Below are 72,089 nucleotides of genomic sequence, written 5' to 3'. Positions count from 1 at the left end.
CTTTTAACAACGGTGTTAACAATTGAACGGATGGTCGGATAGACAAACAAACAAATCAAAGAATCAAGATCAAATGAATGAATCGACAACGTTAACTTTAATAACTTCATTGACTGGAAGAAGCTAGACGTTAAGAAGCACATCAAAAGCATCGACAGATTAAGCAATGGCTTTTGTTGTAGTTGTGATTATTTCATCGCAATATTTTTAATGATTGGGGTATCTACATATATAGCATTGAATGTTCTGTAGTTTTGTTTTGCAAAAACAAAAAATATTTGTTTGGCAATAATCGGCAACAAAAAAATGAATAGAGGCCAACACATTATTTTTGAACCAATTTTAATTATTCGCAGTTCGTTATTTACTTCCATTGCTTCTTACCATCCATCCCGTATTCCCGCGTAACACAAAACTTACCTGTAACAACAACCACAACAACCATACTAATCACAATTCATCTTGATGAATGAAAATGTGTTAAATAACAACTTGGCTACAACACTAAACAACATCATTATTAAACACATGTAAACAACATATTTTACTCTTCACATAGAAGTTCGCTGGAAAAGTTCGCCGCCCCTCCTCTACCTTTTGTATATCTTCCCCTGACAAACCATTGCTTATGTTTGAAATATGCGAAATATTTTATGATGACTTAACTTTAAACATAATGGGCCAGATCATACGCAACGTCAGACGGATATTTCATACCATAATAAAATAACAAATGAATTACAATGATGATGATGAGATGGATGAGGATAATGATTCCCAGCCCGTTTCAAACGAAAAGAAAACTTGCATGAAAAAAAATAATATGACAACGATGAAGATTACAATGAAAATTCCCCTTCATCATGATCATAAGAAAATCATCATGATCATCATACGGCTCGTTCAGGCAATCAACAACTGCGCCACAATTTCCATTATTGACACCACAAAAATTTGTTCAGAGTTGTTAGGGATGTCAAAGGGTTAGGAGATTTTCTGGGGTGTATGTGTTGTCTTTTAAATTTACTTTGTCACACCAGGGGTTGTGAAAGCCTGGGAATCTTGAGAAAAAGTAATTCTAAAGGCTGGTTTTCTAGAATAAGTGACTTAAAAAACTACCTACGCTCGGCTTATAAAAGGAAAAAATAAGTCCATCTACTCTTTACTCACTCTTTAGAGAAAGCGCATTGCCAGATGCACTTGAAAATTACAAGGCCGACATTACTGTCATACAGGAAATACGCTGGATTGGGAAAGGCGTCACAACAACACCTAAAGGTGACGAACTGTACTATAGCTGCCGTGACACAAAATTATAAGTTTGGTTACGGATTTGTAGTTGGTCGGAGGTTACAACATCTGGTTTCCCGCTTCACCTCAGTGAATGCAAGACTTGCTACAATTCGGCTAAAAGCTAAATTTTTCAACATCAGCTTTATATTTTACGAGCGCATAGAAGAAACATATGACCGCTGCCCGGCCCATGACATTAAAATTATTCTAGGTGATTTTATTGCCAAAATTAGAAAAGAGAATATCAGTCGGAAAATTCAGTCTCCACAGTGTAACATCTGACAATGGTATGAGGCTTATAGACTTCGCTGCGACAAAGAACATGGTAGGAAACAGTATTTCTACATTCATAAGGGCACCTGACTGTATCCAGACCAGAAAACATGAAATTAAATTGATCACGTTGTGATAGATGGGAGACATTCATCGAACGTTTTGGATGTACGATCGTTCCGAGGACCACATATGACAAACATAGACTCGAACCTTGCTCACCTTGCTGCAGCAAAGGTACGTACCCGATTAAACGTAAACGAAATCAAGTACGAAAAGGCACAACATGGAATGTGGACATCGGTTAGCTGTAATCACAACAGATAGCCACAGCAACTGACCCAACTGACCCAAATGCTTTATCAAAGCACTCCTTGTCCCGATAACATATCAGCACAGTGGCAAAGTATTGCTCACTCTATGCAAATAGCCGCAAAATCCATATTTGGATACTAGAGACCTCCTCCAAGAATTCATGGTATGACCAGGAGTGTCGCGCTGCTACCGAAGAAAAATAGGGTATACGAGGCTCCTGTATACTCAGTAGCAACGCACGTAGAGTAGTAGCGCACGACAGAGGTATCGGGAGAAAAGGGAAGGGGAGAAACGTATTTCCGCAGGACAAAGAGGGAAATGAAAAAGCTGGAGTGTGAAAAAGTCGAGATGTACAGGTGTCAGAATGAAGTTTGAAAAATCTACCAACTAGTGAAATATTAAATTAATGCCTTTGGTACAAGCACATGCTCCTGTAGAGACCAGCAAGGTAATTAATTTTTTCCGAAGTGTTGGTATCCAATACTAGCGAAGACGATGAAGATACCACAGACCCAATGCCAGAAAATGGTACTGAATATATTCTCCCGGCCAGGGACGTACGCTGAGCTACTTTAATAAATAATTATATATTTTCTATTTTGTTTTTCAAAATAGTCAGGCTTAATCCCATAGTCGTTGTTTTAATATTTTATTAAAACAACTTTAATTTATTAGTGGGAAAAAATTGGCGTTGTTTACCAAGGGGTAAGGCAGGGAAGACTATAGTTTCAGACCTCGCCACAGATCTTCATCAGTTCCCTTGTTTCTTGTTTTTCAACAAGAAACTTTTTATACCCAAGTGTCAATTGCCCGCTCAAATAGATACGTGTGCAAAGAAACACTCTGATCGAGAATTTCTCGAGCAACTTCACTTGCAAACAAAACCAAATCTTTGCCACTGCTATGCGTTCGTAGATTCTCGACGAAAAAACACATAACTAATTTGTTGGTTCCCGGTCTCACAATTACGAGGGTTGCCGTTTTTTAGTTGGGATGACGACTTCTATTTTGTTTTTCAAAATAGTCTGGCTTTATCCCATAATCGTTGTTTTAATATTTTATTAAAACAACTTTAATTTATTAGTGGGACACTTGGGTATTAAAAATTTCTTGTTGAAAAACAAGAAACAAGGGAACTGATGAAGATCTGTGGCGAGATCTGAAACTATAGTCTTCCCTGCCTTACCCCTGTGTCTCTATCACTTCTGCCAAAATAGTAAAGTTTTTGTGTTTTTACGACATAAAAGAATATTATTTTCTTACAATATCCGGAAAGGAAGGAGCAGAAGACAATATTTGATTGGAAATATTCTACACAAGTGTAATTTGAACTAGCGGATTCCAGTTATACTTCGTTTTGGAGGTATTTATTTCAATTAATTAATGGTATGCAAATAACATTAAAAGTTTTTGAGATAGATCTTCTTATCAGTATCAGTACTCGTGGTCAAAAATGTGTTCAATGACTTAATAAGGCAAAATTAATAGAAAACTTGTTTAATGGGATTGAAGTTAATGTGCATATATCACAAATGTTGTCAAATATTTCATATTCCATTTTAAAAAACAATATTAAATTTTTTTTCGCGCTACATCAAAAATTTTTGGTACATAGGTTAAGAAACAAATTCCCAGTACGAAACCGCTCGCGAGCCTGTTTTTTGTTGATGCGGACAAAAGTCATGGCGGTATTATTTTCGTTTTAAAGAAAAAAATATTATAAAAACGCTAATTATTTTACCGCGAGTAATTGCTACTAAAAAGTTATCTGGAAGTGGCTTGAGTTAATAGATTGCATAATATTTGTTAAATGTTACTCAGTACTCGCGAAATGTATAATAAATTGATAAATTATTGAATGTAAGTCAACTTTTTTCAAAATAAAGGTCCATTTACCCGCTAAAAATTACGAAAAAATTCGTATGGAAGCAAAACTTCACGGCGAATCAAATGAGACTAAAATCATACAGAATGGTATAATAGTTTCGATGTCACAGCCAAAATAAACACATATTTTGGTTAAAAAAATAATTTTTGTTTGAAAAAAATATTTTTTTCGCATTCATAGTAGTATACAATTTTGGAAAAATCTATAGGAATACTTCCTTCATTTTGCTTAAATCTCCCATTAAAATATACGGATTTTGTTTAATAGACATTCATATAAAAGCTTTCCTATTGACGAAGATAATTGGGTTGCTGAGGATATATCTCAAGGCTTCTGAAATTGAAATAGAGGTCACATAACCCATTTTAATTTATATGCATTTTAAAATACGTGTAAATCGCGAAATTATCAAAATCATTTTGTCCGCATGTGGTTTTCATGTAAAGCAAGACCATATCTTTTAATTTGTATATATTTTTCGAAATTTAATTTGGAGGCTAAGATGTAGCATTGGCTGCATCTTAGCACTAAAAACCCTATAAAATATCGCTAATTTGCGCAAAATGAATACAATTTTTGTCCGCATCCGATTTCAATGTCCACCATGAAAATCTACGTCGATATATATCTATTTCAAGGCGATCAATCAAGAACCGTGGATGTAGCATCCCACACTATGTTTTGGGATAAAATTAATGTAGCTCCCTTATCATTGAAGTTTTCACATCTCTGTTTCCGCTAAAACGAAGATGCTGTACAAGTTGTTTCATTGCAGTGGAAACGAAGCGCAGAAAACGCGATAAAATAAGCAATATTTTCAAAAACAATTTTAGATGATTTTTCTACTTTGGAATTTCCCGTAACTCGCGTTTTAGTAGATGGATTTTCACGGGGAATGATTTATTGGATCCGGAACGTAAAAAACTAAAATGTACAATCAAGAACGAGGAATTCGAATGACAATCCGTATTTGGATGCAGATTTCTATGAAGCTGTGTAGACTACATTCACGACACATATATCAAATAACTCAGAATCGCGAGTTCTACAATCCTATATACAATTTTTTGAAAAACCTGTTTGCGGAATGAAATTAGAAGAAAATGTCAAAAAACACTGTAAATCTGGCTTCAAAATGTCAGCATCATTTAATGGTAGAAACAGATCAAATTTTGAAAAGTAATATATTAGTGAGATTATCCTTATTTAGTTTGCTTGTACTTTTACTTTAACAGGAAAGCCGGGAAAAGTTTGGTTTATTCACAAATCATGAAAAAACAAAAAAAGGCAAGTTGACTTCAACCCATTTTTAACATAAATATTGCCACAGCCTTCACGCAAATTAACTTTTGATGCCAATATTTTTTGCCACGTCCAAAAACATTTAATTTGTATAATATACAATCACAAGTCGCGTGTTCTAAAAGGGGAAAACTTTGGCTTCAACTATGTTAAACTTTCAAAAATATAGGTGATATACATTAAAGAAGATAACAAGGGCGTTATGTTCGGGAACAACTGTTTATATCCACACCGGAGAGAGTTGTATTTAAAATATTGTGAAATTCTTCTATTAATTTATATACTTTGTGTTAATATTAAATATAAAATCAACAAAAAACCTTTAAAATAGCTTTAAGTAATGCTACACAACTTTTTTTCATGATTTTTGGTCAAGGTGGGCCCCCTCCGGAATAAAATCCGTAGTACATCCCTGCTCCCGGTCAAGATGAGGTAAAGACAGCAATAAACCGGCAAAAGAATAATAAGGCCGTAAGATCCGATGGCTTATCCGCTGAGCTGTTCAAACCCGGTGTTGACACGCTGATGAGGTGTATGCATCAGCTAGTTAGCAATATCTGGCAGGAAGAACGCGTACCCGACGACTGGAACCTGGGCATCCCGTGTCCCGTCACAAGTAAGGAGATAACACTGTGTGCTCCAATTACACTGTGCAGCAGCAATTTTGGGGGGTGGAAAATTCCATTTGGGGATGAGAGCCCTTGATTAGTATATTAAGAACCCAAAAGCAAATTTTCGCCATAGGTCAAGTTTCTGAGATATCGCGTGATGATTTCTTTTTTATTTTTCCCCTATAATACTTGGAAAAATAGCTTCATATCTCTCTTTGGCGTTATTGTAGCATCGTTTTGAGAATACAGTCAAATCGATTGGCGAATCTTTTTGTAGGATATTACCTTCTTCTAACTCACGTCCTTTCATATCCTTCATTTCTTGAACCGTAGTAGAAGTACCACAAGATGAGATTTTTCAACATCCAAATATTTTAAAAAAATGTTGCTCAGAAGATTTTGGTACGGTTCTCTTTGGCAACTAATCAATATTGTCCCGTTTTTATTTTCCTTTTTGATGTTTAATCGGTATTGGTTCAGGAAAAAACTATATTTGGTTTTTGCTGTATAGTCGATATTGGTTATTTATTGGTATGTAGACTTACCAATTGGTTATTGCTTTTGTAGACATCTGGGTTGCTTTTGAAATATTTACCAAAAAAAGCTCCTGTAATGAAGAACACGTTAATAATAAATTTTCATGGATGACAGATCCGGTTATCTCAATTTTTTAACAGGATATTCCGACATTAAAACCGATTTTTGAACCGGCTTTAAGTAACCGATTAAACTGATGTGTATAACACTAAAAAGCTTATAGAATTGCCAATCAAATGAAATTAATTCGCTTATTAAAACTTTGCTAGATGCTGTTTTCTTAAACCATTTTTAAGGAAAATATCAGTACGCGCAAATATGGAGATCAAAGTCTGGGGGCGAAACGTTTCTTTTGGCGATGAAAGTCGATGAGCATAACATTACGAACCCGGAAGAACAGCTGTGTCATAGATCAAAGTTCTGAGTTTTGGCGTAATTGAATTCTTTCTTGACGAACTTTACATACATGACAAAAAAGAACCTAACAAAAATTTGATCACGCCATAACTCAGAGGTTTGACCTACGGCATAACTGTCTTTCCGGGTTCCTAATATTATCTTCATCGACTTTCATCGCCAAAAGAACGCGTAGTGATATTTTTCCTTAAAATTGGTTCAAGAAAACGGTTTTTTGTTCTAGCACTGCAACTAGCAAAGTTTTAATCAGCGAATTAATTTCATTTAATTGAGAATTCTATAAGCCTTGTAATGGTATGCATATAAGCTTAATCGGTTACTTAAAAACGGTTAGAAATCGGTTTTAATGTCGGAAAATCCGGTTCAAAAATTGATATAACCGGGTCTGTCCTCCATGGAAACTTGTTATTAACGTGTTCTCCATTACAAGAGCTTTTTGTGGTAAATATTTCAGAAACACCCCAGATGTCGACATAAGCAATAACCAATTGTTAAGTCTACATACCAATAAAAAACCAATGCCGAATATACAGAAAAATCAAACATAGTTTTTTTTCTGAAGCAAGACCGATTAAACATCAAAAAGGACAATGAAAACAGGACAATATTGATTAGTTGCCAAAGTGAACCGTATGTAAAATCTTCTGAGCAACATTTTTGTAGAATATTTGGATGTTGAAAAATCTCATCTTGTGGTACTTCTACTACTGTTCAAGAAATAAAGGATGAAAAGGATATGAACGGAATTGAGTTAGAAGAATGAAATATTCTACAAAAAGATTCGCCAATCGATTTGACTGAATACATGTATTCTCAAAACGAAGCTACAATAACGACAAAGAAAGATATGAATCTATTTTGCCAAGTATTATGGGGGAAAAATCAAAAAATTCATCACGCTATATCTCAGAAACTTGACCTATGCCGAAAATTTCCTTTTGGGTTTTTAATATAATCACCATCTCCAATATGAATTTTCCACCCCCCAGACTTTGAGTTCCATTTTGTGTCACAGTGTTATAAAAGCATAAGTCTATTTTGTGCGAACGACTAGAGCCTATGTTCAGCGAAATAATTGGGCCACATCAATACGGCTTTAGACCTAGCAAATATACTACTGACCAGATATTTACCCTGCGACAAATCCTGTAAAAGATCAAAGAGATGCATATCGACACCTATCACAAATTTTGACGAATATAAAGCAGTCTTCGACAGCCCCATACTCTATTCCAAGCCATGTCTGTATTTGGTACCCCTGCCAAGCTCATCGAGCTAAATGATACCAGGTCCTCAGTTAATGTAGGAAAGAACCTCTCTGAACAGTTCGGTACCAAAGGAGGTTTCAGACAAGTAGTCAACATCCTGCGGGAAAAGGTTATACGAGATGGAACCGTCAAAAGAAATTACACAATATACACCAATAGCCACATGTTACTTGTTTATGCTGACGATATTGACCTTAAAAGGGTCGAAGGAAAATCTGATGAAGTTGGTAAACGTAGAAAAAACCAAGCTGATGGTATCGCCGGAAAATGCGTTCATAAAATTCGAACCAACTCGGAAAGTTGGTTCATAAAATGTTGAGGTAGGTAAAGTCTTCGTCTATATCGGCATCGTCATAAACACAACAAATAAGGTCAGTTGTTAAATAAGAATAAGAATAGTGCTGGTTAACATACATACATATGTAACTTTGGCTTAAATAAGCACGTTAAAAACAAAGCTATATCTCAAACAAAAACAAGTTAAAAAGTATCAGTCGGCTTTGCCGACAGAGATATACCCTCAGCCTGTGCAAATTGAAACACTTTTTTCACAAAAAAAAACTTATGTATTTAGGGGGTTTCACAATTTTGGTCGTATGAACCGACAAAAATTTTGATTAGGATTAAAGTTCAAAAATTTTGCGGAAAAGGTACTTAAAGGAATGGACCGACATAGACCATGGGGGTGCCATAGGGGGTTTTTACACCCTTCGGACTGTTTTCTCAAGAAGTATGAACTTGCTACTGAAACAACTTTTACCATCGTAATTGAGGCAGCGAATGTAAGTTGCTTTAACAAAAATCAAAGTGATTTAATAGCAGGTCTTAAAGTGAACTTATCCAAAATTTTGTGTGGGAGGTACGGGATAGAGTGGATATTAGTCCACTCCATATTCCATATTCGAACCTGATCTATATCTGGTAGATATTATGAGAATGTGTATAGTATGGACCAAATCGGTCACTCCCATCAAGAGTTATCGTGCGCACAATTTTTCCGAATATTTTTGAACTTTTGTGGGGTAGGTACCTGAAGGAGTGGACCGATATGGCTTATCTACGAACTTAAACTAAGTTTGGAAACAATATTACGAAGGCCAAATTTTGGCCGGAATCGCATTTCCGTTCGAGAATTATCTTGCGCTTCCACCCATAAACATGGTGTCATAGGGTTTGTTTTTCAACTTTCAGGCTATTTTTTCAGGAAGTATGGACTTGCCCCTGAGGAAACTTGTACCTTCGTATAGGGGACAGTGAATACAAAATGTTACAACAAAAACCAAGGCGATTCGAGAGCAGGTCCTCGAAGGAGTTTACCGATTGAGTCCATATTGGAACCTCATCTAAGTGTGGTAGAAATTTCATAATGTGCAATGTATGGACCAAACCGGTTACTTCTTTCAAGATTTATTGCACGCACAAATTTTCCGAACATTTTCGAACTTTTGTGGGGGAGGTACCGGAAGGAGTGGACCGATATAATCCATCTTTGAACTTGAACTAAGTTTGGACAAAATATTACGAAAGCCAAATTTTGGACCGAATCGGCAGGTCCGTTCGAGAGTTATAATGCGCTCCAACCACTACACACGGTGTCATAGGGTTTTTTGTAACTTTCAGGCTATTTTCTGAGGAATTATGGACTTGCCCCTAATGAAACTTACAGCGTCGTATAGAGGACAGCGAATACAACTTGAGTAAACAAAAATCAAAGCGATTCGAGACCAGGTCCTAAACTGAACTTTTCCGAAATTTTGTGTGGGAGGTACCCGAAGGAGTGGACCGATTAAGTCCATATTGGAACCTCATATAAGTTTGGTAGAAATTACACGATGTGCAAAGTATGGACCAAATCGGTTATTCCCTACAAGAGTTATCGTGCGCACAAGTTTTGCGACAATTTTTGAACATTTGTGGGGGAGGTACCTGAAGGAGTGGACGGACCTAAATGGCCCATCTTCGAACTTAAATCGAATCTGGACAAAATATTTCGATACCCAAAATTTGAACCGAATCGATTGATCCGTTCGAGAGTTATCGTGCGCACCAGCCAGCCAGACGGACAGACAGACAGACGGACGGACATTGCTAGATCTACTCAAAATTGTCTGAAACGGATATAGTACAAACATACTTGGGGTCTAAAACCATTATTTCGATGAGGCACATTTTTGGTCGTATCAAAGTGTAAATACCCTCATTAGCCTAAAGGCTGAGGGTATAATAACACTTTACGCAACACCGATATTACTCGTGCTAATGTATGATTTCAAAGCCTGGGTACTTGAGCAAGCAGATAAGGTAGAGCTTGGTGTGTTTGAGAGAAAAAATCTTCGAAAGATGTACTGGTCAATATGCGTTGACGGTGAATATCGACGTCGTATGAACCAATAGCTAGTAACGGATATTGAACGACATCAGCATAGTTAAAGCTATCGAAATTCAACGATTGGATTAGCTATGTCATGTCATAAGAATTAAAAGGCACATAAATACAGACCGCATGACGATACACACAGAACTGGAAGGCCACGGCTTCGGTGGATTAAACAAGTGGAAGACGAGATCGAAAATCGCGATATTCCAAATTGGAGAAATAAAGCAACAAATAGGGAAGAATGGAAATATTTTCTTAGTTCCGATTATAGGACAATTTTTCTGTGGAAGGCCAACTAAGTAATTATGTAAGTCTGTGCATGTCGAAACTGCGTATGATAGTCCATCTGCTTACGGCATATCTGCTTACGAACAGTATATGGAAAAAATGCAATTAAAAAATCAAACCCCAAAAACAAAACCCCTCAGTTGCAGTCTGGGAACTTTTCCGATGATGACCTCCAAGCATCTAACCAAGTGCTGGAAACTTGCCAACTTGTTGCAGTAAGCACTAGAAATAGTTATGGCGCACTTCATCAGCAAAATTCTAAAAAAGCAAAGACTCTCGTCCCGAAAATGCAAAAAAAATAATGTAAAGTCCGTCCAACGCACTAAAAATTAAAGTTAATTCTCAGAAAAATCGCCAGAAATGTTACAAATGGTACAGTGCATCAACGGGATTAGGCGGATAAACTGACTCATACTGAAATTGTCGAGGTTACGAGAGCAATAACGTTCCCGGACAGAGGACATTAAGACCGCTAAGATAAGTTCTAAAACGGTCCTTCAAAAAATTCGATAAGAACAACCTGGTGGTTTCTGTGGTTAACGACAAGAAGGGAAAGTCGCCACCTATCACCTCACTAGAACGGGGTAAAATAGAAACATAGTTGTCCGAACAAGTTATGGAACACATTTTTACAAACGACCAAAGTTAAAATCTTACGTCCGACAAAAATGTCAATGATGCAGCAATACATAGGCGTTATCCTAGACAAAAAACTGTCATGAAAACGTAACATGGAACATCGTGCTCATAAAGCAAGCGCTGCATACTAGACATGTCGCAGAATATTTGGGGGCAAAACAGTTGGGCCTTAAACCTCAAATTAGAGCAGTTCTCATATATGGAGCACTAGTATGACGACCAAAAATGGAAAAAACAATACAGAATGAACTATATAGCATACAGGCTCAGTGGGAATACTGAAAAAGCAGACAAACTAGCCATAGCAGGGTCCACCTCTATCGAACTCCCAAAGACGCAACAACAATGGGTTTAGCTAAAGGGGATATCTTTAAATATATCGATTAAAAGCAGAGATCAGATGGAGAAAGACAAGAAGTCAAATATCAAAATCTTCCTGTTTAGCCAAAATAGTCGGAACCTGACAAGATTAACTGCGGTGCTAACCGGTAAGTATGCAAAGCGCCTAAATATTCAACACAATTGCTACTGCACCCACATGGGGATTTACTAACGAATATTTCGCGTTGTTATATGAATTTCGGGAAAAAACGAACATAATCGGTATATATAAAACTAAAACGTTATATTATTCTATTACAGGTCTTCATCAATCCACAATAAACTACCGTTATGTCCGAATTCCGTATCGCCACCCCTATAGCCATGTAGTAGCAAACATCAAACTATCAAATACAGTCTCACATTAACAAACAGACAGACAGTAGTCGACAATAGTCACTGCACTAACTACAGCAATATCATTGACGATCAAATGCGGCAAATAGTAGCAGTCGGAGCAGAAGCAGCAGCAGAACAGTAGTAACAACCGGGCAACAAACACCAGCCAGCAATTAGGCGAAACAAACACACCAAAATTCGCAGAAATCCATTATTTGTAATGGATACTAAAAATTAACAATTTTCTTTATAAAATCTCCACACAAAACGCCAAGGTGTACGTACGTACTTCTTGACAGTACTGGTGCTGGTAGGCACCCCTCCCCATATGTGGCTATTAGTAAAGCGGTATTTTAGCAGCATCCCAGCAACATTAACTGTGACGGCTTTTTCAATGAAGTTGGAATATGGCCTAATGGTCGTTGGTCACAAAACAAAACGAAAAAAAGATAAGGAAATTGTAAAAGAAATATTTAGTGTGTTTCACATCACCCCTCTTCTTCATAGAGTAAAAAATGGTGGCTTCTTAATGGTCACTTGGTTGGGTTGCAACATGAGCTCAACCATGTAACTAGAAGTCAATGAAACACGGTACATGAAAAAAAGGAGATCGCTGGTTATGTTTTTTTATTATAGTTTGGTTTGGTTTCTTCTCATTTTTCTTTGATTTCTAGAAGCAGTAGCCATTTATACGCGTGTTTGTCTCCAAGGCAAAAAACAATTAAATGCAATCAATACTCCGTTGCGTATCCAAATATAAAAGCCATATGAATTAATTGTTTAAGCCGTGGTTAAATGGAATATGTCGGCAAACAACCGCAGTTGTAGCTACTATAGTTTATGTTTTCTGAACAATTTAACAAAAAAAAAGATGAGTTGTACAGCAAGGCTATTTAGTCCAATATATGGATCTCAAATATCTATTAACAGCAGGCTACTACATATAATTCCATCCCATATGAAAAGACTCAATTACTCTTAATTGCCATAGTAATGGTTTGAAATTTGAGAATATAGAATTTCTATATGAATGCATTTCAAATTATTGGCATGCTTTTCGATTGAAATTATATTTTGTTAACAATTAAAAAAAGAATCGCTAGGTGAGTATCACAAACAGTACACGCACAGTGGTTCATTGTGAATACAATAAACACAGAAAATTATTTATTTCCAATATTATTTTCATACTTTCAACCAAAGTATGAAGGGTAAATTAAGTTTGTTTTTCCTTTTGTAACGCATTGAAATAAGCATTTGCAACACTCTTAAGTATATACGTTAGCGTGGAAAATATATATGTAATCTCTTGTGCATCGCAAAAACAAGTCAAAATGTGGAAGCTCGATTTTCACCGTAGACATATGGTGTAGTCTACTTTTTTTCTCAGCACAATCCCAAGAATCAGAAACGCGGAGCGGCCATTAAGATTTGTTTCCATATATACGTATCGACTCCACCCTAATATACATAAATTCTTGATCAGGGTACAATTATGAGACGATCTACACATGTGAGTCGGGTCCACTCCTTTGAGTACCTCCCACACAACATTTCGGAATAGTTCAGTTTAGGACCTGCTCTCGAATCGCTTTAATTTGTGTTGTAGACGCTTGTATTCACTGCCCCCCATACAACGGTATAAGTTTCATCAGGGCAAGTCCACACTTCCTGAGAAAATAGCCTGAAAGGTACAAAAACCCCTGTGACACCGTGTGTAGTGGTTGGAGCGCAAGATAACACTTGAAAGGATCTGCCGATTCGGTTTAAAATGTGGCCTTTGTAATATTTTGAGCAAACTTAGTTTAAGTTCGAAGATAAGCTATATCGGTTCTCTCCTCCATGTTCCTCCCCCAAAAAAAAGTTCAAAAATGTTCGGAATAATTGTGCGCACGATAACTTTTGATGGGAGTGACCGATTTGGTCCATACTTTACACATCCTAATATATCTAGCAGATATAGATCAGGCTCGCGTATGGACTATATTTTGAATAAATTGATTTTAAGACCAGTAATGGAATTCTGTAACTCATTTTTTGACTTACCGACAAAATTCGGTAAAATTAAAATGCTTATAATTTCGGCAATTACCGAAATTTTTCGATAAGATAACAGCCAAAATAAAGCTGTCGCTAAGTCCTACCGATTTTTTTATTATTATTGTCGGTAACTCAAAAAATGTGTTAGAGAATTCCACTACTGGGGCTCAATTCTGTTTCTATGAAAATGTGAAATGAACAGCCTGTTCATGTATGTCGATAAGAAAATGAATGCGCAAGAAAAACTACCAAATTTGAGTGTGTTTTTCAAATTTGTTTTTTGTTTTGAAGTAAAAGCAAAGGCAATAATATTTCAAAAACTAAAGTTTGGGTGTGTTTCATGCGCACACATTTTCGTTTCGAAATACATAAACTGGGGGGAAAACTTTTATAAAGGAGAAAGCTGTCAAATGAAAACAAAATATAAAGGAAATATTTTTCATTTTAAATTTTCATAGAACAAGAATCCAGCCCCTGCTCTCGAATCACTTCAGTTTTTGTTGAAGCAACTTGCATTCGCTGCCTCAACTACGACAGTAAAAGTTTTTTTCAGTGGCGAGTGCATACTTCTTGAGAAAACAGCCCGAAAGTTGTAAAAAATCCCTATGGCACCATGTGTAGTGGCTGGAGAGCTCTAACCGAATACTACGTTCGTCCATCCTTTGTATTTTGTAATATTTCTTCGAATATTAGATTAAATTCGAAGGTGGTGCTTATAGGTTTACTCCTTCCGGTACCTCCCCCACAAAAGTTCAAAAATATTCGCTAAAATGATACGCGCGACTTCCAATAGACGTAGGAACCGATTTAGTCCAAACTTTGGATCTCTAAATATTGTCGAAACTTAGTTTATGTTTAAATTTGAGCCTTATCTCCCCAATCTTTGTGGTACCACCCACACAAATGTTCAACATTTTTGTTGTTGTTGTTGTTGTAGCAACGCATATATATTCGTTCGTGTATTATTTCAGTTATCAAGTTCCTCTGTATCCAGACTCAAGAATTCTGCAACCTGGACTGGTTGCGTCCATAAAGAATGAGGAGACAGGTGAGTGGGGTTAGCTGGGCAGTTGAATAAATGCAGAGTATCGTGTGGTCCCAATCCACATGCTGGGCATATGTTGGGTATCGTGGCGTCAATTCTGGCCCAATACGAATTGAGGCGGCTGCATCGTCCGGATCTTAACTGAGCTAAAACCACTCGTGTTTGCCTTGGCAGCTGTCGTTCTTCTGCTGCGATGGATGGTTAAGGGTTTTGTGTGGTTAAGGGTCTGTTCGAAGATCCTTTGGACATTTTTACCGAAGGTTTTCCTAGTGGCCCTGTTTACAGCAAAATTTGTTTTTCGTAGGCTAGTGTCATAAAAAAGCTCTATCTAACGATATCGCCGCAAATTTTTGTGCATTAATCCTATCCATACTTTACTAGGGTCATACGCCCAAAATTTTGAAAACCCCCCTACAAACATACGTTTTTTTGGGAAAAAAGTATTTTAATCCACACAGGCTGAGGGTATATCTCTGTCGGCAAAGCCGACCTGATACTTTTTCACTTGTTTACATTGAATTGTATAATTATTGAAAATAAATTTATGAATTTCCAAATTCGTAGTTGTTTACTAAAATAGTTCATCTGTTAACCGTTAGGTTTACTGACCGCTCTGTCAATGCCACATGTAGGCAAGCAACCTGTAATAGTGACCCTATCACAATGATTATCCCTACCAACAACAACCCAATTTGAATTTATTTAGAGGTAATAGGTACCATCAGGTTTTCCTATAAAAGGGCCGAAGAAATCAGAAGGGGGATCAGTCGACGAACAAGTGAACATACAAGTGTCCGCGAGTTAAACCCGAACAACCCAACGCAGTAAACCAGGTGAGTCGGAGTGATGTTTTATGTGTAACAGAGACGCGTGTCAATCGAAGTAGTGTCCGTAACTCTCGACTTCCCACATGCCAATCTGAGTAGTGTCCGTAACTCGAGGAATCCCTTCGTGCCAACCTGAGTAGTGTCCGTAACTCTCGGACTTCCCTCGTGTCAACCTGAGTGGTGTCCGTAACTCTCGGGCTTCCTTCGTGCCAATCTGAGTAGTGTCCTTAACTCTCGGATTTCCCTCGTGTTAATCTGAGTAGTGTCCGAAACTCTCGGATTCCCCTCGTGTCAACCTGAGTAGTGTCCGTAACTCTCGGACTTCCCTCTTGAGTTGGGCAATCTCGTTCAATTAAACGATCCGGATCACTCTTCTCGTTCAAAGACGAATGAGTAACATCATAAAAACCAACGTGTGAAATTAAGTATACGCAGTTTTGTCAAAGAAATTGCCGATGTCCATTGAACGAGATAGTGATCCGGATCGTTCAATTGAACGAGATTGCCCAACTCTACTTCCCTCATGCGAACCTGTGTGGTGTCCGTAACCTCGGCCAATCTGAGTAGTGTCTATAACTCTCAGATTTCCCTCGTGCCAATCTGAGTAGTGTCGGTAACTCTCGGATCCCCCTCGCGTCAATCTGAGTAGTATCCGTAACTCTCGCATCCACCTCGTGTCAACCGTAACTGCCGGGCTTCCCTCGTGCCAATCTGAGCAGTGTCCGTAACTCTCGGGCTTCCCTCGTGTCAACCTGAGTGGTGTCCCTCGTGCCAATCTGAGTAGTGTCCGTAACTATCGGATCCCCCTCGCGTCAATCTGAGTAGTGTCCGTAACTCTCGCATCCCCCTCGTGTCAACCGGAGTAGGGTCCGTAACTCCCGGGCTTCCCTCGTGCCAATCTGAGTAGTGTCCGTAACTCTCGGGCTTCCCTCGTGTCAACCTGAGTGGTGTACCTCGTGCCAATCTGAGTAGTGTCCGTAACTCTCGGGCTTCCCTCGTGTCAACCTGAGTGGTGTCCGTCATTCTCGGGCTTACCTCGTGCCAATCTGAGTAGTGTCGGAAACTCTCGGATTCCTCTCGTGTCAACCTGAGTAGTGCCCGTAACTCTCGGATTTTCCTCTTGTCAACCTGAGTAATGTCCGTAACTCTCGGGTTCCCCTTCGTCAACACTCGTCTGACCTTTGGATCGCCCGAAACCGCCGAAACAGGGTTTCCGACAGGTCATATCTCCGGCACCGAAGGGAGTACTTATCCAGGTCTCCATCAGGGCCAGCAAAGATAAAGTCTTGGCAAGGAGTACTTATTCACGTCTCCATCAGTGCCAGCAAAGAGAACGTCTTGGCAAGGAGTACTTATCCAGGTCTCCTTCGGGCAGCTTACCGGAGAACCTATCCAGGGATACTTTGGAAGGCCTACCGGAGTACATTTCCAGGTCTCCTACAACGATCAGGACCAACGAGAAGACAATCCGCTGGGCGTACTTATCCACTTAGAAGACGTAGCCGACACACATTTACTTAGCAGTATATGTATATATAATAGAAAATCCACCAATCAATCCAAAAATAAAGCCACAAATTGGTTAAAACCCAAACAAACCGTGTTTTCTATTTCTCGGTCACTTTTATAAATTTCTGTGACAGACTCTGGCCCCCGAGAGCTATCCCAGCAATCAGAGGGAACTCGTGTCGTTACACAGTTTTTAAACCCTACACCACTATGTGGAAAGGGTATTATAAGTTTGTTTTGGGAAAATTCATGTAACACCGCGAAATATCGGTCGTAGACCCCTAATGTGGTATACCAATCTTCATATCTCGACGAGATAAAGCGATTTTGAGATGTGTGTCCATCCGTCCGTCCGTCCGTCCGTGTGTCCGTCTGTCCATTATAAATTGTAATCAAACTCCAGGCCGCAATTATGGACCGATCGTCATGAAATTTTGCAGGGAGGTCGGGTTCAGACCAGAATAGACACCTATTGTTATTGGTGATGATCGTGAAATATTTAGCGGGTGAAATGAACCAAATACATAATTTTTATCCGATTTTGTAGCTGCTCTGTAGGTCGCAAAAATGGTCCGATCGCCTCGAAATTTTAACTTAGGTAAGAGTATATGACAAAGAAGAAGCTTGCAATTTGAGATAGTGATCAGATAATATTTAGCGGGTTAAATGGACCACAACTTTTGTGTGAAAGTTTTTAATATACAGTTTATATATGTATTCCTGGAAGATACATTCCGCCCATGTAAGTAAAATTTGGAAGGCCATTTCTTGACCTTTCCATTGATGCCAATTAAGTTTATTTATGTGCTCAGATAACAGAGTTACAGCCTAATATATCCAGTTATTTGTTTGTAGTGTAATCAGAAGCACGCTAGAGGTCGCAGTTATAGATCAATAGTCACGATATTTGAACGATGTAAGAGTTTAGGTCGAAGAACATGCCTACAATTTTGGATGATGATCTCATATTATCTAGTGGGTTAAATTGACCATTACTTTTGCATGAAAAATATAAAAATTTTAAATTTGGTTCATATTTTACTTCCTGGAGGGCATGTACCAGCAAAGTAGCCTATTGTAATAATGTGTATCCTGGGTAACTAACGGCCCTACTGCCTAATATATAATAGGATTTGTGTAGAATGCAACATTTTCTTCCCATGCTACAATTTGTCTCTACCATAATAGATAAATTCCCAGCATTATTGCAAATTATGTGGAACCCTAGCCATAAATTTGTTTGCATGGAAATTATTTGAATTTCTACTCATTATTAGTAGTTTTTTTCCGGTTAAAATATATTTTTGATATCACAGCATATATCCACAATGAACTATTTTCGAAAAGCACAAAATCGCGTGCATTTCCAAGCAATATGTATGGTACAAGTGCACTTCTTTGGACGACAGATGTTCAATAAACTCACAATGTTCCCTTGCAGTGTTCAATAAAATTGGAGCAATGTCCGTCTGTCGAAAATTTCACGGCCAGATATGGCAACTTGCATTGTAATTGGGTATATTTGCAGCGGCTTATATATTTATTTATTTTAGTTGTATTCCAAAAAGGAACCTGATATTCAAAGAAAATGTATAGATGTATCAGAAGAGGCTACCAATGTCAATTTTCCAATTTTGGAACTTTTATTAGAAATGTAGAATGATATACATAATAATTTCCATGCAAACAAAACATCCCAGTAGGGACAAGGGAGACTTCTGTAATATGAATGGGTTCACCACAAATCATACTAACTCAATGATTAGGGACCTACTGTTTATCGCCGAGGCCAAACGACGTGTCCTAAGGCACCGCATGTAGAGAAGTTTTGCATGGCTGAAATACTCAGAAAATTTCACCATCATTACTGAGAGGTATTGAAAATTTGATGTGGCCTGGCCTAGGAACTGAAACCGGGCATTCAGCGTGAAAGCGGGTGTGCATAACATTGCACGCCGGTTGCACCCTATTAGATATGTCAAAACATTTTTTGATTTTTCAAGAATAGACTTCGGAGACATTTAATATGCTCAAAGCAAAAAAGCATTACGTATCTTCGTTTCTCATATTATTCCGTAGAGTGGACCTATATTTCAACTTCACATCAGCCTTGTACACAGATTGTCGTCTGTTCGATTCCTCGGCGAGGTAACATACAACTTTCAACGATGAAAAAATACACCTCACTAATGTTGGCGACATTTTCTGAGTATTCCAGCCATATAAAACTTCTCTAAAAGTGGTGTCTTAGGACACGCCCTTCGGACTCGGCGAAAAACTGTAGGTCCCAAGCTTAATGTGATAAGGTGGCAGAATCCAAAAAAGTATTTCTTACAATAAGCTTATTTGTTCCATAAAGAAATTTTGATTTGCTGAAAGCTAATTCCCAGGGACAGTGGTGTAGGGTATCACATGGTCGGCCTCGTCCGACTATAACCTTTACAGATTATCACTTTTCCCCTCACTTAAATTTTTTTTCTTATATGTTTCCTTCAATGTCGGAAAATTCAACACACGTCCAATACATAAATTTCGTCAAATCGCAATGATTTAAGCATTTATTTTAACATAAATACAGTCTAAATCGCTTATAACGTCGTCGTTTATAACGTCATATCGCTTATAACGACAAAAACCAAAAGTTCCGAATTTCTGCCCGTTATATTAACATCATCGCTTATAACGCCATATCGGTTATAACGTCGTTTTTTGTTAAATATTTGAATTTTCTTATCGATTATAACGTCGAACCATGCGAGGGTGGAACATTTCTCTCAATATTTTGTTGTATGTATTTTTTTAAACTCAAACGCCAAAATACCAAAAATATGCACAACATGTTCGAAGATGGGGTTGGACAACTGAATTTCGGGGTTCATTTAAGCGGTCTGAAGTCGATTAAGCTTGAATCTTTACTATCCATCTCTTTTACAAGGAGTAATAAAATCATTAAAATCGAATTACCGGAATCGGCAAAAATTCACTATCCTGGCAAGAATAGAAAAGGATGAAAGTACGAAATTAAATGTGTTGTATGCATTGTTATTGTTAGATAAAGCCTGGAAAATTTCAGCGTCTTTTGTCATTGCTAACTGTTTTCATTATGCGGGATTAATGGTCCTTTGAACGATTCTGAACACATTTGTCTCTATTCTCTTTCTCCCCAACACGTAGAAGATATTGATGAAATAGTTGGCATAGATGATAATATGTATTTTCAAATCTGCCATGTATAATAACGACGAAATAATATTGGTAGCTTTAGATGAAGACAATTCTAACGAAGAAATTGAGGATACTACTGAACCAGAATTTCAATTACTGTCAGTGACAGAGTCGTGCCTATTTGTAGATACTCTTCAGAAATTTATTTCCCAGAACATGTTACAAGCAACAGAACATGTTTCAAAACTCAGGTCAGAGTTAAATTTAAAACTAATGAATTCCAAAAAATTACAGATTTTTTTTAAATAAAACCATATCCTCTATTAACGTAATATATCTGCTGAAGAATTAATTTCATGTCGTTATTTTTTTATTAAGTTTTTTTATACGTATGTATAAAGAATGAACAAATGCAAAAATTTAATTCAGTTTGTTTATTTACATAATAAAACAACGTACTTATACCCAAAAGTCACTATACATAATATAACTTCACCTCTTTTATTAATATCGTTTATAACGACTATCGCTTATAGCGTCCGAATTTGGTCGGTCCCTTGACCGACGCACAGTGGTCGATTTGAAATATTTAGGCGGCCAAAAATATTTTTGGACGTTAATGGCTTCGAAAGACAGTATTTTTAAACAAGTAAACAAGTAAAAAAGCGTTAAGTTCAGCCGGGCCGAACTTTTCATACCCTCCACCATAAAATATTCTGAACTAAAATGGAATAATTAGTTTTCATTCCTGTCCCCAACTTTAAGTGGGTACGTTAAAATGTCAGATAATGTACATAAAATGTTTCATTCGGTAGACCCTTTTTTATGGTGCCTATATAGGGGTTATAATAAAACATGGACCTATGTTGACAGTTTTTGATGGGAGCCTTTAATGTCAAATAACTCCTAATTCGGTTAAAAATTGTAGCTAGAATCCTCAAAATACTGAAAATCGGTACATAACGTGGGAACTTCAAATATCATTAACAGCTAGTTCGGAGGTATGTGAGCTATACGAAAATATGAACTTAAATGAACAATTTTTGTTGGCTTTTAAATTTCTGAAATCGGGCGGTAACGTTATATGGGGGCTATTGCAAAACATGGACCTATGTCCACAACTTTTGTTATATAAGTTATTTGACATTTAAGAACCCTAAATGTCAAATTATAGAGCCCTAAATGCCGTTATAAGGGGGCTATACCAAAACGTGGACCGATATAGCCAATCATCAAACTTGACCTGCCTGCAAACAAAAGACGCATTTTCCCAAAATTTCAGACAATTTTGGTGGAGAGGTGTGGTGGCCACTAAGAACTTCAAATGACAAATGTTCAAATTACAGCTAATTCGGTTAAAACTTGTATGTAAAAATCTCAAAATACCGAAAATCAGGAGGTACCGTTATATGGGGCTATACCAAAACATGTACCTATGTTCATAAGTTTTTCGAATATAAGTTTGTTGGTCACTAAGAACCATAAATATCAAATTATAGCTAATTCGGTCTAGAAATGCGACTTAAATCGTCAAAATACCTGAAATCGGGCGGTAACGTTATATGGGGGCTATTCCAAAACATTAATCTATGTCCACTTGTTTTGTTATATAAGTTTATTGACACTTAAGAACCCTAAATGTCAATTTATAGCTAAATCGGTCTGAAAATGTAGCTAAAAACGTCAAAATACCGTAAATCGGGGGAACCGTTATATGGGGGCTATACCAAAACGTGGACCTATGTCCACAACTTTTGTTATATAAGTTTAGTGACGCTTCAGAGCCCTAAATGTCAAATTAGAGCTAAATCGGTCTGAAAATGTAGCTAAAAACGTCAAAATACCGTAAATCGGGAGGTACCGTTATATGGGACCTATACCAAAACGTGGACCTATGTCCACAACTTTTGTTATATAAGTTTATTGACACTTAGGAGCCCTAAATGTCAAATTATAGCTACAGAGGTCTGAAAATGTAGCTAAAAACGTCAAAGTACCGTAAATCGGGGGGTACCGTTATATGGGGGCTATACCAAAACGTGGACCTATGTCCACAACTTTTGTTATATAAGTTTATTGACACTTAAGAACCCTAAATGTCAAATTCTAGCTACATCGGTCTGAAAATGTAGCTAAAAACGTCAAAATACCGTAAATCGGGGGCTACCGTTATATGGGGGCTATACCAAAACGTGGACCTATGTCCACAATTTTTGTTATATAAGTTTATTGACACCTAAGAACCCTAAATGTAAAATTAAAGCTACATCGGTCTGAAAATGTAGCTAAAAACGTCAAAATACCGTAAATGGGGGGGTACCGTTATATGGGGGCTATACCAAAACGTGGATCGATATAGCCCATCATCGAACTTGACCTGCCTGCAAACAAAAGACGCATTTTCCCAAAATTTCAGCGTCCTATCACCATTTTTGTGGATGCAAGAGTGATTACCACAGACGGACGGACGGACGTGCACAGATCGACTCAGAATTTTACCCTGATCAAGAATATACAGTTGAACCTCGATTATCCGTGAATCGATTATCCGGGAACCTCCATTATCCGTGATAGAAAAGAAATGTTGGAGTTTGTTCCATTTCCTCTATTTTCGTTATAAACTTAAAAAGAACACTTTCCAATTAATTTGATTAAGCAAACAAAAACTGGAAATTCTCCCGTATTACACAATTTGTGTATTTATGGTATCACGAAAACCATTAAAAAAATTGCAGATTTTCATATTATTTTATTTTATGAATATTATTTTATAAAATATGTTCAAAAACTGCATAAAAGCATTGCCTCTATTATCCGGGAAAATCGATTGTCCGTAATGCCTCCGGTCCCGACCATTACGGATAATCGAGGTCCGACTGTATATACTTTATAGGGTCGCAAATGAGTATTTCAATGCGTTACAAACGGAAAAACAAACTTAATATACCCTCCATACTATGGTGGAGGGTATAAAAACATATATTTTATAATAAAAACACATTTTATTTTCATAAATCATAAATAAATAAAAAAAAAATAAAAAATCATAAAAAATAAAAATACGTATTTTTGCGTGCAATACCGAAATTCCAAACTCAAGAGCATCATGACTTATCTCGTTCTTTTTGCTTAAATTATTGAAATCTTTGGAAGTGGCGCCACATATATAGCATCGGCTAGTTGAGGTCATGTTGGTTACAGCATTGCAAACTTTGCTATCAACCATGGTCATTATACCCTATACCACAATGTGGAAAAGGGTATTATAAGTTTGTTTTGGTAAAAATTCATGTAACACCGCGAAATATTCGTCGGAGACCCCCAATGTGGTATACCAATCTTCATATCTCGACGAGATAAAGCGATTTTGAGATGTGTGTCCGTCCGTCAGTCCGTCCGTCCGTCCGTCTGTCCATTATAAATTGTAAACACGCTCCAGGCCGCAATTATGGACCGATCGTCACGAAATTTTGTATGGAGGTCGGGTTCAGATCAGAATAGATCCCTATTCTTATTGGTGATGATCGCGAAATATTTAGCGGGTGAAATGGACCAAAAACATAATATTTATCCAATTTTCTAGCGGCTCTGTAGGTCTCAATAATAGTCCGATCAACGCGTAATTTTAAATAAGGTAAGATTATATCACAAAGGAGAAGCCTGCAATTTGAGATGGCGATCGGATAATATTTAGAGGGTTAAATGGACCAAAACTTTTGTGTGAAAATTGTGAAAATTTTTAATATACAGCTTATATCTTAATTCCTTGAAGTGACATTCCGGACAAGTGAGATATACTTGAAAGTGGAACGCTTGACCTTTCAATTGATGCCAATTATGTTGGTGTGCATGATCAGATAACAGAGTTACAGCCTAATATATTCCGTTATTTGTTTGTAGTGTAATAATAAACTCGCTAGAAGTCGCAATTATACATCAATAGTCACGAAATTTTGCACCGGGTAAGAGTATAGGTCGAAAAAGATGCCTACAATTTTGAATAATGATCTGATATTCTTTAGCGGGTGAAATGGGTCATTACTTTTGTATGAAAAATATAAAATTTTATTTTTGGTCGATATTTTAATTCCTTGAGGACATATATATTTCTCAAAGTAGCCTACATATGGGAAAAAACTACAGACCTTTCCTCTGATGTAAATTGCAATAAAGTGTTTGCTAAATAACGGGCCTACTGCCTAATATATAATGGGTTCTGTGTAGAGAACCACATTTTTATCCCATGCTACATATTGTCTCTCCAAAAGTTTATGTAACACCGCGAAATATTCGTCCTAGACCCCTCATTTGGTATGCCAAAATTTATATCTCTACGAAATAAAGCGATTTAGCGATGTGTGTCCGTCCATTAAAAATTGGAAACAAGCTTAAGGCCGCAATTATGGACCGATTGTAACGAATTTTTTAAGGAGGTTGGGTTCGGGCCAGAATAGAAATGATTAGTTTTTGGTGATGATCGTGAAATGTTCAGGGGATGAAATGGACCAAAAACAAAATTTTAACCAATTTTGTAGCGGCTCTGTAGGTCAAAATAATAACCCGCAAATTTTTGAACAAAGTTTGAGTTTATGATGAAGAAGAAGCGTACAAACAACGTGAAGATCAGACAATACTTAGCGGGTTAAATGGACTGAAACTTTTGTGTGAAATTGGTAAAAGTTTCAATAACGTAGCGGTTAAACAACGGAAGTAGTAGTACTACATAAGTGGGTTTCATTACATTTTAGTTTGTGTGAACTAAATTTTCCTTTCCTGCTACAAAAATGTCTTTGTCATGCTAGATAACTTTTTGGTTTTGGTCATAAGTATTATACATAAGTATTATACATCTCTGATATTTGATAATTAAATTTTCAGAATCATTGAAAAGAAGTTCCGTGGAGAGCGATTGTCCAGGGATAGTGGTATAGGGTATCCCATGGTCGGCTCCGTCCGACTATAGACTTTTCTTACTTGTTTTTTTATACCCTCATCCTTTAGGCTAGAAAGGGTATATCACCAATATTTTTGAAAATTTAACATAGCTGAAGCCAAGGTTTACCCTTTTAGAATACGCGACTTGTGGTTCTATACTATACAAATTAAATATTTTTGGATAAAATGAAATGTTGTTGGACGTGGCAAAAATATTGGCTTTAAAAGATAATTCGTGTGGTAGCTGTGGCTATATTTATGTTAAAAAATGGGTAAAAATGGGTTGAAGCCACCATGTCTTTTTTTGTTTTCTCTCGATTTGTGAGTAAAGCACACTTCTCTCGATTTTCCTGTCAAGGTAAAACTAGAAGCAAACTAAATAAGGATCATCTCACTAATGTATTACTTTTCAAAATTTGAACTGCTTCTACCATTAAATGATGCTGACATTTTGAAGCCAGTTTTACAGTGTTTTTTGACATTTTCTTCTAATTTCATTCCGCAAACAGGTTTTACAAAAAATCGTATATAGGATTGTAGAACTCGCGATTCTGAGTTATTTGATATATGTGTCGTGAATGTAGTCTACACAGCTTCATAGAAATCTGCATCCAAACACGGAAATTTTGTGTGAACATTTTTCTAAAAATCATATTTTTCGGTCCTAATTTTTACAATTGTCATTCGATTTCCTCGTACTTGATTGCACATTTTAGTTTTTTACGTTCCGGATCTAATATGTCATTCCCCGTGAAAATCCGTCCACTAAAACGCGAGTTACAAGAAAGTCCAAAGTAGAAAAATCACCTAAAATTGTTTTTGGAAATATCGCGTATTTTATCGCGTTTTCTGCGGTTCGTTTGCACTGCAATGAAACAACTAGTACAGCATCTTCGTTTTAGCGGAAACAGAGTTTTAAAAACTTCACTGATAAGGGAGCTACATTCATTTTATCCCAAAAAATAGTGTGTGATGCTACATCCACGGTTCTTAATTGATCGCCTTGAAACAGATATATATCGATGTAGATTTTCATGGTGGACATTGATATCGGATGCGGACAAAAATTGTATGCACTTTGCGCAAATTAGCGATATTTTATAGGTATTTTAATGCTAAGATGCAGCTGATGCTACATCTTAGCCTCCAAATTAAATTTCGAAAAATATATACAAATTAACAGATATGGTCTTGCTGTACATGAAAATCACATGCGGACAAAACGATTTTGATAATTACGCGATTTACACGTATTTTAAAATGCATATAAATAAAAATGGGTTATTTGAACTCTATTTCCATTTCAGAAGTTTTGACATATATCCTCATCAACCCAATTAGCTTCCCTAATGGGAAAGCTTTAATATGAATGTCAATAAAGCAAAATCCGTCTATTTTGTTAGGAGATTTAAGCAAAATGAAGGAAGTATTCCTATAAATTTTTACAATATTTTCTACTACATTTATGCATGTGAAACTACTATTATGCATGTGAAAAAAATATTTTTTCAAACAAAAAATTATTTTTTGACCAACATATGTGCTTATTTTGACCGTAACATCCAAACTATAACACCAATCTGTATGATTGCAGTCTCATTTGATACGGCGTGAAGTTTAGATCCACAACAATTTTTTATGTAATTATATGACCACTAAATGGGCTTTAATTTTGAAAAAAGTACACTTATATTCAATAATTTAGCAATTTTATGTACATTCCGCGAATTCTGTGTAACATTTTGCAGGTATTATGCAATCTACTCGCTGAGGGCACTTCGAGAGAACTTTTTTGTAACAATTGTGCTCATTAAAATAATTAGCGTTTTTATAATATTTTCTTTCTTAAAAGCGAAATAAAAGCGCCATAACTTTTGTCCGCAACAACCAAAAATTGGCTCGCGACCAGATTCGTACTGGGAATCTTTTTCTTAACCTACATATCAAAAATCGTTGATGTAGCGCGAAAAAAATTTATCCTTTTTCTGAAATGGAATATGAAATAATTGACAATATTCCTGATATACACTTTCATACGGGCAAAATGTGCCTAATCGAAATAATGGTTTATAACCCCAAGTATGTTTAGACGAAATGTGTTTCAGACAATTTGGAGTTGATTTAGCAATGTCCGTCCGTCTGTCTGTCTGTCCGTCTGTCTGGCTGGCTGGTGCGCACGATAACTCTCGAACGGATGAACCGATTCGCTTAAAATTTTGGCTTTCGTAATATTTTGTCCAAACTTAGTTTAAGTTCGAAGATGAGCTATATCGGTCCACTCCTTCCGGTACCTCCCCCACAAAAAGTTCCAAAATGTTCGGAAAATTTGTGGGCATGATAACTCTTGAAGGGAGTAACCGATTTGGACCATACTTTTGCACATCGTGAAATTTCTACCAGGCTTAGATGAGGTTCCAATATGGCCCAATCGGCCCACTCCTTCTGGTACCTCCCACACAAAATTTCGGATAAGTTCAGTTTAGGACCTGCTCTCGAATCGCTGTGATTTTTGTTGCAACAACTTGTATTCACTTCCCCCCATATGACGGTTTAAGTTTCATCAGGGGCAAGTCCATACTTCCTGAGAAAATGGCCGGAAAGGTGCAAAAAGCCCTATGACACCTTGCGTGGTGGTTGGAGCGCAAGATAACTCTCGAACGGATCTGTCGATTCGGTCCAAAATTTGGTCTTCGTAATATTTTATCAAAACATAGTCTAAATTCGAAGATGGGCTATATCGGTCCACTCCTTCAGGTACCTCCCCAACAAAACTTCCAAAATGTTCGGAAAAATTTTGCGCACGATAACTCTTGAAGGGAGTGACCGATGTAATCTATACTTTGCACATCCTAATATATCTACCAGATATAGATCACGTTCGAATATGGACTATATATGTCTACTCCTTCTAGTACCTCTCACACAAAATTTCGGATAAGTTCACTTTAAGACCTGCTCTCGAATCACTTTGATTTTTGATGAAGCGATTAGCATTCGCTACCTCCATAACGACGGTAAAAGTTTTCCAGGGGCAAGTCCATATTTCTTGTTAAACAGCCCGAAAGGAGAGCACGATAACTCTCGAATTGTTCAACCGATTTGGTCCAACATTTAGTCTTCGTCATATTATTTCCAAACTTAGTTTCATGGGCAATTCCGGTCCACAACTTTCGGTACATCTCCCCAATATTTAAAAATGAATGGGGCAACCAATTTGGTCCAAACTTTGGATCTCCAAATATTTAATCAAAATTTAGTTTAACTTTCTAAAATGGCCCATAAAGAAGGGTACCTGCCCTGCAGTTAATTCATAATCCACATTTTTGTCGGCAAATTCAAATGTCCAAAAAGGGCCACAAAATTCTGAAGAGACCTTAAATACATTCGATCTGTCCGGAGGTGAAAGTTTCGCTTCACATTGGCTGAGGCACTTTTTTACTTGTTAAAATGTGATTATAAGCAAATTCTTTTCCATCAATATTTACTTTTGTAGGAGTGAGGTTCTTAATTTCATTTTGCACATAACTTATTTCCTCCTTTGTTACATCTGTAGTTTCTTTCACATACCGAAATCTGATGGGGCGGCCAAAAATCGTGGTGATGATGGTGTTGGGTTTTGCCACAACACTTTATTGTTTTCTTTACCACAAATAATTTGAAGTGGGACAAAAGAACTCAAAAATATACTAGCATCGGATTCGGCGTCTTCCGAGAATTTTTGTTAGTACCGTGCTTGTTGTGACCCGTCACACCCCCATTTATAAATTATCGTTAATGCATTTCTTTCAATTTCGTTAAGGGTTGATAACACTTCTTCCAGGTAGATTGATAACCGTTGAATAGTATGATCCATTAGGCATTGTAAATTAATTTCTGCGCTGGTAGCCGTTACTCGCAATGCCGTCTTTGGTGGTAGCATTCTTGTTTTGCTTTCAACAAAAGGTCGTAACAAGGGTAATGCTTTGGGTTAGTTGCCCTTATTATTTCATATTGTCGTCTTGTTAGATCAGCTTCTACGAACATTTTGAGTGCTTGGAACGGGGTCAAAAGAGCAATTGTTTCATTGGTCTTGGAATAAGCTTTTCTATATTTACTAGCCTTTGTTGATGATTTTCCTATTTCTTTGAGCAATTTTGAGGCATGTATAATCATTTCATCATCAACATTTGATCGAATTTCCTCAGTTTTTCTTCTCTTGCTTCGTTCACTCGAATCCGAAAATGATTTGCTCGGACGACCTGGTTGATTAAGCGAATGCACTGGTATTTCAAAGTGCCTTCCAGCCACTTCTGGTTGTTTTTTCATAAAAACGTCTTCAAATTTATGAGCTTTTAGCCATCTCCTTTTAAATTCGTGTTTGATGTAGGAAAATTTAGGCTTAAGGTTCTTTTTTCTTTCACAGAGTCTCCGCAAGACAATAGCAAGTGGTTTTCTAAAAACTCCAATTTCTCATCCAAACTTGGTAAATTTTGTAGTTGCATTTGCTCAAACAGACATTTACGGGTCACTATTTTCACCCCCGACGAACTAGGTATCTCCATAGTTAACAAAAAACATAAAATAAAAAAATGGTTTTTTAATTTTTTTTTTTTTAACAAAATACTTTGAAATATGACCCGGACGAATCCTGATCCATAACAAAATTGCTTTTGAAATTAAAAAAATTAAATTTTTTTCTGTGAAAAAGAGGGTATGTTCAACTACCGAAAATATAACGAAAGTTAAAAATTAAAGATGAAACTATTATTTATTTAATAGAAGCTTACTTGAGCTATAGGAATCACTATCACTTTCACTTCACTACACAACTTAAAATAAAAATATATGCGTATTGCAAAATTTTATATAATTTGGGCGCCCATATAGAAATACGTATCAAGTCAACAATCAAATTGCGTCTAACTGCACGGAATCGGTGACGTATAGTTTTTTTAAAAAAAAGGTGGGGGGTAATTCGCGGTAAACACTTCCGCGAATTACCCCCTATACCTAGAATTCAAAATTTTGTGCCTAGCTAGTATTTAGAATTTTGGACTTTTGGCCGCCTAATTACTTAATATTACCTATGTGCGACGTTATAAGCGATTTCGACTGTAAAGCATATGTATACAAAAGTTTTTGTTTTTTTAAACTAAAATCAAATTATTAAAATTTCCAAAAGGCATTTACACTTTTAGACGGTGCGGAAACTTTTTTCACCGAATCGAACTAAAATACGTGTTTTCGTTATCAGGACAATATTTCGCATATGGTACTGACATGGTATTTTTTGGTTATAGCCCTAATATACACTGCCGCTCATCTGAAATAGGTTTGAATTTTTCTTTGTATAGTTAAGGTCTTTTCTACTGTATTTGGATTAGAGGTCCATACTATATAATTTTAATAGTCCTATACTATGTCAATATTGCCATATTTTCTGACAATATCCCAATTATAATAAAAAATGCACAATAAAAGTGGCCAATTTTTTGGCTCATCAGAATAGGTTTGAGTCAAATAAAATTGAAACATGTAAAAAAGCGTTAAGTTCTGACACGCCGAACTTTTCATACCAACCACCATAAAATATTTTGAGCTATAATTGAATAACACTGTGCAACACTGAAAATGCAAACAACTTCTAGTGGACATTTTCTGAAAGTACATATTAAGACTACAAAACCCCTAGTTGGGTTTCGTGTTTTTAGATCGAGTTTGGATTTTATGGCCTTATCTATACCGGGCTAAAACGACCCTTTTTAATTGATTCGTGCATTATCTCAGAAAGTAATAAGAATTTTGCTTTGCGGTCTTCAGCAGTATTGTAGTCCTAAAGTAGTAGAACTTATATGTCTGACATACGAACTACGAAAAACCGCATATAGAGCATCAAAATTGATAAAATATAGGAAAGATTACATAATTTCTGAAATTATGGTCAATAACTGCCAAACTATTGAGAGTTGAACCAAGTAGCCTTTCGCAAAAACTTTCCGAATAATGTCCTTAGTAATTCGTCAGAACATTCTGAAACTGTAAAACACTTATTTTATGTTGTTTAGGCGGTATTTCATATCATACTTTCTACAAAACATATTTCAAACAACGTTCAGACAGGCTGTTTATTCTCATATTTGAAATTTCAATGTATTGTTGATATATATATCAAATTGTCGTTGAATAATATGCTACAAACAACGCGATAGAGGCATTTTACAACAATGATAAGTTCTGAAGAGTTGTTTATTACATTCCAGTGAATATTTTTCCCAAAGATAGCATTAAGAAAAATTTGACGGTTTTGGAGATACCCTGCGAAACATATGCAAATCACGGAAATTTTAGATATATTATAAAATTTGAGGCAATAAATGAGGTTATTCGTGTTCATTATGTTTCCAAATAAATTCTTCTTGTTCTTATCTACAAGTTTGCTGCGGATTTCATGGAAAGATTCGTATTGGTTTCAAAGATATAGCCCCGATTTTCTTTAAAAAGTCAATATTTAGCCATGTGTGGATAGGGCCATAAAATCCGAACCCGATCTAACAAAACAAAATCCAAAGAGCGTTTTTGTCTATTGCGTCTGTACTTTCATAAGAACCGCATATGAAGTTGTTTGCACAAAATTACCTTGAAAATGTTGCACAGTGTAATTAGTTTCCATTCCTGTCCACAACTTTAGGTGGGCTAAAAATAAAAATTTCAGAAAATGTACCTAAAAATGTCTTCTTTCAGTCGCCACTTTTATATGGTATACTTCAAATGTCAATTTACGGGTAGTTCAGACAAACAATTTTATCTAAAACCCTAAAAATACCGAAAATTGGGAGGTACCGTTATATGGGGGCTATATCCAAACATAGACCTTATTGACAATTTTTAGTCGAGAGGTGCGGTGACCACTAGGAACTTCCAATGTCAAATTACAGCTAGTTCGGTTAAAAAATGTAGCTAACATCCCCAAAATACCGAAAACCAAGAGGTACCGTTATATGGGGGCTATATCCAAACATAGACCTATTTTGGTGGAGAGGTGTGGCGACCAATAGGAACTTCAAATGTGATATTACAGATAGTTCGGTTAAACATTTTTGCTAAAATCCTCAAAATACTGAAAATCGGGAAATATCGTTATGCAGGGGCTATACGAAAACCTGGACCGATATAGCCCATCTTCGAACTTGACCTTCCTATGGAAAACAATTTTAGTGGGCGCTAGAGTGATTACAACTAACGGACAGACGAACATTGCTAGATCGCCTCAGAATTTTATCCTGATCGAGAATATTAATACTTTATATGGTTCCAAGTAATTATTTTAATGCGTTAGAAACGGAAAAACAAACTAGATACACCCTCCATACTATGATGTAGAGTTGGGTAATCTAGTTCCTAGTTCCTTGTACTAGTTCCAAAACGTATGAGTAACATCATCATATTAAGTATACGCATTTTGTTCATAGAAAAAATGTGGGCCATTGGAACTGCGAAGTGAACTAGATAGTTCCATATAGTTCCTTTGGCACAACTCTACTATGGTGAAGGGTATAAGAACGTACTACCTATACTAATATTGCCCAGCTTATACAATTAGGACTTATACAATTACTGGCGCAAGAAGAACAATATCCTACTGGATTTCATGTTCTACACAGACAACTTAAATATTTAAATTTTTTATGTATGTATGTATGCATAGGTGGTTCTAAACTTTAGAATATAAAGCTTATGTTTAATTATGCACCTACTTACAGTGACTACAAAAAATTCCAAAAAATATAAATTAGAAATGTTTAAATAATATTGTTCGATGTTTTTTTAATAGAATCACATTAGAACACCTTAGTCACCATTTAAGTTTCTCAGAAGTCACAAACTTCTCTCCTTAAAGCGGTACCAACGATTTCTGGTTTGTTTTATTTTTTCTATATTTCACGCAAGATTGGAAGTCCTATGACATTTATGGTTTCCAGTGCTTAAAACTTCTCCATCAAAATAGTGGACATAGGCACACGTTGTAGTATAGCCGCTATTTTACGTACCTTATGGGGGCGAGTCTTTGGAGTATTATCAATCATGTACGAATGGGAGTAAGTAATGAAACTAACACCGCTAAAAAACTTATTTTTAGGATCCGCAATTCTACAATTTTATCCCATTTTCAGAAATGCAATTTATTATTTATTATTTTTGAACGTAGAAGCGTAGAATTTTGTAGGAGCATGTATTTTACCTTTACGTATCAGATTCCATCAAAAAACCAATTTCGATTTTCATGTGGGTTCCGTCTTCGGGCATTTATGGTGACGATATATATTCAGAATATTTCATATTTGTTACCGCATTGGCGACAATATGGCATTTCCAGTGGTCAACAAACTTTTTTAGTAACATTTTTAGATTACCGACTTAGCTCAAATTAAGTATTTTGGTTCCCAGTGACGGAAAAGCTTTCGTAACAGAAAGACCTAACATAACGCTATTATCCTTGTTATACCCTCCACCATAATATGGAGGGTATAATTAAATTGGTCATTCGTTTGTAACGCATCGAAATATTTATCGGAGACACTATAAAGTATATATTTTTGATTGGGGTAAAATTCTAAGTCGATATTACCATGTCCGTCTGTTGAAATCAAGATAAAGATCGCAATTTATAAGACAGATTTTTGTAATTTGGTATAGAAGTTTCTATCACTCCTAGGATGTTTAGTATTGTAATTGCGCTATATCGGTCCACGACTTCATATACCCCCCATAGAACGTTACTCCCGATTTTCGGTGTTTTGAAGGTTGTGGCCTCAATATTCCACAGGAATGGCTGCAATTTGGTATTTAGTCTTCGTTTGGTATAAAACTTTGCCCCAGAAATTTGTCGATACAGGGCCACGCTTAGTATAGCCCCCATAGAACTGTACCTCCCTATTTCCGGTATTTTGAAGGTTGTGGCCTCAATATTCCAACGAAATGGCTAAAATTTGGTATTTGGTCTTTATTTGGGGTATTAAACGTTCCATATGAAATTTTGATGAGAGGTCTCCCTTGTCCTATATGGGATGTTTGTGGAACAATTATTATTCTACGAAATTTGTAGGTATAGGTCTACTTCTTCATATAGCCTTCATAGAACGGTATCACCCCATTTTTGGTATTTTGAAGGGTTTAGCCTCATTATCACACCAAAATGGCTGAAATTTGGTACTTAGTCTTCGTTGGGAGTATACAACTTTCCTCCAGAAAACTGTTGGTATAGGTCCACGCCTTCATATAGCCCCCATAGAACGTACCTCCCGATTTTCGGTGTTTTGAATATAATGGCCTCAATATTCCTCAGAAATGGCTGAAATTTGGTATTTAGTCTTCGTTGGCGGTATAAAACTCTGTCCCAGAAACTTCTCGGTACAGGTCCCACGCCTTAGTATAGCCCCCATTGAACGGTACCACCCGATTTTCGGTATTTTGAAGGTTTTAGCCTCATTATCACACAGAAAACTGTTGGTATATGTCCACCCCTTCATATAGCCCCCATAGAAAGGTACCTCCCGATTTTCGGTATTTTGAAGGCTGTGGCTACAGCAACCCACCAAAAGACTGAAATTTGTTATTTAGTCTTCCATAGGGTTATAAAATATTCCAGAAGAAAATTATCAGTATAGGTCCGCGGGTTCCTATATCCCCCATAGAAACGTACCTTAATTTTCGGTATTTTTGAGGTTTTACCAAAATATCGGGAATTATATTCTCTATGAGGCTAAAAACTTTCCGCTCGAATTTTGTAGGTATAGATCAACGTTCTGATAGAGCCCCCGTGGAACGGTACCTCCCGAATTTCGGTATTTTGAAGGTTAGTCACGTTGTCTTACCGAACTTGCTAAAGTTTGGTATTTAGTATTCTTCATAAACGAAGGGAAACTAATTGTTCCGTTTTACTTCAATACAGTTCGTGGTGGAGGGTATAACAAGTTCGGTCTTGCCGAACTAAATACCGTTCTTACTTGTTCGTGTTATATTTGTTACTTTCCGTGTTATATTTGTTACTTTCCGTAAATGCGTTTTGTCTGTCTCCTTTTCTCCTGATATTTCGTTCTCTCTATATTGGTGTACCTTAAAATATGGTTCTCTGTCACTGCGCTTCTATATTATAGTGACAAGGAACGAACTACTCAAGATGATCCTTTAACGTGCAGTTTACGTATCAGATCACACTTTTGTAGTAGCATTTACAGGTGTGCCAACTTGAGAGCCACATGAATGTTGTGCCATTGAAAATTGATCCAAATTCCGTCAATCAATCAGGCGAATATGTCTCTCATAAAAACATTTTTGTTGAAATTCGGCAAACAACATGTCAAACTCAGTATACCCTCCTTCAGTCTGTGGAGGATACACCAAAACAGAAATCTTTGTTACAAATTGCAGTGTCCATTTCGGCACCTTAAATCCACAACACTTGGATTTACCTTAATGACAAAGCTGTTTCAATCTGCGAATTAGTAGTGACTGACAAAGCCTGAGAAAATAGCTATAGTCAAATCGAGATCGAGCAAAAAAAGATCAGAAATCCAAAGAATTATGGTAAATAAAAAAGCAAATCTCAACAAAAGGAAATTCTTCATTGGTTATGTTAACAATTTCAAAAATTAAATAAAATACCAATTTGAGATTGTTAATCACTTCATTTCTTAAAGTCTTCAACTAATCGCTGATGTTTGTTGCCTTATGCAGTGCCGTGTGATGTTGTTGTTGCTGCTGTCACGGCTAATGCAGCTACCGACCGCTAAGGTGGCTTCCACACCAAGATGGATGTTGTTGTTGCAATTGCTGGTTATTGCATTTGCGGAACGTTTGCACAACCACCGCTCTAGATAAGTCGTCAGCCGTTGTTATTTATGTGCGGCAGGGTTGGTGGCGTTGTTGTTGTTGGATTTGGAGATTAAACCAAATAAGTACGCCGCCAAGAGGACAAGAAATCAGTTACCAAAGGCAGATCAACTAGCAACGTTCAAATATAGGTGGAGCAGCCAATACCTAGATCAGTAATTCCAGCTGCAATAGGAAAAATCGAAAAAAAAAACTACCGGCAACATCAGCTGCTAATATCAACTGCAACAACAACTATAACAACGCCAATTACTGATACGCATCTATTTGTAGCACATGCGAATTGAATGAATGAATACCGGGTGAATACAATGACGACAACAAACTGACGGACAGACACACATATAGACAAACAAACAAAGTGGCAATCGACAGCCGAGCAAATGGTTGTGGTGGTGGTGAACAGTACTTATGTTACATGCTGCATTGACAGACTCTATTGACAGAATACTTGGTTATCTACGCGTACGAATGTTTTCATGCCTTAACAGCAACATGTATCAGCGGTGCTACCAATTTTGCTGTTAATTCTGCTCTTGTTGCTGTTGTTGGCGTTGCTGCTATTGCTGAAACTGTAACAGGTGATTTTCATTTCGATTTTGTTTGCATTGCCACTGCAACAAGATGTTTTACTGCTGCCAGCCAGTGAGTGCCGTAATCTATAATGTTTGGCCCCGTATCGCAACCAAATTTATATTATATTTCAAACATATTGCCTCAAAATATTTTGACTGCGTGTTCGATTTGATGTTGGTCAGTGTTTGGTTATTAGCAATAAGTGTTAAGTGAATTTAATACGAGGAAGGTTAAAAGAGTTCATGTAATGTTTTCTATGCAGCATACCTGATTAATGGTTTTGCACCACCTATAGACATTTGTATGTAGTTCCGACGCGGCAAATGTTTAGCCTTCTTATATTTAGAAGATATAGAAAATAGAAATCAGTTATAACTTACTTTTGTGGACTTATTAAGCCATCCTACTACAAAATCCACTACGAGGGCTGCACGATAACTAACAGGCGTCATTTGACATTTTTTTTTTTTTTTTGGAAAGTATGGCAGTTTTTAGGTCACATATTAATGACCTAATATGAATACATTGATATAAGAGAACCCTCCCTTGTCCCTACTGGGATGTTTGTGGAACAATTATATAAATTATACATTTCTAAAACATATGCCAAAATTGGAAAATTCACTTTGATTAGCATCTCCTGGTATCGTAATGTATGGCTATACCAAATCAATTTTAGTAAGCTAACTTCTGATTTTTGAAATTTTGGACCATTATCTCAGGAAGTATGGACTTATACCGGAAGAATTGTACCGTTGCAATAGGGACTTTGAAAAGAACCTTCTTCAAAAAAATTCAAATAGATCCGAGACGGGTCCTCAAGCTGCACTTTTCCCAAATTTTGTGTGGGGAGTACTCGAAGGACATGACTGGATGAAATAATAGGATGTGCAAAGTTTGGACCAATCGCAAAATCCCCTTGAGAGTTATCATGCGGGTTTCAGGGTTTCTCAGGAAGTATGGACTTGCCATTGCAATTGTAACGTCGTAAAGGGGACCGCAAGGACAATCTTCTGAAAAAAATCAAAACGATTCGAGAGGACTCTTAAATTTCTTACTTACTTAGCTTACTTACTTAGCTGGCCCATTACAGAACATTTGTTCTATAGGCCGAACTAAGAAGAGATCTCCATTCCTCTCTATTTGTTGCTTCGCACTCTGGAATACCGCGCCTTTTCATCTCATCATCCACTTTTTTGCGCCATCTATTCCTTGGCCGACCAATTCTGCGTGCACCGCCAAGCGGTCCGTACTTATACGCCTTTTTAGCGGGTTCATCGTCGCTCATTCTTATGATATGGCCTAGCCAACGCAATCGCTGCATCTCGATACGTTTAACAATATTGATGTCGTTGTATAGCAGATACAGCTCGTGGTTCATGCGACGTCGATATTCACCGTCAACGCAGATTGGTCCGTAGATCTTTCGAAGAATTTTTCTCTCAAACACACCAAGCACTGCCATGTCTGCTTGCTCAAGTACCCAGGCTTCGGAGCCATACATCAGCACGGGTAGTATCAGTGTTTTGTAGAGCGTTATTTTTGTTTGACGAGATGTGGCTTTGTTTTTAAACTGCTTACTTAAACCAAAGTAGCATCTGTTGGCCAATACAATTCTTCTTTTTATTTCACAACTGATGTCGTTTGTTGTGTTTACGGAGGTGCCGAGGTAGGCGAAGTCTTTTACTACCTCAATATTATAGGAACCAACTTCCATTGACGGTCCGAGCTCAATGGACGCATTGAGCGTCGACAACATCAACTTGGTCTTCTCACCGTTTACCGCCAGACCCACTTTAGCAGATTCTCCTTCGACCTTTATAAAGTTATCAGTTACTTCTTTTACTGATCGGCCCATGATGTCTATATCATCAGCGTAAGCAAGTAACATGTGACTATTGGTGTAGATTGTGCCACTTCTTTTGACGTTTGCCTCTCGTATAACCTTTTCTAGCAGGATGTTCAAGAGGTCACACGAAAGACTGTCTCCTTGTCTGAAACCTCTTTTGGTACCAAACTCTTCAGAGAGGTTCTTTGCTATTTTAACCGAGGACCTCGTGTCAGTTAAAGTCATTTTACAAAGCCGGATGAGTTTTGCGGGGATACCAAATTCAGACATGGCGTGGAATACCTTTGAACGCAGCGGGCTGTCGAAGGCTGCTTTATAATCGACAAAAAGGTGGTAGGTGTCGATCTGCATCTCTTGGGTCTTCTCCAGGATTTGCCGCAGGGTAAATATCTGGTCAATGGTGGACTTGCCAGGTCTAAAGCCGCATTGGTATGGTCCAATTATCTCGTTGACCATAGGCTTTAGTCGTTCGGACAATATCCCTGACACGATCTTGTAGGCAATAGGGAGTAGACTTATGCCCCTATAGTTAGAGCATACAGTCTTATCTCCATTCTTGTGGACGGGGCACACGATACTCAGGTTCCAATCGTCGGGTACTCGTTCTTCCTGCCAGATGGTGCTAACTAGCTGATGAATACACCTTATCAGCGTGTCGCCTCCGGTTTTGAACAGCTCGGCTGGTAAGCCATCGGCCCCTGCCGCCTCATTATTCTTCAACCGATTTATTGCTGTCCTTACCTCATCTTGGCTGGGCGGTATACATTCAATACCATCTTCTGGGATTGGGACTGTGGTATCTTCGTCGTCTTCGCTGCTATTGGATACCAACAGATTTGAAAAATTTTCTTTCCATATCCTGAGTACACTATCTGTATCAGTTACAAATTACCTTGCTGGTCTCTACAGGAGGATGAGCCTGTACCAAAGCCATCAGTTTGATGCTTGACTCTTTGGTAGAATTTTCGGACTTCATTCTGGCTCCTGTACATCTCGATTTTTTCACACTCCCGCTTTTCCATCTCTCTCTTTTTCCTGCGGAAAAGACGTTTCTCCTCTCTCCTTTTCTCCCTGTATCTCTTTCGTGCGCTACGCGTTGCTACGGATTGTAAAGTAGCCCTATATGCCGCTTTTTTCTCCTCGGTGGCAGCACGACACTCCTGATCATACCATGGATTCCTTGGTGGAGGTCTCTGGTATCCAAGTATGGATTTTGCGGCTTTTTGCATTGAGTAGGCAATGCTTTGCCATTGCGCTGATATGTTATCGGGATGAGGAGTGCTTTGATTAAGCAATTGGGCTAGTTGAGTGGAGTATGCTGTTGCTATCTGCTGTGATTGCAGCTTACCGATGTCTAACTTTCGTGTTGTGTCTTTTCGTACTTTGTTTGCTACGTTTAAGCGGGTGCGTACCTTTGCTGCAACAAGGTAGTGGTCCGAATCAATGTTTGGGCCTCGGAACGATCGTACATCCAACACGCTCGATGAATGTCTTCCATCTATCACAACATGATCAATTTGGTTTCTTGTTTTCTGATCCGGAGACAGCCAGGTGCCCTTATGAATATTGAGATGATTAAATCTGGTACTGCTAACTACCATGTTTTTTGCAGCTGCAAAGTCTATCAGCCTCATCAGACTGCACCTTCTCTATAAAGAGTGCGAATTCGCAGATCATGGTCCTTAAAACGTTTGCGGGGTTCGCCAACTTTAGAGGGGTTTGTTTTTCTTTTCTTTCGTTTTTTCATAGTAGGGTTACTAACCCGACGCCCAAACCCAAGTTTTTAACGTTATTATGGGTGAACGCGCGGCACATGTTAGCTCACTACCTTTAACGGGTGTTAAATGCAGTTCCCCAGGTGACACCACGGGGAGGTCAGTGTCCACTTGGGATGAAAGAGGGACCAAGATAAATCCTGGGCTTTGCCATGTTAAAACCGGTCAGGACCGTTGCTTGGTATCTTCCATCCCCTACGTCACCCAATTAAATTTCACTTTTCCGAACTTTGTGAGGGAGGTACTCGAAGGTGTGGACCGATATAGTCTTACCCGATCCATATCTGGAAGGAATAATAATATATGGAAAGTTTGGACCAAATCGATTGCTCACTTCAACAGTTCTAGTTTACACAATTTTTCACAAAAATTTTGAACTTTTGTGGAGGATGTGCCCGAAGAAGTGAACCGATATAGCCCATATTCGAAATTAAACTAAGTTTGGGCAAAATATTACGAAGTATAAAATTTGGCTCGAATCGGTAAATCCGTTCGGGAGTTATCGTGCGCACCAGCCAGCTAGGCAGTAAGAGAGACAGATGAACGGACAGGGCTAAATCGACTCCAAATTGTATGAAACGAATTTCGTCCAAACATATTTGGGCTCTAAAACCATTATTTCGATGAGGCACATCTTCGGTCGTGTTTTGTATATATTCCCTTTAGAGTAAATTGTGGTTATCTATACAAAAGCCATTATGTATTAGGTAGTAGGTTCGTTATCTAGCAGACACACTATTGCAATTTGCATCAGGAGAAATGTCAGTAGTTATTTTTCCAAATGTAAGCTACTTTGCCGGTATATGCCCTCCAGGAATTATGTCACTCGCTAAATAAAGTCAGATCATCATGCAAAATTATAGGCATTTTTTTTCAACCTAATCTCTTACCACCTGCAAAATTTCTGACTATTGAGCTATAATTGCGACCTCTAGCGTGTTTATGATAACACTACAAACAAAAACTGTTATCTGATCACGTACATCAACATAATTGACATCAATGGAATAGATCGCCTTCTAAGTATAACTTACTTGCCGGGAATATCTCTTCCAGGAATCAAAATAAAAGCTGTATATTAAAAATATTCACAATTTTTCACACACAAGTTATGGTCCATTTAACCCTATAAATATTATCTGATCGCCATCTCATATTGCAAGCTTCTTCTTTGTCATATACTCTTACCTTATTTAGAATTTCGCGTTGATCGGACTATTAATGCGACCTATAGAGCCGCTACAAAATTGGATAAAGATTATGTTTTTGGTCCATTTCACCCGTTAATTATTTCACAATCATCACCAATAAAAATAGAGATCTATTCTGATCTGAACCCGACCTCCATACATAATTGCTGCCTGGAGTTTGATTACAATTTATAATGGACAGACGGACGTCGAGATATGACGATTGGTATACTACATTGAGGGTCTCCGACGAATATTTCGCGGTGTTACATTAATTTTTAACAAAACAAACTTATAATACCCTTTCCACGATTTTCGTCGCCAGAAGATGATATTGAAAATTTGAGATATGAAGTGGTTTTGGAAATTAATATTTAAGTGTACGAAAAGTATTGGTACTTTGTAATGGTAATGGTCATGCCATTGGTAGTGGGTATTCTGAAATTTGGCAGTATTGCCACTTTTGATGTGTACAGTTGAGACATGGCGCTGGTTTGGAAATACGTAATAAATAGACAGCGGAATCCTATGCAATGCATATACGGTTAGGATGGTCGTAGAGAAATTCTGATTAGACAGAAACTCGTTTTATTAAAAAACAAGTAAGAAAAGTCTATAGTCGGACGGAGCCGACCATGGGATACCCTATACCACTATCCCTGGACAATCGCTCTCCACGGAACTTCTTTTCAATGATTGTGAAAATTTAATTATCAAATATCAGAGATGTAATGTATAATACTTATGACCAAAACCAAAATGTTACCTAGCATGACATAGACATTCTTGTAGCAGGAAAGGAAAATTTAGTTCACACAAACTAAAATGTAATGAAACCCAATTATATAGTACTACTACTTCCGTTATTTAACCGCTACGTTATTGAAATTTTTTACCAATTTCACACAAAAGTTTCAGTCCATTTAACCCGCTAAGTATTATCTGATCATCACGTTGGTTTGTACGCTTCTTCTTCATCATAAACTCAAACTTTGTTTAAAATTTTGCGGGTTATTATTTTGACCTATAGAGCCGCTACAAAATTGGTTAAAATTTTGTTTTTGGTCCATTTCATTCCCTGAACATTTCACGATCATCAGCAAAACTAATCATTTCTATTCTGGCCCGAACCCAACCTCCTTAAAAAATTCGTTACAATCGGTCCATAATTGCGGCCTTAACTTGTTTACAATTTTTAATGGACGGACACACATCGCTAAATCGCTTTATCTCGTCGAGATATGAATTTTGGCATACCAAATAAGAGGTCTAGGACCAATATTTCGTGGTGTTACACAAACTTTTGGAGAGACAATATGTAGCATGGGATAAAAATGTGGTTCTCTACACGTAACCCATTATATATTAGGCAGTAGGCCCGTTATCTAGCAAACACTTTATTGCAATTTACATCAGAGGAAAGGTCAGTAGTTTTTTCCCATATGTAGGCTACTTTGCGAAATATATATGTCCTCAAGGAATTAAAATATCGACCATAAATAAAATTTTATATTTTTCATACAAAAGTAATGGTCCATTTCACCCGCTAAAGAATATCAGATCATCATTCAAAATTGTAGGCATCTTTTTCGACCTATACTCTTACCCGGCGCAAAATTTCGTGACTATTGATGTATAATTGCGAATTCTAGCGAGTTTATTATTACACTACAAACAAATAACGGAATATTTTAGGCTGTAACTCTGTTATCTGATCATGCACACCAACATAATTGGCATCAATTGAAAGGTCAAGCGTTCCACTTTCAAGTATATCTCACTTGTCCGGAATGTCACTTCCAGGAATTCAGATATAAGCTGTATATTAAAAATTTTCACAATTTTCACACAAAAGTTTTGGTCCATTTAACCCTCTAAATATTATCCGATCGCCATCTCAAATTGCAAGCTTCTCCTTTGTGATATACTCTTACCTTATTTAAAATTACGCGTTGATCGGACTATTATTGAGACCTACAGAGCCGCTAGAAAATTGGATAAATATTATGTTTTTGGTCCATTTCACCCGCTAAATATTTCGCGATCATCACCAATAAGAATAGGGATCTATTCTGATCTGAACACGACCTCCATACAAAATTTCGTGACGATCGGTCCATAATTGCGGCCTGGAGCGTGTTTACAATTTATAATGGACAGACGGACGGACGGACGGACGGACACACATCTTAAAATCGCTTTATCTCGTCGAGATATGAAGATTGGTATACCACATTGGGGGTCTCCGACGAATATTTCGCGGTGTTACATGAATTTTTACCAAAACAAACTTATAATACCCTTTTCCACATTGTGGTATAGGGTATAATAAAACGAATTAGGCCCAGAAATTTTTGCATGTTTTGCATATTCTGCATATCGAGCATATTTTGACATATCTGCATAAAATAGGCATATGCAAAACCATATGCAAAAATATATTCAAGGATTTGTGGTCTAAATATCCCACCGAAATGGCTGAAATTTGGTATTAAGTCTTCGTTAGGGGTATGCAACTTTACAACTGAAATCTGTCCGCATAGGTCCACGTTTTCATATAGCCCCCATAGAACGGTACCTACCGATATTCGGTATTTTGAAAGTTGTAGGCTCAATATCCCACCGAAATGACTGAACATTGGTATTTAGTCTTCACTCCACCTGAAAATTTTCGGCATCGGTCCACGTCTTTATATAGCCCCATAGAATGAGACCTCCCGATTTTCGGTATTTTGAAGGTTGTGGCCTCAATATCTCACCGAAATGACTGAAATTTGGCATTTTGTCTTTGTTGTGGGTATAAAACTATGCATCTGAAATTTGTCGGTAAAGGTCCATGTCTTCATATAGCCCTCATGGAACGGTACCTCCGGATTTCTGGTATTTTGAAGGTTGTGCCTTCAATATCCCTCCGAAATGGCTGAAATTTGGTATTAAGTCTTTCTTGGGGGTAAAAAACTTTCCACCTAAAATTTGTCGGTTTAGGTTCAGGCCTTTATATAGCCCCCATAGAACGATACCTCCCGATGTTCGGTATTTTGAAGGTTGTGGCTGTGGTTATACATTTCTCTATTTTATTGACTTGTCTGAAGAGAATTTTAAATAGAAAAATTTTACACACAAACAATTTCGTACCAATTAGTGAAATATTTGTTGCATAAGAAAATATGTAAAATGCATAAATTTTGCATATGCAAAAATTTATGCGTTTTGCATAATTTTGCATATGTCATATGTTTCGATTGCAATGTAATCAGAAGCCAAAAATATGTCCAGTCCCAAAATTTGACATGAATCGGACCAAAAATAGGGGTTGCATAAAATTCCGCTGTCTAGTCATAAAATATTACGAAATGTACTAAATGGTTCACCCAATACAAAAGGATGCACGGATAGAGTTAGAATTCAGAATTTGTGTGTAAGGGTCAATGCTGGTGTGTAGGGTTGAGATACGAAGATGGTTTTGAAACAAGATACTAAATAGTACCAAATTCTGTATAGGGTGTAGGGGTAAAAGTGTTATTCTGAAATTTTACTTTGGGTCACTATTAATATGTTGGGTTAGATGTGGAGGTGGTGTTGAAAATAACTACTATAAATGTACGAATTTGGTATTTGTTGTAGGGATAGAAGTGTACTTTTAAAATTTGTTCGCAGTGGTGTGTAGGATTGAGATATGGAGTTGATTTTAGAAATATGTATCATAAACATACGAAAGTAAAAAATTGTAAAAAAAAAAAAATTGTATTGAGTCTTTCTCCAATTCTACAATTTTGTACAGGGGATGATTTGTAGGATTAATGGTACTTTATTTGGAACAATTTCAAGATTGCATAAATTTGGCATTTTGGTCATATTTATGTGTAGGAATTTATGGGAATTGGAACTGGACGTGTACCAAATGTACTTTATGGTACTAAATTTGGTATTGGGTTAAGGAATATATCTGGAATTCCAATATTTGGTAATAGGGTTGATGTTGGTGTGTGGTTTTGAGATAATCAAGTTATTTTGGATCTATAAGTACAATTTTACCAATTTTTGCCGGTAACTCAAAAAATTAGTTAGAGAATATAAAAAATCTAAAAACTAAGCTATTAATCCCAACGCTTTAAATGTTTGAAACCTGCTCCCAAAGGACATTCTCTCTAATCATAAAGCTTATAAACTAATTCCTTTAAAGATAAGGAACACCCAACATCGATTTTTAAGGGAGCTAGGATACCTAACACTAGTTTTAAAATAATGTTGCTTATCATAGTCAGCCACAAATGGTTGAAGGATAGAAAAATCATTCAACAGATTCAAATTGTTAATTCCATATTGATTGTATAACTGAGTAAATAGTGGCTAGCCAGAAAGGCGAGATGTGGACCGAAACTTTGAAAAACTCAATTTTACTGATATATACACTGATTGCTATTGCTAAGAACCAAAACTTCATAAATAAGAATCGAATGCTCACGATAGGAAACAATATCGAGATACGAAAAATATGAGATGTCCGGATTACCGAGTCTACAATGTAAAAAATTCTAGTGTCCGGATTACCGCGTTGTCCAGATTACCGAGACTATACTGTATATGAAATTATGAATATTGTATTAATGCTATTACCAATATTAAATGAAATTTTTTCTTTGTGGAATAAAATATTTCCATTCACCTTTTTGAATCAATTATAAAATGTATTGGCATTTAATTTACTAAAAACCACCATGTCTTTAAGAAAACGCAAAACACTGACACTTTACGACTTTACTCAACGATTGTATTTAGAAATCTGAAAAAAGAACAACAAAATTCATACCATTTTTTTCTTCTTCGCTTGCTAGGTTGGTTAACTGTAAAAAAAAACAGAACAAAATACAGCTTGTGGAAAAAAATCGCAACAACAACGCACGAAAAACACGCCTTTGACATACACACCACCAAAACAAAAACAAACTTTTTACCCTCCCGTCTTCGCTTCTGCGTCTTTAATTCAGTGTTAATCACCACTGGGCTCGCGAGCCGTGTCTATGTGAACACACACAATCTCAATTGCGGTGAGTTTGAACGCTACTCTCACCACCGATCATCTTCTTTGTTTTAGCAATGAATCAACGCACACCATGTTTATCTAGAGAGGGATAGATAATCTCGCGTGTGTGCCCAACACAAACGCAGCGGTTGAATTTGTTGTTGATGGTGAACACTGCTTTAATTACTCCATACACCAATGGTGGGCAAATTGCGAGAGACTCATGTATTTTTTACACTTTTGTGTATGAGGCCGAGCATTTCTGCCCAACAGTGCCATACACACACCTCTTTATTATAAAACAGCATTCCGCAGCGGCGAGAGCCCTGTTGTTACTCTCTTCGACATAAATCTTCTCTCCACCCATACAGAATAAGTTCTAACATAAAAAATATGTTGGTACCCTAACAAATAAAACTGAGATATCCCACCATAACATTGCTATCGAAGACGATATCGAATTGAAAATGAAAACGATTCATTCGTCGTTCAGCATGTGGCAGGAAGACCTTCGATTTCGAATATCGGTAATAATATTATTAGCGAATCAATGACGATAGTTATTTTTGCAATTCGATATGTAACTGTTGACAAACCTTCCCATATGTTTGTGTTTATCAACGTTTATTGTTCATGTTATAGGTAGCATGTATATCGAAATTATTTGAAAAAAGCAAATGGGAATTTTATACAAACAACATAAAATTACTTCTTGAAAAAAAACGAAACAAATCCAAAGTAAAAAAGGTTTCTCGAAACAATTTTTCTTGTGAAGATAAACACTCACCAAATGTTGGAAAATGATATCGTTTTCAAACTTTTGGTAAAAGAAAAACACAAAAAATGTTTTCCCAAACGTTCGAAAATGATATCGTTTTCGAGACTTGTGGCAAACATTCGAAAAATATCAACAACTGGTATGGTGTGATGTTACAAAATGTTGCAAACATATATACTCGTATTTGTTTGGATCCAAACATATTTCTAACATATATTTTTCTGCGTGTAGGAGTAATAGAAACTTCCATCTTTATTTCAACAGACGGACATGGTTAACTTAGACTTAGAATTTTATGCTGATCAAGAATATATATACTTTATAGGGCCTCCGACTAATATTTCGATGTGTTATTAACGGAATTACAAATATTATTATACCCTCCATATTATGGTGGAGGGTATACAAATTGGCAGAATAAAAACACTTGAACAACTTAAATTAAGGCGTACATGAATGCTTATACCAACAATTCTCTTATAATTCTCTTTTTATATTCCCAGCGAATACTATCTACCAAATTTAGGTCATTTCGGTTCGATAATGTGGTAAAATGAATCAAAATGCCGAAAATTAGTCGGTACAGAAATTTTTCTTAAGAAATACTTTATGGGTCATTATTATATGTGTTCTTTTACTATCTGATGAATTTGAAAATGCAAAATAAACCAATTTGGAGGCATTAAAAATATATGCCACAAAAACAACATCCTAATACACCTGAAGATCGGATTTACAACCCGTGAAACGTAGTGTAATGGTTGGATGCGTGGGACTTCGGTAGACTCCTAATTTTTCAATGTATCTCAAAAGGCCTAACAGCTCAACTCGAAAGAGAATTAATTAAATATCACTATAAATGGCCTTCGCCTTAATAAGGCAAAAATAAAAAATAATTTCAGCATGAGCCAGGCTGGGATTCGAACCTGGGTCTCCGACAACTGAGTGTCAAGGTTGCCGGCGTCTTAGCGTTCTAAGCCACCATCAACTTGTCAAAACTTTAGTAGACAATAATTGATGATCAAAAAATAAAATCTTCTGATATAGAAGAGCAATTACTAATGATGTAGGAATAAAACTTACCATAGTATTTGTGAACATTGAAAAATGGGATTACCAAGCAGGACTATAGGAAAAGTTTGGAGTTTCAATTAACTGACATAATTTCGCATATACATTTATCTAATGAAGTTCGATATATATACCAGTTACCAAGCTTTGCCTTCGTCTGCCACAAAAACAACATCCTAATACACCTGAAGATCGGATTTACAACCCGTGAAACGTAGTGTAATGGTTGGATGCGTGGGACTTCGGTAGACTCCTAATTTTTCAATGTATCTCAAAAGGCCTAACAGCTCAACTCGAAAGAGAATTAATTAAATATCACTATAAATGGCCTTCGCCTTAATAAGGCAAAAATAAAAAATAATTTCAGCATGAGCCAGGCTGGGATTCGAACCTGGGTCTCCGACAACTGAGTGTCAAGGTTGCCGGCGTCTTAGCGTTCTAAGCCACCATCAACTTGTCAAAACTTTAGTAGACAATAATTGATGATCAAAAAATAAAATCTTCTGATATAGAAGAGCAATTACTAATGATGTAGGAATAAAACTTACCATAGTATTTGTGAACATTGAAAAATGGGATTACCAAGCAGGACTATAGGAAAAGTTTGGAGTTTCAATTAACTGACATAATTTCGCATATACATTTATCTAATGAAGTTCGATATATATACCAGTTACCAAGCTTTGCCTTCGTCTGCCACAAAAACAACATCCTAATACACCTGAAGATCGGATTTACAACCCGTGAAACGTAGTGTAATGGTTGGATGCGTGGGACTTCGGTAGACTCCTAATTTTTCAACGTATCTCAAAAGGCCTAACAGCTCAACTCGAAAGAGAATTAATTAAATATCACTATAAATGGCCTTCGCCTTAATAAGGCAAAAATAAAAAATAATTTCAGCATGAGCCTGGCTGGGATTCGAACCTGGGTCTCCGACAACTGAGTGTCAAGGTTGCCGGCGTCTTAGCGTTCTAAGCCACCATCAACTTGTCAAAACTTTAGTAGACAATAATTGATGATCAAAAAATAAAATCTTCTGATATAGAAGAGCAATTACTAATGATGTAGGAATAAAACTTACCATAGTATTTGTGAACATTGAAAAATGGGATTACCAAGCAGGACTATAGGAAAAGTTTGGAGTTTCAATTAACTGACATAATTTCGCATATACATTTATCTAATGAAGTTCGATATATATACCAGTTACCAAGCTTTGCCTTCGTCTGCCACAAAAACAACATCCTAATACACCTGAAGATCGGATTTACAACCCGTGAAACGTAGTGTAATGGTTGGATGCGTGGGACTTCGGTAGACTCCTAATTTTTCAATGTATCTCAAAAGGCCTAACAGCTCAACTCGAAAGAGAATTAATTAAATATCACTATAAATGGCCTTCGCCTTAATAAGGCAAAAATAAAAAATAATTTCAGCATGAGCCAGGCTGGGATTCGAACCTGGGTCTCCGACAACTGAGTGTCAAGGTTGCCGGCGTCTTAGCGTTCTAAGCTACCATCAACTTGTCAAAACTTTAGTAGACAATAATTGATGATCAAAAAATAAAATCTTCTGATATAGAAGAGCAATTACTAATGATGTAGGAATAAAACTTACCATAGTATTTGTGAACATTGAAAAATTGGATTACCAAGCAGGACTATAGGAAAAGTTTGGAGTTTCAATTAACTGACATAATTTCGCATATACATTTATCTAATGAAGTTCGATATATATACCAGTTACCAAGCTTTGCCTTCGTCTGCCACAAAAACAACATCCTAATACACCTGAAGATCGGATTTACAACCCGTGAAACGTAGTGTAATGGTTGGATGCGTGGGACTTCGGTAGACTCCTAATTTTTCAATGTATCTCAAAAGGCCTAACAGCTCAACTCGAAAGAGAATTAATTAAATATCACTATAAATGGCCTTCGCCTTAATAAGGCAAAAATAAAAAATAATTTCAGCATGAGCCAGGCTGGGATTCGAACCTGGGTCTCCGACAACTGAGTGTCAAGGTTGCCGGCGTCTTAGCGTTCTAAGCCACCATCAACTTGTCAAAACTTTAGTAGACAATAATTGATGATCAAAAAATAAAATCTTCTGATATAGAAGAGCAATTACTAATGATGTAGGAATAAAACTTACCATAGTATTTGTGAACATTGAAAAATGGGATTACCAAGCAGGACTATAGGAAAAGTTTGGAGTTTCAATTAACTGACATAATTTCGCATATACATTTATCTAATGAAGTTCGATATATATACCAGTTACCAAGCTTTGCCTTCGTCTGCCACAAAAACAACATCCTAATACACCTGAAGATCGGATTTACAACCCGTGAAACGTAGTGTAATGGTTGGATGCGTGGGACTTCGGTAGACTCCTAATTTTTCAACGTATCTCAAAAGGCCTAACAGCTCAACTCGAAAGAGAATTAATTAAATATCACTATAAATGGCCTTCGCCTTAATAAGGCAAAAATAAAAAATAATTTCAGCATGAGCCTGGCTGGGATTCGAACCTGGGTCTCCGACAACTGAGTGTCAAGGTTGCCGGCGTCTTAGCGTTCTAAGCCACCATCAACTTGTCAAAACTTTAGTAGACAATAATTGATGATCAAAAAATAAAATCTTCTGATATAGAAGAGCAATTACTAATGATGTAGGAATAAAACTTACCATAGTATTTGTGAACATTGAAAAATGGGATTACCAAGCAGGACTATAGGAAAAGTTTGGAGTTTCAATTAACTGACATAATTTCGCATATACATTTATCTAATGAAGTTCGATATATATACCAGTTACCAAGCTTTGCCTTCGTCTGCCACAAAAACAACATCCTAATACACCTGAAGATCGGATTTACAACCCGTGAAACGTAGTGTAATGGTTGGATGCGTGGGACTTCGGTAGACTCCTAATTTTTCAATGTATCTCAAAAGGCCTAACAGCTCAACTCGAAAGAGAATTAATTAAATATCACTATAAATGGCCTTCGCCTTAATAAGGCAAAAATAAAAAATAATTTCAGCATGAGCCAGGCTGGGATTCGAACCTGGGTCTCCGACAACTGAGTGTCAAGGTTGCCGGCGTCTTAGCGTTCTAAGCTACCATCAACTTGTCAAAACTTTAGTAGACAATAATTGATGATCAAAAAATAAAATCTTCTGATATAGAAGAGCAATTACTAATGATGTAGGAATAAAACTTACCATAGTATTTGTGAACATTGAAAAATTGGATTACCAAGCAGGACTATAGGAAAAGTTTGGAGTTTCAATTAACTGACATAATTTCGCATATACATTTATCTAATGAAGTTCGATATATATACCAGTTACCAAGCTTTGCCTTCGTCTGCCACAAAAACAACATCCTAATACACCTGAAGATCGGATTTACAACCCGTGAAACGTAGTGTAATGGTTGGATGCGTGGGACTTCGGTAGACTCCTAATTTTTCAATGTATCTCAAAAGGCCTAACAGCTCAACTCGAAAGAGAATTAATTAAATATCACTATAAATGGCCTTCGCCTTAATAAGGCAAAAATAAAAAATAATTTCAGCATGAGCCAGGCTGGGATTCGAACCTGGGTCTCCGACAACTGAGTGTCAAGGTTGCCGGCGTCTTAGCGTTCTAAGCCACCATCAACTTGTCAAAACTTTAGTAGACAATAATTGATGATCAAAAAATAAAATCTTCTGATATAGAAGAGCAATTACTAATGATGTAGGAATAAAACTTACCATAGTATTTGTGAACATTGAAAAATGGGATTACCAAGCAGGACTATAGGAAAAGTTTGGAGTTTCAATTAACTGACATAATTTCGCATATACATTTATCTAATGAAGTTCGATATATATACCAGTTACCAAGCTTTGCCTTCGTCTGCCACAAAAACAACATCCTAATACACCTGAAGATCGGATTTACAACCCGTGAAACGTAGTGTAATGGTTGGATGCGTGGGACTTCGGTAGACTCCTAATTTTTCAATGTATCTCAAAAGGCCTAACAGCTCAACTCGAAAGAGAATTAATTAAATATCACTATAAATGGCCTTCGCCTTAATAAGGCAAAAATAAAAAATATAATTTTTACATTGAAAGTTAAACCACGAAGCTCCCCCTTGGAATTCAATAATCACTTTTAACGTTAAGTTAGCCGGAACGCTATAAATCTGTTCGGTAAATCCGAACTATAACAAAATAAGACTTGTAACAATGGGGTTATATCTAATAAAGACTAACTAACAAATTTGAGTTATTTTAGTTGATAATGTGTTGCATAACTTTGAATACACCGAAAATCGGGAGCTAATGTCCTGTGGGGTCTATACCAAAACGTGGACGATATAATACCATTCATCCTAGCAGTAATGTAAACATCTGTACCATACGGTTATATCTTATATAATAAGGAAATCGTTGTATGGACTTAGAATATTTGCATTAAAAACAACGAATATTTGTGTAACAAACGGAATGACAACGTTAATATACCCTCCGTCTAATTGTGAAGGCTATAAAAACCCGGCAATTTGTCTACATTATTCGATTTTAGCTTTACCATGCCTATTTAAGACTTATGCAACAACCATGCTATAAAGATGCCCAGTAATGGACATTGTAAATTCACTCTTACTGATTTTGACCATTGGAGATATTTGTTAAATTGGTTCAGTGGTTTTAGAAAAATACAATGTCAGTATTGAACTTTTCATTGGGACACATAAGAATCCTACACGACCCTCGTTATATTTTTAACAGCAAATCGCGATAGTTTTATAAGTACATATTCATGTAAGTTCAATATGTTTTCATATTTTTTGGTCAACGGACTTTGCGTGTCTGATTTGTGGATTTTATGGATTTGTGTTTTTTTTTGGTATGAATTGCATTAATGCATTAAATTTCATATTGCAGGCATGCCACCATATAAACAAATGCCCAATTCATCCATAGACGGTCAATCTGATATATCGATCGACATTACCTGAAATTGTCAGCAATGCCTTAATACAGACCGGCAGCTAACTGACCATAGTGCAACAACTAAATCAATTCAATATACAATTCATTCATTAATTCGCACATACATTCATACACACATACATACATCCTAAATATCCATCCACAATAATATTGTGTTATACATTAATTTGGAGTTTTCGTGTAATAGTTTTTTTTCTGTTTTTGATTCTGATTATGATTTGGGGATTTGGTTTGTCTTCGCAAGTTTTTTTGTTGTATTTTTTTTTTTGTCTATAGTTTTTGGTTATTAACACAAAATCCGGATTACAAGATTTGGACGTGCAAAGTGTGCTTAATACATATAAAACACCCGCCTTACAAAGCCAAACGAAGAAAAAGCAAATATTTGTAAATTTTGCGGGAGTGTGTGTTGTCTGTTTAAATTAAGTTGTTAACAAAATACCATTTACAACTGATGAAAAAATGTGATCTGAACAAATACAGAGCAGTGTGATGGGCAAAAATGGCCACGGTGAGCCATTGGTTTAGGATAGTTTTCAAGTCAACATAAATTAGAATTGCATAATGCTGGTGAGGAAATACGGTATTGTTATCATGACCCTTTACGTTGATAAACCAAAGTGTAACGGTTTCGATATTGGCTACATTCCAAAATGCATTTTAACATTGGTTTCAAGATAAAGGAAATAACAATACATTGAATATTGCAAACAAATTATGGCGTCTAGTCCGATGGAAACAAGCGCTGAAAACACTCTGAACGTATGGTGTATAAAACACTCTTGACCTCAATGATGACCTCAACAATCATCGCTCTTGGCGAAAAGAAAGAAATCTCTCAACATCTTTGATGGGCAATTTGGTGTTATTTTGGGTGTCCGATGACACGATGATGTCGTGAAAAATTCTCTCAGCTACATGACGATTTCTGAGATTATGCAGCCCTCTGAATTGGAGATTGGTGTGCTGATGGACATAATGTCCATAGTCCGAGTGAAAATGGCACAATACCAGGACACTCCACTAATCCGACCGGATGTCAACATGTAATGTCTCTCGAACTGTGACAATCTCCTTTCAAAGTCGCTGGAGCATCTTCATTTAAATCTTCTTCACACTTCTTGGCGTATTTCCACAGAACAATGTACGCAACGTTGCGTTATAAAGGGCGGTGAGCTTAGTAGAGTTGTACCAACGGAACTATATGGAACTATCTCGTTCACTTCGCAGTTCCAATGGCCCACATTTTTCTTTGAACAAACTGCGTATACTTAATATCACACGTTACATTTCATGATGTTACTAATACATTTTGGAACTAGTACAAGGAACTAGGAACTAGATTACCCAACTCTGGAGCTTAGATCACCGTAGCTATCATATTTCCGCAAAAATTGTCAATGTCTCGGTGTTGAACAGCAACAAGATCGAATGTTGTTGTTATATATAACAACAACGATTTTTAATTTAACAGGAGTTTGTTTTATTTCACAACTAACGAGTAGCGTTCAACGAGATTCCTGTATTTTATATTTAAAAGAGTTTTATTTGTTTTCTTCCATTTAAATTCAAGTGTGACGATAAATTATTACTTTTGTTAAAAATTGTTTCATTTCGTTTTTCTTTCATTTATTTCTTGTATGATTTATAATTGTGTATGTACCTAGCGTCTGTTGTTGTTTTGCATATGGCATTCCATACATTTCAATAAAAAAAGCAACCACCACCATTTATAAATGTGTGTGTTTGTATCTATCTTTTTGTGGCTTTTGGGTTTGTATTTAACAAAAAAATCAAAAAAATAATTGTAAATATGGACATATTTTTATCGACATTTACTTTGATATTTAACAAACCTTATTGTATATGTGAAAATTTTTTTATCAAATCAAAATTAAAAAATCGATAAACAGTTTGTTAATATGAAAAATATTTTATCACTTGAGAAAAATAAAATTCAACAAATTTTTTAGTTAATATGAGAATTTCTTTATCAAAATAATTTCTAATGAAAACAACAATTTTTTTATCGACGATTGTCAATATGAGCATTACTTTCATCGGCAAAAAATCAATTAAAAATTAATCAGATTTTTGAATTTGTTATCAAATGGTTACAATTTTTTTCTGTGTGGCAGATACTATACGTATACTCATTATTATACCCTCTACCGTAATATGGAGGGTATAATAAAATTTGTCATTCCGTTTCAACACATTTTTAACCGCCAAGTTCATATTCAATGAACTGGAAACTGCTATGGAATACACTCCTGAGTCCAACTTTTTGCTTTCCTACACTTTGTATAAGCCGAATTGCGCTTTAATGGGGGTTTTATCATTAACACACCCATGTTGTTGGTAAAATGTTATTATACTTTGTTTCATAAATATTTGTGCATTATGCATCTTTTCCAGTCTTTGCAGTTCTATGTCTTTGATAATATTCTTGATCAGCATAAAATGCTAAGTCGAAAAAAACCATGTCCGTCTGTCAGTCTGTTCCTCCGTCCGTCCGTCCGTCTGTTTGCTGAAATCAAGATATTTCGTATTTAATCGTCATTGGGAGTGTAAAACTTTCCACCTGAAATTTTTCAGTATAGTTTGACGTCTTTATATAGCCCCAATAGAACGGTACCTCCCGACTTTCCGTATTTTGAAGGTTGTGGGCCCAATATCCCACCACAATGGCTCAAATTTTGTATTTAATTTTCGTTTTTTCATCCAAGGAATTAAACATAAAGTAGATGAAGAGCTTAGTAGTTACTAATTGTTCATATTTACTACAATACAGTTGGGCCTAACTTTTTATACCCTCCACCACGAACTGTTCATACTTGTTTTTATTACTCTGGTTTTGCTTTCAAGTCCAAGTTCTAGGAATGTGGCTGCTTCGATGTATTGTACAAAAGCTACTGGAGGTAGTTGAGTGAGTTTGGCAGGGCAGTTGAAAAGGTGCAGTGTGTCATGCGAGCCTGTGTCGCATGCTGGGCAGATTTTTTGCAGGGTGTTACTAAACCTTGCCCTGTAGGAATAGATACGGCTTCATTATCTTAAGCTTAGTTGAGCCAAAATTACTCAGGTTTGTCGTGGCAGCTGACGCTTCTCAGCTGCGATATATGGGGTTGTTCTGCGAAGATCGCATACACACTATTGTTGTTTATAGCATCTGCGACTGCATCTGTGTGAATGCTAGTCAAACCGATTTGATAGGCTTGCTGTCCTTAGGGTTCTCTTGTAACGTTAGACAACTCTCTAGATGATGAAGATCCATCCTGACATGCCTGGTGATCCTGACGCCTGGCTGCTGTACTAGAATAATCTTTGCCTTGACAACATGAGACGGCACCCTGTTGCAGTTCTCACGGCGACATAACAACAGGTTTTAATAGCCGAATAGGATTTCAACCTTTTACAAGTGACATGAGGGAAGGTAGCCGACGGCAAGATCGAACAATCATCAGCATACGTTGCGATCTGAATACCGTCTGGAGTAGGTGGAATACAGGAGAGATGGAGGAGTTCCAGAGATATCACCCCAACTTGTAAAACTCCCTGTTTCAAACTACTGGACTTGGATTTCTTGTTCCTGAATTCCACACATATCATTGATTAGCCACCTTTCAAACTTGGTCTGCTCAATGTCCTTAAACAGCGTGGAGTCCCTAACAGTATCAAATGCTTTTGATAAACCTAACGCCACCAACACCGGCCTATCGCAGGGATGCTTTGGTTGATGTACTTTTTTGCTTATCCCGACGCCTCTGCTGAAAAATTTGGCCTCATTATGGGTGTTCCACCAGTAGGTGTATGGCGAGCTGCTAAAGCAGCAGTGCTAATGTCTCGGAACGTCCTGTTGATCTTGAGGATCCCTTTTCTGTTTTTGGACCTCTCTCTAGATTATGAGGATCACTTCGGATATGCTTATTAGGGGGTATTGACGCACCGACAAGATCTTGGTCTCCTCATGTATGTAGTCCACAGACGACATGAGGCTGCCTCTGGACAGTTTGTAAACTCTTTCATGCTCTATCACTCACGTTTCCATTCTATACTGGCGCCGCATGGCTTAGCACATACCTTGATGATGGCCCTTCTCGGCTGCTAGAGACTGCAAACGATGGAAATGCTATTGGGGGTGTTTATAAATTGTCGGCTAAAATGTCTCGGCAGCTTCAAGAATCTGTCACAACCTCGTTGTTAAATTCGACGAAAGTCCGAACATTCTTTTCCCCAGGGTTCTATAACACCTTAATCGTAACAGAGTCGTGTGGTCTATTGATGGAGATGAGGATAGTGAGATGGTCGCACCCAAGGAAAATTACGAGTTGCAAGTTACGTTATTCGTCAGACATCTTAACACGATAGAAATGTCAGGCGAATTAGACAGTCTCCCTTTTAGTGGTGGGGGCGGTGCATTATGTGGAGCTACTGCTAAGCCAGCGCTTTGCCTTTCTGGTCATCTCCTATCATGGACAGTCATACCTCATGTTTCGTATTAAAATCTACTAGTATCAGACGGTTGCACATTTACATTCTCCGCACATAATTATATCAATGCTTTTGGGAGGACATGGAATTGCAGAATGGTAGAATTTTAACAATTCCGAAGACATAACCCCTTCCTGAGGAACACCCTGCTTCACTCTACAGGGTTTGGATTTTTATTTCAGAATTTCACGTTGACATTTAGATGGTAAACTTAGATTTTAAACAATGCTGGAGGTTAGTTCTTTCGACAAACCTCGAACTACTACTACTTGATTGACAATATTCAAGGTTTTAGTCAGGTCTTTAGCTACAATTACTATCCTGTGACAAAGCCTGTCCAAGCGAGTTCCAAGCGCTTTGGATGATTTTGCGCCTCGTATAAGATCTGCAACATCATCCGCAAGAGACCACAAATGACGCAAAATACTTCTCTTCGTCCGGTCACTATTGGGGGGCTTACTAATTATCCGACTCAAATGACTCGATACGTCTTCGGATCTGTCACCAAGTTCGATTACACCTTAACCGTTACAGAGTCGGTGGTCCATTGGTAGAGATAAGGATAGGAAGATGGTTCGATTCAAGGGTAGCGAAGAGGCTCGAGTCACGTAATTTATCAGATAGTGGATATGTCAAGCGAAGTATATAGTCTCTTCTAATAGTGGTGCACAATGTGGAGCTATTTTCCGGCCCTTTCCTAACATGGAATGCAATAGGTCATAAAAATCTGGTAGCACCAGCAGTTAGTCACCTTCCAATAGTAACCTTATGTCAGTCGAATAACGCGGAATACAGCTATTAATCAGCGGGATATACACATGTAGCAGTTCTCTCTCGTCATTTTCACACTTGACCACATGCACCAAGTATGGGTCACTAGATTTAAGCTCATGCCAGAAAGCTCTGTGCGACAACAAAAAAAAAAAAAAAAAAAAAAAAATACACGAAAATAAACACATAAACACAGAAAAGGCCGTGCGACCGAACAGTCATGGTGGCTCTTGACTAATCGAAGGCCTTCGATACCGTCAACCATGCCAAGCTGTTCGAGGATATAGAGAAAACTAATCTCCAGACATGTTTGAAACGTTGGGTAATCAACTATATGTGTGGACGCCAGTCGTTTGTAGAATTCAGAAACAAGAAGTCCAAAACCCGTAGAGTGAAACAGGGAGTTCCCCAAGGAGGGGTGATATCTCCGGAACTGTATAACCTCTACCTTTCTGAAATTCCACACCCTCCAGACGGCATAGAGATCGTGATGTATGCGGATGATTGTACGATCTTGGCGTCGGGTCCAATCGTCGATGACATATGTGATAGGTTAAATGTCTACATAGCTGACCTAGTGCAGTTCTTCCATCTGAGGAATATGAAAATATCCGCCGCTAAATCCACAGCCACGCTGTTCACCCACTGGAGGCTCCCACTGAACATATTGGTCGATGGTACACTGATTCCGACCACTAACTACCCTAAAATACTGGGTGTAACGTTCGATAGCATGTTCAAGTCGTACGCGCATGCCACAGCTATTTGCAATAAGATCAGAAGTAGGAACAAGGTTCTCAAGTCGCTGGCCGGCAGCACTTGGGGTGCTGATAAAGAAACCTTGTTGACCACCTGCAATGCAATAGGCCGGTCTGTGGTAAGCTATGCGGCGCCAGCGTGGTCCCCAAAGGTTAGCGCATCGCAGTGGAAGAAGATTCAAACCTGCCAGAATGCCGCCCTGAGGACTGAACAGGGTGCCTCCTCATGACACCAGTGGACCATCTTCATGAGGAGGCGAAGGTTATACCGGTGCGTCAGCACAATAAGATGTTGTCGATGCAGTACCTGCTTGGGTGTTACCACAGTGAGCATCCCTGTCATGATTTAATGGACAGGCTCCCGCCCACCCAGGCACGTCTGGAGAGACCTTCATGATCTAGAGAGAGAGGTCCAAAGGTATAAAAGAGAACCGCTAGATCAACGAGCCTATCAGGCAGGCTTGAATCGCATTCACACCAACATGGTTGCGCAAGCAGTACGAAGATACAGTGTGAATGCCGTACTTGGAAACCATCCCCCATCCATCGCAGCAGAAGAACGACAGCTGCCAAGGCAAACACGAGTGGTTTTAGCTCAGTTAAGATCCAGACGATGCAGCCGCCTCAATACCCAACATATGCCCAGCATGTGGATTGGGACCACACGATACTCTGCATTTATTCAACTGCCCAGCTAACCCCACTCACCTGCCTCCTCATTCTTTATGGACGCAACCAGTCCAGGTTGCAGAATTCTTGAGTCTGGATACAGAGGAACTTGATAACTGAAATAATACACGAACGAACATATATGCGTTGCTACAACAACAACAACCAAAAAAAATTACAAGGAAAACTGAGTAGATTATGAAAGTAGAGCTAAAAATATGAGACACGTGTATCGGAGTTTTTAAAGTTTACATCGGAAAGTAACCAATGTAGGCGGGGCAAGTTCAGCCCATTTCTAGTTTTTTTTCGAAATATTCGAGTTAAGATATCTTGGAATCCTTGTATTTTAGGCATATAGTGTCTTTGGCAACTTTACTGTGGAGGATATGGGGAATATTTTCGTTAAAAATTTTACCCCCATGCGGTTCATCAAAAGGTCTTTTTTGTCTTTTTTTTTCGAAAATCTTTCAAAAACTCCTTTAAAATGTGATCATATTAAATTCGTCAGCTGGAACCAAGTTTCATATTACTGTCATGCATCAACTCGAAAAAGGAAGGACACAATTTTCATCAAAAAAATTGGGAAATATTTTCACGTTTTTTCAGCAAAATTGATACTGATATTTTCATAATATACAATGTAAATAGACATTTCATTACTTGGTGATCCATAGTGAAATTTGACGAAGAATATTTTTGTCTTTGACGTCATCTCTCTAAATTTATGTTTTGTGGGACAGTTTTCAATAAACTCAGATAAAGTCCGACGTTAACCCTAAAACGTGTTTTTCATTTTTACAGATTCCTGCCGAATAGATACGATTTACAGATTTGGTGTGTTTAAAGACCTATAGTAGAATTTTATTACGAATAATTTTGTAGAATATTTGAATTTAATATGATCACATTTTACAGGAGTTTTTGAAAGATTTTCAAAAAAAATGACCAAAAAGACCCTTCTGATGGACCGCATGAGGGTTAACATTTTTAACAAATGTATTCTCCATATCCTCCTTAGTAAAGTTGCCAAAGACACTATATACCTAAAATGCAAGGGTTCCAAGATATCTTAACTCGAATATTTCGAAAAAACTAGAAATGGGGGGAAACTGCCCCGTCTAATTTGGTTACTTTCCGAGGCAAACTTTTAAATCGCCGATATATGTGCCTCATTCATCTTCAAATCGGGTTTTCCAATCATTTTGAAAAAAAAAAATTAATTTTGTTGCACAGTGTAATACAAGTCCACTGTCTCCACTTCTCGTACTATCCGAACGCAGAACGTTGTATCCATCAGATCTCCAAATACTGCAGGTGTTATTAAATCCATAATCTAATTTTTTCCATGTAGTCAAACTTTATAATCGATGTTATTGACTACGGCTGGTACTGTTGTAGGGGAAAATACAATGAATTTCATAACCCGAAGACGACGACAAAGTCTCAAGGGATCAAAATCGTGCACAACGAAGAAAAATACTATACTTCCATTTTATCTACACTGACCTATGGTGGCTGAGACGGTGAGAAACTTAGTTAAACCATGACCCGGGCTTACTTTTCACGAACAGGAAGATGAAGTTGCTGGGTAACGAACGCTGGCCGATGTGATGCCTTCTAGGATCAATTCGGTAAATTGCAGCGGCCGTCATATAGCAGTAATCCATGAGGCGACCAAGACTGGAGCAAACTCGGGAAGGCACCCATTCCATGCATTCATTGTAGCTCACAGGTGCTGACATGTGGTGGCTACGGATCTGACAAGTTGAACAAATCCATGGTCCAGGAACCTAATGTTCAAGGACGATATTCGCGTACTATTTTTACCAGGGTGATTGTGAAATATGGGCCAAGACGTATTCTCCCAAAACGTCAAAAATTATACATTCTTTCATATGCGCAAATTTTTATTCTCCAATGTTTAAGGTCAGAAACCCAATGAAATTTGTTTGCATTTCATCTTTTAATATCCCCATGACCGTTTATCATTGTCCAAGTTGTAAAATTATGCACAATTAAACATTGTTAAATGCCACAATTGTCAACGCTTTGACTCTTTCGACTGGAAATATTAGCGATATTGAGAAACCGTTTTGTTTTATGATAATTTGCAAACATTGCTGTGTGGCTGCTTAAACTTAACACAACAACTACAACACCAACTATTTACTTTTGACATAGAGTCTAGTCAAGGTACAAAAACAACAAAAAAAGTGCTACTGCATCGTATGTTTGTTGACAGGTTCGTCGATTAGTTAGTACACGGTTCATATTGTCCATATTGTCATCGATGAAGTCAATGGCAAAGAAAGAATGATGCCTCCCTGCATCTCTGTTTAAGCAATGAATGACTTGAATGATTCCCGGGAATGATTTGCTGTCAACGGAACAGGCACACACAGCCACACACGTTTAATAACAAAATAAACAATCATTGTTAAGTACAATATCCGCGTAAAGAGCTGTCAAGTGCTAGTTATTTGTTCTTGTATTTACTTTGATGTTACTTTTGTTGTTTCTTCTTTGTGTCTGATTGTTATTTTGTGTTTTTTTTTCTTTATGCTGTGCCTGAGCATTGCCGTTGTTTGCCCCCACTTAATATTCATACATCGATCGGCCTGCTGCCGTTTTATTTACAAAGTGGTGGCTGTTGCTGTGGCTGTTCAATAGCATTTCACATAATAATTGTTGTTTGTTTAAAGAGACACGCGTCGTCGGGAATCATTGAAATGTCGTTTTTTGTTAGCAGTCACCTGTTAATGCGAAATACAAACAGATGTTCGTTCATTAGTTGGCCAAATGCTACATTTCGTGGTAATGACCAGGTGATGTGCATCAAATGATGCGTATAAAAAAGAATAGAAAATACGATTGTGGGCAAAAACTAGCGACCGTCCGGCCCACTGCATAGGAATCTAAATAAATGCAATTAGAAAAAAGTAATTGTGTTTGTTTCTTAAGTCTTTTGATATTGATATTTCGTTTTTTTAATGGGAGAATATTAGCAAGATTTTAAGTTAAATTTGTATACATATGTATTAATATGTATAAGTCAATAATATTAACATTTGAAGGTGGAGTTGTAGATACGTATTTCTCATATATGTATATAGAAAAGGTGGTGAGTATGGACAGTAGTAAACCCCTTCGAAATAACAACACACTAAATTATTTGTTGAAAATTGTAATGAATATCACTGTTATTTTTTGTTGATTTCTTAGGGGGTGCGTGATAGTTAACAAATTATAGTGCAATTTATGGAAATTCGTAATTTCAAACACGAATTATTGCAAAAACAATAGTTTCAACAGAAAGTGCACTTCTTTGATCGAAGCGGACGAAAGATTGTGAAGATATTGTTTTTTAATAAATCACTATTAAAATAAGAAGTAACATCAACGGTGGCAAAATACCCCTCAGTTATGTTGAAGACATTTTCTGAGTATTTCAGCAATGTAAAAATTCTCTAAATATGTTGTCTTAGGACACGCCGTTCGGACTCGGCGATAAACTGTAGGACCCATATCATTGAGCTAATATGAATCGGGGTGCACTCATTGATATGAGAGAAGTCTCCCCTTGTCCCATCTGAGATGTGTGTGAAACAATTATTATTACTATAAATAAAAAAGTAAAAAAAAATCTAACAAAGTGCTTAAAATTCGAAAAAGTTGTAAAATATTTTTTAGTGCCATAAATAATTTTAATTAAAGTTTAGAAGTCTGCAACTAGATTGCATATATAATTAAATATATACAGTTTATTGTATTTACTTCTTTTGTATTTTTAATTACTTATTTGTTTAGCTGGCCCATTACGGAACATTTGTTCCATAGACCGAACTAAGAAAAGATCTTCAATTCTCTCAGGTTATTGCTTCGCTGGAGCGTAACTACCAAGGTCCACTGAGGTCCCGTCCAATATTTTTTTTACTAATTAAATTGGACTTCCTAGATTCCGAATAACCACAATTTAGCTGATAAATGGTCTTGAAGAAGAGCTTAAATCCTCAAAATACCCAAAATGTGTCGGTACAGTTGTATGGGGGCTACATCAAAATGTAGACCTATGTTCACAATTTTTGGTGGAGAAGATGTATAACCAACGGGAACCTCCTATGCCAAAATTCAGCTCATTTGGTCTGAAAATGTAGACAAAATCCTAACAATGCCGAATATTGGGAGGTACGTTATATGGGGACAATATCAAAACGTAGACCTATGTCCACAATTTTTGGTGGAGAATGTTTGTTTCCACTGGGAACCCCAAATAACAAATTACACCTAATTTGGCGGGAAATGTAGCTTTAAACCCCCAAAATACTGAAAATCGGGAGGTACCTTAAAAGGGGCCTATACCCAAACGTGGACCTATGTCCACAATTTTTGGTGGAAAGGTTTAGTGATCACTAGAAACCCTAAGTACCAAATTACAACTAATTTGGAAGGAAAGGGTGGCTTAAATCCTCAAAATACCGAATATCAGGAGGTACCGTTATATGGGGGCTATACCAAAATATTAGCCGATGTTGTTCATATTTAGTCCATTATTACCCACGAACACAGACTGAGTTTGTGCAAAATTTCAGAAAGATATCTCCATTCGTTTCCAAGTTATTAATTTCGCGCCGCTAGATCAGGGATTTCGACCACTGTGCAGCGGCCCGATTTTTAACGCCTTTTTTAGCGGGTTCATCATCGTTCATTGTTATGATATGGCCTAGCCAACGCAATCGCTGCATCTCAATACGTTTATCTATATGATGTCGTTGTATAACTGATACAGCTCGCGGTTTATGCGACGTCGATATTCACCGTTAACGCAGATTTGTCCGTAGATCTATCGAAGAATTTTTCTCTCAAACACGCCAAGCACTGCCTTATCTATCGAAGGCTGCTTTACAATCGACAAAAAGGTGGTAGGCGTCGATCTGCATCTCTTGGGTCTTCTCCAGGATTTGCCGCAGGGTAAATATCTGGTCATTGGTGGACTTGCCAGGTCTAAAACCGCATTGGTATGGTCCAATTATTTCGTTGACCATGGGCTTTAGACGTTCGCACAATATCCCTGACACTATCTTGTAGGCGATAGGGAGAAGACTTATGCCCCTATAGGTGGAGCATAAAGTCTTATCTCCTTTCTTATGGACGGGACACAGGATGCTCAGGTTCCAATCGTCAGGTACGTGTTCTTCCTGCCAGATGGTGCTAACTAGCTGATGCATACACCTTATCAGCGTGTCTACTCCGATTTTGAACAGCTCGGCTGGTAGGCCTTCGGCTCCTACTGCCTTATTATTCTTCAGCCGGTTTATTGCTGTCTTTACCTCATCTTGGCCGGGTGGTATACATTCAATACCATCTTCTGGTATCTGCGTCGTATTCAGTACTATTTGATACCAACAGTTTGGAAAAGTGCTCTTTCCATAACCTTAGCACACTATCTGTATCAATTACCAAATTACCTTGCTGGTCCCTACAGTAGGATGTGCCAGTTCCAAAGCCATCAGTTTGATGTTTCACTCTTTGGTAGAATTTACGGACTTAATTTTGGCTCCTGTACATCTCAATTTTTTTACACTCCCGCTTCTCCATCTCTCTTTTTTCCTGCGGAAAAGACGTTTCTCCTCTCTCCTTTTCTACCAATACCTCTCTCGTGCAGCTGATTGTATGCCGCATTTTTATCTTCAGTAGCAGCACGACACTCCTGGTCATACCATGGGTTCCTTGGTGGAGGTCTCTGGAATCCAAGTATGGATTTTGCGGCTGATTGCATGGAATGGCCAATAGTTTGCCATTGTGCTGATATGTTATCGGGACGAGAAAGGCTTTCATTAAACAATTGGGCCAGTTGAGTGGAACATGCTGTGGCTATCTGTTGTGATTGCAGCTTACCGATTCTAATTTCCGAGTTGTGTCAGTTCGTACCTTATTTGCTACGTTTAACCGTGTGCGTACATTTGCTTCAACAAGGTACTGGTCCGAGTCTATGTCTTGTTTTCTGAGAGATAGCCAGGTGCCCTTATAGATGTCGAGATGTTTAAGTCTGGTGCAACTAACTAACATGTTTTTTGCCGCTGCGAAGTCTATCAGCCTCATACCATTGTCAGATGTTTCATTGTGGAGACTGAATTTTCCGACTTTTGGGCCAAAGATATTTTCCTTTCCAATTTTGGCATTAAAATCGCCTATAATAATTTTAATGTCATGGGCAGGACAACAGTCATATATTTCTTCTAAGCGCTCATAAAATATATCTTTGGTCTGTTCGTCCTTGTCTTCAGTGGGAGCATGAGCGCACATAAAGCTGATGTTGAAGAATTCTGATTTTAATCGAATTGCAGCGAGTCTTTCATTCACTGGGGTGAAGCTGGAGACCGGGTGTTTTAACCTCCGACCAACAACAAATGCGCAAACAAACTCATGATTTATGTCATGGCAGCTATTATACAGTGCATCACCTTTATGTGTTGCTGTGGCGCCTTTCCCATTTCATCGTATTTCCTGTATGGCAGTAATGTCGGCCTTGTACTTTTCAAGTACATCTGCCAATGCGTAAACTGCACCTTCTTTATAAAGAGTGCGAACATTCTTTAGAGGGATTTGTTTTTCTTTTCTTTTTTTATAGGAGGCTGCTTTTTTCTACGTCACCCAAGACCTCTAGCTCTATAAAATCTTTCAGTTATATGTCTTTGTTTGAAGTTTTAGGAATAGTACAAGAAAAATTGTAATTGACAGGTTGCTTTAGCATACGTTTCTTGTTCTACCACGCATGGACCTACATATATTACACATTTTTAGTGGTGAAGTTTTGTTACCTCAAAAGTCAAATTACATATTGTTCGGTCAACAAATGTAGCTAAACTCCACAAAATACCTACAATCGGGATGTACCTTTATATGGGGGCTATACCAAAACATGGACCTATGTTTAGAGTTTTTGGTGGAGAAGTTTTGTGACCACTGCACAGTGGATCCACTTGTATGAAGAAAGTGACCAAAAATATTTCCAGTGTAAATATCGAGCTAATGTTCTGGTTAGAGCTTTGTGCTGCTGCGAAGATTATTTTAAGAAACCATGTGCGCAGCATTCTCCCCGTTTTCTTCTCTGGAGGGGGTATAAGGTATGCATTTCTTTTATGCTGTTAATAGTAGAGATTATTTTATGATGCAAAAATTTTATGATGCAATATGGGGAAACAGAAGAACCTCCAAAACAACATGAAAAACCAATTAAGCGGTGTAAATAGACCAACATATTTGTCTGAAAATTGGTAAATTTTTTAATATAGATCTTTTAGCGTTTTTCCTCGAAAACACATACCGCTTACGTGAGTCATATTGGGAAGAAGAATTCTTGGCCTTTCCATTGATGCCAATTATTTTAATGTATGTGGTCAGATTACAGCGATATACCCCAATATACCCATAGAAACCATATTCTAGAGCAGCTTTAGTCTGCGACCCACCATTTAAAGTCTGGCACTAGACGGCAGCTCATATCAATGCTGGATAATATTAAACCAACGATCTATATTGGAAAATTATTCCTGAGGTGGGCAATGGTGGGCATGATGACTAAGACCTTAGGTCAAATTTAAGAATATGATCGAATTGGCATTACAAAATACACTAAGAAAACATACAGCTAACTGGAATTCTACAAACGTTAAATCGCTATTTTTTTAATTAGGCTATTACTTCCACCTTTAAATCCATTATGCTTGCACGTAAAATGTAAGTTGTACTCATTACAAAAAATATTAATCAAATGTACCGATCATGGAGATATTCTTAAGAGGAACGCGTTCAAATGAAACAAAAACTAATTTATTTTTAAAAAGGTCCATGTCGTAGCTTTCGTAGTTGTTGATGTCTTACCAAAATTTGACATTATTTTTTTTTTATTTTTGGCCAATGCCTGGATCCACTGTGCTCTGGGACCCTTAAATATCAAATTACAGGTGGTTCGGTAAAAAATTGAGCTAAAATCTAAACAATACCGAAAATCGTGAGGTATCGTTTTATGGGGGCTATTCTAAAACATTCACCTATGTTGAGAGTTTTTTTTTCAGTTTTATTCAAATGTATTAGATTACAATATTTACATAATGCCCCAGCGCCCTTAAGGCTTTATAGGGGCGAATTTCATAAAAATTCACTTAATAGACGTGTATTAAAAATAAAAAGAAAACTATGTATAAGCGTTATATTTGCTCTAACTTTCAATTTACATCAGAAGCATTTCTATATTGCTTAATAAAAATGACTTTAATTCCCTTTTAAAACCTGATATACTGGTAATATTTATACCCTATACCACAATGTGGAAAAGGGTATTATAAGTTTGTTTTGGTAAAAATTCATGTAACACCGCGAAATATTCGTCGGAGACCACCAATGTGGTATACCAATCTTTATATCTCGACGAGATAAAGCGATTTTGAGATGTGTGTCTGTCAGTCCGTCCGTCTGTCCATTATAAATTGTAAACACGCTCCAGCCCGCAATTATGGACCGATCGTCACGAAATTTTATATGGAGGTCGGGTTCAGATCAGAATAGATCCCTATTCTTATTGGTGATGATCGTGAAATATTTAGCGGGTGAAATGGACCAAAAACATAATATTTATCCAATTTTCTAGCGGCTCTGTAAGTCTCAATAATAGTCCGATCAACGCGTAATTTTAAATAAGGTAAAAGTATATCACAAAGGAGAAGCTTGCAATTTTAGATGGCGATCGGATAATATTTAGAGGGTTAAATGGACCAAAACTTTTGTGTGAAAATTGTAAAAATTTTTAATATACAGCTTATATCTTAATTCCTGGAAGTGACATTCCGGACAAGTGAGATATACTTGAAAGTGGAACGCTTGACCTTTCAATTGATGCCAATTATGTTGGTGTGCATGATCAGATAACAGAGTTACAGCCTAATATATTCCGTTATTTATTTGTAGTGTAATAATAAACTCGCTAGAAGTCGCAATTATACATCAATAGTCACGAAATTTTGCACCGGGTAAGAGTATAGGTCGGAAAAGATGCCTACAATTTTGAATGATGAGCTGATATTCTTTAGCGGGTGAAATGGGCCATTTCTTTTGTATGAAAAATATAATTTTTTTTGGTCGATAATTTAATTCCTTGGGGACATACATATATATTTCGCAAAGTAGCCTACATATGGAAAAAAACTACTGACCTTTCCTCTGATGTAAATTGCAATAAAGTGTTTGCTAGATAACGGGCCTACTGCCTAATATATAATGGGTTCTGTGTAGAGAACCACCGTGGTGCAATGGTATGCACTCCCGCCTTGCACGAAGAAGGTCGGGGGTTCGATTTCCCGGCCAGGCACATCAAACATTTTTTCAACGGTGGCAAAATACCCTTCAGTAATGTTTCAGCCTTGAAAAACTTCTCCATAAGTGGCGTCTTAAGACACGCCGTTCGGACTCGGCGATAAACAGTAGGTCCCATATAATTGAGCTAAATATGAATCGGGGTGCACTCATTGATATGAGAGGAGTCTCCCTTGTCCCGTATGGGATGTTGTGGAACAATGCTTTTTTTTTGTTGTTTTTGTAGAGAACCACATTTTTAACCCATGCTACTTATTGCCTCTCCAAAAGTTTATGTAACACCACGAAATATTCGTCTTAGACCCCTTATTTGGTATGCCGAAATTCATATCTCAACGAGATAAAGCGATTTAGCGATGTGTGTCCGTCCATTAAAAATTGTAAACAAGCTTAAGGCCGCAATTATGGGCCGATTGTAACGAATTTTTTAAGGAGGCTGGGTTCGGGCCAGAATAGAAATGAATAGTTTTTGGTAATGACCGTGAAATGTTCAGGGGATGAAATGGACCAAAAACAAAATTTTAACCAATTTTGTAGCGGCTCTGTAGGTCAAAATAATAACCCGCAAAATTTTAAACAAAGTTTGAGTTTATGATGTAGAAGAAGCGTACAAACCAACGTGAAGATCAGATAATACTTAGCGGGTTAAATGGACTGAAAATTTTGTGTGAAATTGGTAAAAATTTCAATAACATAGCGGTTAAACAACGGAAGTAGTAGTACTACATAAGTGGTTTTCATTACATTTTAGTTTGTTTGAACTAAATTTTCCTTTCCTGCTACAAAAATGTCTTTGTTCATCCTAGATAACTTTTTGGTTTTGGTCATAAGTATTATACATTACATCTCTGATATTTGATAATTAAATTTTCACAATCATTGAAAAGAAATTCTGTGTAGAGCGATTGTCCAGGGATAGTGGTATAGGGTATCCCATGGTCGGCTCCGTCCGACTATAGGCTTTTCTTACTTGTTTTTATATGATTTGGTATTTTATTGAATTCCATGCAGCCATTATGCTCAATGCTTTGTTTAGAAATTTCTAACCGGCATCTTTTCACTCGTAAATTGGAACTATTCCTGGTATTTACTATGGTTTGATTAAGTTCAAATTGTATAGCTCGTGGACCTAAATTATGCACCACTCTAAAAATGTATGTCAGAAGCTGTAATTTGTACAATCCATATAAAGGTAAAATTTTATGCGACAGGCTTGTGTATAGGTTATGTGTTGAGTATAACCGCGCCAAATTAAACACAATTTTCAGTGCTTTATTTTGTGATCTTTGCAGGGATTTCAAGTTTACGCTCTTCTTATACGCATAAATCAAAACCATATAATTATAGTGACTTTGGATTAACGAATTATATAATAGTAGTTTTGTTTTTACACTAAACGTATTCCTGTATTTATGCAAAATCCCAATAGCAGGAGCTACCTTGCTCTTTACATCATTTATATGCTCATTCCATGCTAAGTTATTTTGCATAGTTATTCCCAAATACTTTAATGTCTCACACTCATCAACATTTGAATCTCCAAATGTAATATTGAACGATGTTTCATTTTGTGGACAACAAGGTCTGAACCGAATAATTTTAGTTTTCTTGGAGTTAATTACTAATTTGTTTAATCTGCAGTACTCCATAATTATTTCTGCATCATGTTCCATCTGATTTTTCAACACAATATCATGATTATACGGGTAAAACAGAGCAATGTAACAGAGCAAAGTTTTGGTGGAGAAGTTTTGTGATCTATTAGAACCTTACATGTCAAATTACAGATACCGTAAATCGTGAGGAGGCGTTAAATGGAGGTTATATCCAATCTTAGTTTGGCCTTGACCACGAACAAATGTATTTGCCGGGAATAAGGTAAAACATTTGAACTCTTGTGGGAAAATATCACAAGGAGTTTGTCGATACAGCCCATCCTGATCGAATATGAAGTGCAATCAACTCGTAATTGTCTGAAACGGAGTTAATCTTAACATAATGAAAAATGAAGATAAAAATAAACCTCTTAATGCCACGACCGCAAATTTTAAAAACATTTTTATAGGTACCATTTTATTTATCAAACGTTTTTGATGCAAATATATCGAATAAATAATTGTTCTATATTTATACATTCATATTCATGCACTTAAAAGTAATATAATTTTTTGAAATTTAAGACATGCATTCATTCCGAATTAGCATAATTTCAAATTCAATAAGTCATTGTTAGTGCTAAAAGAAAAGAAAAATATCAATAGCTGAAATCGAAACGTAAAAATTAGTTCAACTTATTTATATTTCACAGAGAAATTAGCATTTTTTATTTGGTTGGCCATTTGTTAATTTGACGTTTTGTATAAATATGGCACTGTGGGTGGTCGGTTTATCTTGTCTGTCCGGTTGTTCGGACAGCCGGACAATATGTTTTATGCC

Source organism: Musca autumnalis, unplaced genomic scaffold (assembly GCF_047663935.1).
Source record: "Musca autumnalis isolate F117 unplaced genomic scaffold, ASM4766393v1 scaffold_1, whole genome shotgun sequence".
NCBI lineage: Eukaryota > Metazoa > Arthropoda > Insecta > Diptera > Muscidae > Musca > Musca autumnalis.
This window is presented reverse-complemented; position numbering follows the sequence as displayed.